The sequence below is a fragment of the Cyclopterus lumpus genome, chromosome 5 (assembly GCF_009769545.1).
Source record: "Cyclopterus lumpus isolate fCycLum1 chromosome 5, fCycLum1.pri, whole genome shotgun sequence".
NCBI classification, from domain to species: Eukaryota; Metazoa; Chordata; class Actinopteri; order Perciformes; family Cyclopteridae; genus Cyclopterus; species Cyclopterus lumpus.
In genome coordinates this window covers 5,829,241-5,885,276 of record NC_046970.1, presented here as the reverse complement: position 1 = coordinate 5,885,276, position 56,036 = coordinate 5,829,241, and the positions used below count along the sequence as shown (strand labels likewise).

General features: G+C 46.1%; 1 protein-coding gene across 1 annotated transcript; it reads right to left on the bottom strand.

The window, feature by feature from the left end:
• Nucleotides 1–8,987: 8,987 nt before the first annotated feature.
• Nucleotides 8,988–52,106, bottom strand: slc25a26 (solute carrier family 25 member 26). The gene is made up of 10 exons (XM_034533516.1): nt 51,964–52,106; nt 50,832–50,988; nt 49,321–49,439; nt 43,789–43,893; nt 43,406–43,453; nt 25,542–25,586; nt 22,468–22,537; nt 19,015–19,079; nt 16,106–16,179; nt 8,988–11,092 (listed from the first exon to the last, which is right to left on the bottom strand). Exons 1-10 carry the CDS (start codon nt 51,994–51,996, stop codon nt 10,996–10,998), a joined length of 813 nt encoding a protein of 270 aa, XP_034389407.1. The 5' UTR covers nt 51,997–52,106; the 3' UTR covers nt 8,988–10,995.
• Between the last annotated feature and the right edge of the window lie 3,930 nt (nt 52,107–56,036).

The following is a 56,036-nucleotide window of genomic DNA, read 5'->3' as shown; positions in this document are numbered from 1 at the left end:
CCCCCCCCCCACACACACACACACCCTGTGCTCTCTCTGTGTCACTCCAACCCCCCCCCCCCCCCCCCCCCACACACACACACACTTTTATTTATTTATTTATTTGCACAATTCAAACAATACAATCACAACATCTCTGGATTGTGGGAGGAAACCGGAGCACCCGGAGAAAACCCACGAAAATAATAAAAGAAAGAAGTTATGTAAATTAGTCTGAAAAAGTCAATTCAATCCACCCCCCCTCTCACACACACACACACACACCCTGTGCTCTCTCTGTGTCTCCAACCCCCCCCCCCCCCACACACACACACACACACACACTTTTTTTCGAATCAGGAAATTCAATCACTTACTCTTTTCTTTTAGTGACAGACTAACTTACATAACCTGGACCACCCCAGAGAAAACTTATTCCTTACGGATTATGTTTTAGTCTACGTCTTGTATTTTAACGACGCAGACATCTCTGGATTGTGGGAGGAAACCGGAGCACCCGGAGAATCCCACGAAAAAAAAAAATAAATACAAAAATGTTATGTAAATTAGTCTGAAAAAGTAAATCACTTACTCTTTCTTTTAGTGACAGACTAACTCACATAACTTGGACCACCCCAGAGAAAACGTATTCCTTACGGATTATGTTTTAGTCTACGTCTTGTATTTTAACGACGCAGACATCTCTGGATTGTGGGAGGAAACCGGAGCACCCGGAGAATCCCACGAAAAAAATAAATAAATACAAAAATGTTATGTAAATTAGTCTGAAAAAGTAAATCACTTACTCTTTCTTTTAGTGACAGACTAACTCACATAACTTGGACCCTCCCAGAGAAAACTTATTCCTTACGGATTATGTTTTAGTCTACGTCTTGTATTTTAACGACGCAGACATCTCTGGATTGTGGGAGGAAACCGGAGCACCCGGAGAATCCCACGAAAAAAATAAATAAATAAAAAATGTTATGTAAATTAGTCTGAAAAAGTAAATCACTTACTCTTTCTTTTAGTGACTAACTCACATAACCTGGACCCCCCCAGAGAAAATTTATTCCTTACGGATTATGTTTTAGTCTACGTCTTGTATTTTAACGACGCAGACATCTCTGGATTGTGGAAGGAAACCGGAGCACCCGGAGAATCCCATGAAATTTTTTTTAAAAAGAAGTTATTTAAATTAGTCTGAAAAAGTAAATCACTTACCCCCCCCCCCCCACACACACACACTTTTATTTATTTATTTGCACAATTCAAACAATACAATCACAACATCTCTGGATTGTGGGAGGAAACCGGAGCACCTGGAGAAAATCCACGAAAATAATAAAAGAAAGAAGTTATGTAAATTAGTCAGAAAAAGTAAATTCAATTAAATTAAAATTCAGTTTATCTTGTATAGCCCAATATCACAAATTACAAATTTGCCTCAGAGGGCTTTACAATCTGTACACATACGACATCCCTGTCCCAGGACCTCACATTGAATCAGGAAAAACTCCCCAAAAATAACCTTTCAATCACTTGCTCTTTTCTTTTAGTGACAGACTAACTCACATAACCTGGACCACCCCAGAGAAAACGTATTCCTTACGGATTATGTTTTAGTCTACGTCTTGTATTTTAACGACGCAGACATCTCTGGATTGTGGGAGGAAACCGGAGCACCCGGAGAATCCCACGAAAAAAATAAATAAATACAAAAATGTTATGTAAATTAGTCTGAAAAAGTAAATCACTTACTCTTTCTTTTAGTGACAGACTAACTCACATAACTTGGACCACCCCAGAGAAAACGTATTCCTTACGGATTATGTTTTAGTCTACGTCTTGTATTTTAACGACGCAGACATCTCTGGATTGTGGGAGGAAACCGGAGCACCCGGAGAATCCCACGAAAAAAATAAATAAATACAAAAATGTTATGTAAATTAGTCTGAAAAAGTAAATCACTTACTCTTTCTTTTAGTGACAGACTAACTCACATAACTTGGACCCTCCCAGAGAAAACTTATTCCTTACGGATTATGTTTTAGTCTACGTCTTGTATTTTAACGACGCAGACATCTCTGGATTGTGGGAGGAAACCGGAGCACCCGGAGAATCCCACGAAAAAAATAAATAAATAAAACATTTTATGTAAATTAGTCTGAAAAAGTAAATCACTTACTCTTTCTTTTAGTGACTAACTCACATAACCTGGACCCCCCCAGAGAAAACTTATTCCTTACGGATTATGTTTTAGTCTACGTCTTGTATTTTAACGACGCAGACATCTCTGGATTGTGGAAGGAAACCGGAGCACCCGGAGAATCCCATGAAATTTTTTTTAAAAAGAAGTTATTTAAATTAGTCTGAAAAAGTAAATCACTTCCCTTATTCCTACTCACTGAGGAAATGACTGAGAGTATTCTGTGGTGAGACGATCATCAGCTCATAGGCAGCTTGCACATATGAGCTTGTGTCCATGTTGTCGGTCATGTGACACATCGTGATGTAGTCGTGACGGAGGGCTTGTCCAGGTGTGATTCTCCTCATAGCATCTGGACAGAGCAACCCCTCAAGCAGGTTAGAAAATGCCATTATGTCTTCTCTTTCTATAAAGTCAGTTGGATTTGAGCAGGACTTCACTGCTTCTTCTAAGGTTCCGACAGTATCGAAGTACCACTCCTCAGTGCTGGGCCAGACACCGGTTGCGTCGTTGAACTCTCTAGGAGTTTTCAGTCTCCACGCTGAATAACTGGGAGAGTAGTATTCCTTTTTGAAAAACTGCGTGGTGTATCTCCCAGCATTCAGGACGTGGTCCTCTGGCTGTCCCATGAGACAACACACAGTTTTCATGCTGCTGTATGCTGATTCGCCAGAGAAGATGTCCCGGCCAAAAAATAAGAATGCCAGGGTACATCCCAGTCCCCACATGTCGATGGCTTCACATATTGGGAGCCCCAAGTCCACCTCTGGAGCCCTGTACCCACAAGGTTGTATGGTCATGCCTTTCTTGACTTCAGAGGGAGGCATGGCCAAACCAAAGTCAATTAGTTTAACCTTGAAGGGCTCATCTTTGTGATTCACAAACATCACATTGTCAGGTTTGAGGTCTGTGTGGATAAGGCCAATGCTCTTCAGGGCTTCGAACGCTACCAATAGCTGACGTGCTATGGGACGTATCTCTTTAGGGGTTAGTGTTGCCCATCTCTGCAGCACAAAATGCCAGAGGCTCGTGTCGAGCATCTCGAAGGTCACGTAAGGAACATCTTGAATGATGAAACTGTCGATGTATTCCAACAGGTTGTTCTTCTCTGGGTCAAGAGCTCTCAGTTGCTCCAGCATCCTGACCTCTGCTTTGTGATCTGTGATATCGTTGAAGATCTTTATGGCCGTGGTTTCGGTGGTTTTTAAATTGATACATTTGGCAATTTTGCCGAAGGATCCTTCTCCAATGAAGTCCAACACAAGATATTGTGTGGACTTATTGGAGATGATTTCTTCTTGTTTCAACTGAAACGGTTCGTTTGGACTTGAAGGATCACAGTTATCCCAATTTGGGTCTTTGTCCTCGTCCCTGGAGAATACGTCCTGCTCACTACTGAGAGTATTCTCGTATTCATCCAGATCATAAGGTGGGGAGACGATCATCAGCTCATAGGCAGCTTGCACATATGAGCTTGTGTCCATGTTCTCGGTCATGTGACACATCGTGATGAAGTCGTGACGGAGGGCTTGTCCAAGTGTGATTCTGCTCATAGCATCTGGACAGAGCAACCCCTCAAGCAGGTTGGAAAATGCCATTATGTCTTCTCTTTCTATAAAGTCTATTGGATTTGAGCAGGACTTCACTGCTTCTTCTAAAGTTCCGACAGTATCGAAGTACCACTCCGCTGTGCTGGGCCAGACACCGGTTGCGTCTTTGAACTCTCTAGGAGTTTTCAGTCTCCATGCTGAATAACTGGGAGAGTAGTATTCCTTTTCGAAAAACTGCCAGGTATAGCCCCCAGCATTCAGGATGTGGTCCTCTGGCTGTCCCATGAGACAACACAAAGTTTTCATGCTGTTGTATGCTGATTCGCCAGAGAAGATGTCCCGGCCAAAAAATAAGAATGCCAGGGTACATCCCAGTCCCCACATGTCGATGGCTTCACATATTGGGAGCCCCAAGTCCACCTCTGGAGCCCTGTACCCACAAGGTTGCATGATCATGCCTGTCTTGACTTCGGAGGCAGGAATGGCCAAACCAAAGTCAATTAGTTTAACCTTGAAGGGCTCATCTTTGTGATTCACAAACATCACATTGTCAGGTTTGAGGTCTGTGTGGATGAGGCCAATGCTCTTCAGGGCTTCGAACGCTACCAATAGCTGACGTGCTATGGGACGTATCTCTTTAGGGGTCAGTGGTGCCCGTCTCTGCAGCACAAAATCCCAGAGGCTCGTGTCGAGCATCTCGAAGGTCACGTAAGGAACATCTTGAATGATGAAACTGTCGATGTATTCCAACAGGTTGTTCTTCTCTGGGTCAAGAGCTCTCAGTTGCTCCAGCATCCTGACCTCTTCTTTGTGAACTGTAATATCTTTGAAGATCTTTATAGCCGTGGTTTTGTCGGTTTTTAAATTTAGACATTTGGCAATTTTGCCGAAGCATCCTTCTTCAATGAAGTCCAACACAAGATATTGTGTGAACTTATTGGAGATGATTTCTTCTTGTTTCAACTGAAACGGTTCGTTTGGACTTGAAGGATCACAGTTATCCCAATTTGGGTCTTTGTCCTCGTCCCTGGAGAATACGTCCTGCTCACTACTGAGAGTATTCTCGTATTCATCCAGATCATAAGGTGGGGAGACGATCATCAGCTCATAGGCAGCTTGCACATATGAGCTTGTGTCCATGTTGTCGGTCATGTGACACATCGTGATGAAGTCGTGACGGAGGGCTTGTTCAGGTGTGATTCTCCTCATAGCATCTGGACAGAGCAACCCCTCAAGCAGGTTGGAAAATGCCATTATGTCTTCTCTTTCTATAAAGTCTGTTGGATTTGAGCAGGACTTCACTGCTTCTTCTAAAGTTCCGACATTGTCGAATTCCCACTCCTCAGTGCTGGGCCAGACACCGGTTGCATCTTTGAACTCTCTAGGAGTTTTCAGTCTCCATGCTGAATAACTGGGAGAGTAGTATTCCTTTTCGAAAAACTGCCAGGTATAGCCCCCAGCATTCAGGATGTGGTCCTCTGGCTGACCCATGAGACAACACACAGTTTGCATGCTGTTGTATGCTGATTCGCCAGAGAAGATGTCCTGGCCAAAAAATAAGAATGCCAGGGTACATCCCAGTCCCCACATGTCGATGGCTTCACATATGGGGAGCCCCAAGTCCACCTCTGGAGCCCTGTACCCACAAGGTTGCATGATCATGCCTGTCTTGACTTCGGAGGCAGGCATGGCCAAACCAAAGTCAATTAGTTTAACCTTGAAGGGCTCATCTTTGTGATTCACAAACATTACATTGTCAGGTTTGAGGTCTGTGTGGATGAGGCCAATGCTCTTCAGGGCTTCGAACGCTACCAATAGCTGACGTGCTATGGGACGTATCTCTTTAGGGGTCAGTGTTGCCCATCTCTGCAGCACAAAATCCCAGAGGCTCGTGTCGAGCATCTCGAAGGTCACGTAAGGAACATCTTGAATGATGAAACTGTCGATGTATTCCAACAGGTTGTTCTTCTCTGGGTCAAGAGCTCTCAGTTGCTCCAGCATCCTGACCTCTGCTTTGTGATCTCTGATATCGTTGAAGATCTTTATGGCCGTGGTTTCGGTGGTTTTTAAATTGATACATTTGGCAATTTTGCTGAAGGATCCTTCTCCAATGAAGTCTAACACAAGATATTGTGTGGACTTATTGGAGATGATTTCTTCTTGTTTCAACTGAAACGGTTCGTTTGGACTTGAAGGATCACAGTTATCCCATTTTGGGTCTTTGTCCTCGTCCCTGGAGAATACGTCCTGCTCACTACTGAGAGTATTCTCGTATTCATCCAGATCATAAGGTGGGGAGACGATCATCAGCTCATAGGCATCTTGCACATATGAGCTTGTGTCCATGTTGTCGGTCATGTGACACATCGTGATGAAGTCGTGATGGAGGGCTTGTCCAAGTGTGATTCTGCTCATAGCATCTGGACAGAGCAACCCCTCAAGCAGGTTGGAAAATGCCATTATGTCTTCTCTTTCGATAAAGTCTATTGGATTTGAGCAGGACTTCACTGCTTCTTCTAAAGTTCCGACAGTATCGAAGTACCACTCCTCTGTGCTGGGCCAGACACCGGTTGCGTCTTTGAACTCTCTAGGAGTTTTCAGTCTCCATGCTGAATAACTGGGAGAGTAGTATTCCTTTTCGAAAAACTGCCAGGTATAGCCCCCAGCATTCAGGATGTGGTCCTCTGGCTGTCCCATGAGACAACACACAGTTTTCATGCTGTTGTATGCTGATTCGCCAGAGAAGATGTCCTGGCCAAAAAATAAGAATGCCAGGGTACATCCCAGTCCCCACATGTCGATGGCTTCACATATTGGGAGCCCCAAGTCCACCTCTGGAGCCCTGTACCCACAAGGTTGCATGATCATGCCTGTCTTGACTTCGGAGGCAGGCATGGCCAAACCAAAGTCAATTAGTTTAACCTTGAAGGGCTCATCTTTGTGATTCACAAACATCACATTGTCAGGTTTGAGGTCTGTGTGGATGAGGCCAATGCTCTTCAGGGCTTCGAACGCTACCAATAGCTGACGTGCTATGGGACGTATCTCTTTAGGGGTCAGTGTTGCCCATCTCTGCAGCACAAAATCCCAGAGGCTCGTGTCGAGCATCTCGAAGGTCATGCAAGAAACATCTTGAATGATGAAACTGTCGATGTATTCCAACAGGTTGTTCTTCTCTGGGTCAAGAGCTCTAAGTTGCTCAAACATCTTGACCTCTTCTGTGTGATCTCTAATTTTTTTGAAGATCTTTATGGCGGTGGTTTCGGATGTGTTCAAATTGATACATTTGGACACTTTGCCAAAACATCCTTCTCCAATGATGTCCAACACAAAATATTGTGTTGACTTATTGGAGATGATTTCTTGCATTTGTACCTGAAATGGTACAAGCGCTGGGGTTGAAGAAGTCATTGTGTCTATCTATTTGGGGCGACTATGGGTCAGTGGTTAGCATGCCTGTCTTTCAATCAGGCGGTTGGCAGTTCAATCCCCGCCCTAGTCGATGTGTCCTTGAGCAAGACACTTAACCCTGCATTGCTCCCCGTAGCTGTGTATAATGTAAAGTGTCTGTGAGTATCTTGAAAAGCACTATATAAATTAAATGGATTACTATCAATTGTTTCAAAAATGAATTTAAGTAGAGTAGAAAGAAGGGAGTTTGTTGTGAGAGTGGAGAGTTATATTGCCTTTGATTTGGAGACATGTGATGATGTCATTGTGACATCATCAAATGCATAAAGCCATCAGATAATTTAAAGAGATATGCACACTACATTGGTTCGGAATGTTCGGTTCGGAATGTTCGGTCTGGAACATCAGCACATGATCACGTGATCAGCCATGTGACCTTATCATGTGATCAGCCAACTCTTTTTTTGTTTTTTTTTAAAAATTAAGATGGCTTTATAGTATACAGCAGTGGTTATTATAATTGTTTTCATTGATTGTGATGGATACACAGCGCTGTGCCATCAGTGTCTGATTTAATAAAGCATATATTTACAATTCAGTTTATAAACTTAAACTTATATTTTATTAAATATTCATGGGATAAACATTTTAAAATATGTTTTAATGGATGCTAATTTTAAATATATTTTACAAATCTCACTCCCCTTGAGTGCCTTCACTTAACTCCATTTGAGAACCACTGGTATAGAGTATTATATATATAGTAGATATATGATAGTAATATTCTATATTATTGCCAACGTTGTCCCATACGCCTTATTACCCCAAAGCAGGACACCCAGAACAATAATATCAGCGATATATATTTGAAAATACCAAACATTACACAATGTATGTATGTCCCAGGGGACAGGGACGCAAATAATGGTTGAGAAACTGTGTACGGCGGATTGATGGGGAATGATCAAAGTTGAGCCCAGTAACTAGTTTGGCAGTCGCAAGCCCAGAGCCACTCAGGATATCTCTCTCAGATACAGTAAGGAACTTACTGCTGCCAAACTCCTGCAGGTGCACGTCTGGGCCTGCTCGGGGAACGTTGTCCGACTCGCGTCTTTATTTGTCTCATTAAAAGTGACGTTGGCGAGAGTTTGCAACCAAATCCGTCCGTTTTCATACAGTCATAGCCAGTAATGATCTCTCGGTATAGGCACGGTACACCTGCCCCATGTCCGCGCTACTAGTTGGCTAACGCTAGCTAACTGAACGTTAAGTTAACGTTCAGTTAGCTAACCAACTTTAGCCAACTAGCGCTGCAATGCTAGAGCTAGCGTTTACTTAACATTAGCTAGCGCTAAGTTGGCTAACGTCAGCTATCGTTAAGTTAACCTTAATTTAGCTAGCGTTAGCCAACTAGTGCTGCAATGATTATAGCTAAGATGACTCCAATCAACAACATCTCACAACTGTCAACACTTCCTCAGCTCACTAACGGTCTGTCTACTACGATAAATGTCTAATTTGATTTACGATAGTCGGAATACAACTCCTTCATAGTGTCATATTGCTTTTCTGAGAATTTTAAGTCCATAGTAGATGCAAAAGTATACTTATGTACAATATATTATGTTGAACATTGTTGCTCCTGGATCGATCACAGACAACCCAATTATCTTCAACACATTTCCTTGTCGTTGGTCATGGTGGCCACAGCACTTAAAAGAATAAACTTCATAATTCTCAAAATTCTGACCCTTTGCTTTTTTATTAACATAATTTACTTCCAATACTTAAGTACATTTAATATCAGAACATTTCTTTTGATACTTAAGTACAGTAATTATCAGATACTTTAAGACTTTTACTGAAGTAGTATTCTAATAGGTGACTTTTACTTGAGTAATTTTCCAGGAAGGTATCTTTACTTTTACTCAAGTATGGTTTTTGGGTACTTTTTATACACCACTGCTAACATGGCATTGAGAGTAATTTATTGAAAACAAAACTATCTGAAAAACCGTTGAAGCCGTGAAGTGTCAAACATGGCATTGAAGTGTCTAATAAAAAGAAAAATCACATATTGCTATTTTTGCAAGCCTGTTTTCCTTCATGCATATTATGAACAGGATGAAAGGAGTGACGAACAATGGAGTCAAAAAAAGAGCTGAGGTAGCATTTTGAGCCTCTGCTCACATTGTGAGAGGTTATGGAGAAGCCATCAATTCATAGACATGAAATCCAGAGACATTGATCTCAAAGCAGTAACACACACACACACACACACACACACACACAGGAATGTGGCTCCCTGAAGCTCCAAACACAGCAGCCATATATTTTCCTTCTGCGGACTGTTTAGAATATTTGCTATCAAGTCGGGCTGATTGAGGGTCAGTGGCTGACCAGAATGTGCATTCCAGATGGATGTGTGTCACACATGATGATTGACACACTACCGGCTGTGGCCTCCACCAATCGCACGCTGTCTATTGTTGTCCCAACAGCCAGGGGACGAGCAGCAGGACAAACGCTCCCACCTGTGAGGCCATCCATCTCCTGACTTACTGAGTCTTCAGTTTTGCCTCTGCAGGGACCACGCGGAGCCAAGTCACTGAAGACCATAATCATAATGCAGACACTAACCGTATATGATTTAAATAATCCTGAGGAGGAGGGATGTCCTAGTCTTGGATAGTGGAGACAATCAGTAGGCGTACAAATGGCTACAAATGAGAACATACTTCTTAAACATGTCTGTCATTGAATGAATTCCTGAGAAAACCAATAATTTACTTAATAAAAATGCATTTAATTTAACAAAAAATATTATTAATAATAATTTCCTCACTTAATCAAGTCATACAGATAATTTCAGTTTTAGGACAATCGACAGCTGATAACTTGGCAAACAATATCAGAATCTGAACGGCCCACTGGGAAAGTAGACAAGTTTTAGCTGGCTTTGTTTTAATGGGTAATCTGTATTAAACCTTAAATGATGGCATTATATACATTTTAAGTACAGCTGTAGATGCAGCTGATATTAGCTTAGCTCCCAGAAAGAAAGCAAACAAACAAATAACTCTTTGCAATAAAGATCCATCTTTTCAACTCTGACTACGAGTAGCACCACTGAATGGAGGAGTTAACGGATGTTCTCTATTGAGTAACAAACACTTTTTGGACAAGTCTGCAGTTTTTAGATTAAGAAATCCCCGCTTACACTAAAGAACCAACATACAATTATTTCACAATAAGCACGACAGATATACCCCAAACTAATAAACAAATGCTCCATTGTTGTCAGCATCTTGAGTATTAGATTAAAGCTCTTGCAGGTGGATGAGCTCAGTGGTGCTCCAGTGGGAATTTAACAATGGCGACATATAGCCGTGTCCCTCCCCCGGTGGGTCCTTAACAAAAAGGTGGCTCGGCTCGACAGAGGGGGAAATATGGATAAAGCACTAAAATTATCATAGAGGGAGTAGAGGGAGATTTACGGGGGACCGAATCACCAAACATCACTTCAAAGCATAAAAAGAGACACGTCTTTAATACCACAACTCATTGATTCTCACACACACACACACACACACACACACACACACACACACACACACACACACACGTTTAATAGTAAAGATGGCTCATTGTGTGACAGGGTGTGGCTCCATTTCATCAAACCACTGGTATCATCACAGAAGTGCGTGAGGTCAGCCTGTTCAGGAATGCTGCACCCCGGGGGGATGTCATCCGGCCAGTGGACGATGCATCCTCCAAGGGACGAGGTAGCTCCGCCTCCTCCAAGGGACGAGGTAGCTCCGCCTCCGCCAGGTCAGGGACGAGCCGCTACAGCAGAGAGCGGCGGGCCTCCTCGTAGGCTCCCAGGAAGATGAAACCCCCGACACTGATGAAGGCCGTCCTCGGGATGCTGCCCGCGAACAGACTGTAGAGGAAGAAGAGAATAACATCACGCTTTCATTCAATGTTTTCATCATTTAATTCCAGTGTTCATACACTATGCAGTATATATAATTCATATTGATTGAAACTACTACGGCTTCTAGCTAAAATTCTTGACTAGTTTGAGCTAGTTTTACAAGGTTCTTACGAAAGCCACTCAAGACAAATGTGTCTATGCTGGAATTTGTTTACTTTTTTGTATATTTTGCTCAAAACTGTTTGCAATTGTGTAGTTTTGCCACATGCACCCGCCGGCACCTCATCAAGAAGGAACAGTGACAGCAGGAAGTTGTTTTTTTTCTTTTCTACGTGTCCAAAGTTTGCCTGCTGCACCTTTAATTATCCCACCAAAACCCTGTGAACCGAGCTCAGGGCAGCTCCGGCTGTGTCGGGCGTCACTCCGCTGATAGAAAGAATCTGTGAGTGATTTGCGGGGGCCTTCGTGGGAGCAGGGGCCTCGTGTTCGGGTGCAGAGGGCCTCGTGGGAGCGGGTCAAGCTTGAGGCCTCGTCAGTGGAGAGCCACTTCACAGAGAGGGAGAGGGGAACAAGACAGGGCGACCGAGGGCCCGACAAGAAGCTGTTGACGTTGCGGGGGTCAGAGGATGTGATCGGCCATGAGAGAGCCCGAGAACCAGCCCCCTCCCCCACCCGTCCTGCTCCACACAGCTGTTTTTGGGATTAGGCTTCAAGCCTCCACCCTGAGGCGTCCCTGGAGCTCTCATTCCCCCTTCTCTCTCTCATTCCCCCTTCTCTCTCTCATTCCCTCTTCCTCTCTTATTCCCCCCCCCCCCCCTCTCTCTCTCTCTCTCTGAATGGCATCCACACATGTCCGTCTGCCGTCCGTCCACTTCCCTCCAGCGACGCCCCCTCAGCTGGCTCAGTTATTCAGGGTTTTCTCCTCCGTCTCCCTTTCTCTCTGCGTCATCCACTTCTCAGACACGCGCTCGTCTCGTCTCGTCCCGTCCCGTCCCGTCCCGTCCCGTCCCGTCCCGTCCCGTCCCGTCCTTTTGCCTTTTCGTTTCTTATTATTTTCCTCCCAGCTTCTCTCCGCCTGTCTCTCCCTCGCCGTGAATTTGTCGACCAACACCTTCTGACTTCCAGTCCGCCCCCGCGCTCACATGGCACGACCCTATCCGAGCCAGATGTAATGGATGAAGAGCAGTGTGTGTGTGTGTGTGTGTGTGTCTTTTAGGGCAGACATTTTGAGTAGTGTGCAGGTGTTACCCAGAGCATTGAAAGGGAATATTTTCCACCTTTTAATTGCGGACGTCGAATCAGTACTGATATATTTTCTCCAGTGTCATCTCTCCTGCTGCGGATCCAATGCCAGATGTACCCACATGTACCCAGGATGCATTGCGCGCGAGTTTGCTACGTTTTACAAGGAAACTAAAATAAACTCACAAAATACCAATGAAGTAAATATTCTCCCATCTAACCATTTAAATACAATCGTACACCTTCGGAATTCAAGTTTCTCTTTTACACAGAACTAAGACGGGCTTATGGTCTTGTTAATAAAACCAAACGCATCTTTCCACTGTTCCAACAATCAGCGAGTCTGCGTCGGTCAAAATGAATCCTTAATTCATGGAGAAAGATGTGAGAATATAACGGCTCTACACGCTCTCTGCCGGCTGACCGTGAATAAATATTTAAAACGTGTCTGATTTAACTTCTCAATATTTAATGCGATCTTCTTAAATACAAAAAAATGGAAGAAGATGATAGACCCCGACTGTCAGAAACAAAATACTGGACCTCTAATAAAAATAGAATCCATATTTTTACTAAAGTACTTGACTTGAAATGGTTATGACATGGATGGATATTCCCGGGATTCATAATCATTTAAAAAGACAAAATCTATTTTCCATCAATGTGGGGAAAGACATTTTCTCACTCAGATTCACAAAGACACAGACGTCAGCAGGAAGGTCGACCCCCTTTGAGGACGACTGTGCAATGTTTCCTTCGTACTTTGGCGGAGGAGTGACACGCTCCACTTTCGTCACTCGATCTTCTCTCACTCTTCATGCCGAAACACAGCCACAGGTGCTCTGACCGAGGAAGGCAACAAGCGGGAGCCAATCAGGTGCGGAGTGGGGCGGGTTCATGCCTTTTTCGCCACAGTAGTGGAAAAAAAACCATTTGGCATCCCGGTGAGCCGTGACAGTGAGCCAGCAGGCACGAAGAGGAGGACCAGAAAACTAGTATTCAAGGGAGTACGCCTGCATAACAAACTTGGCGTGTACAGTTTGAAAAACACGAGCATTTAAAAAGGCTGGGAGTGCGACTGAGCTGCATTATGGGAAATAAGATCCAAATCTCGGGGCTTTGCTGCTTAAATTTGAACCATTCTTCCTTTAAATCTGTCACTTGGGAGTCTTCCAAATGTTGTGGAAGTGCAACACTAAATCATTGAAGGACTCCTTTAAGAATAACGAGCATCGATCGTGATCATGATACCGAGATTATGGATGGCTGCATGTCATTTCTTAATTTCTCATCCCGTTTTGGCGTAACGGATTGATCTAGAGTTCATTGCATTACGCTCCGTGATCAAGGAAGAAAGTTTCAGCGTAGCCAGCGACGGGCGAGCCTGAAAGCGTGTCTGTGTGTGTCTGTGCGTGTCTGTGTGTGTGACGGCTAAATCCAAAGTGCGTTTGTGGAAGCGCGGACTGGTGTCGAGGCCACAAATAAACGCAGAGACATTAGTCAGAAGTGGTTGTCATGACCCTCAGCATGCTCTTTCCATCTCAGCAGAGCGTTCCATCACCATCTGCTGAAACATAAGTCACAGGCCCGCAGCGGGAAAGTACTTAGCATTACTCACACAACAATATCGCACTCGATATCCAAAGAGAATCAAAGTCCAACGACTGAGAGACAAGCAAAGACACAAAAGACGTCGACACTTAGCAGCTGGACAGCCGAACGACGACAACAACGCGGTAGACGCAACAAGTCCTGACATACTCCCTCCATCTCCTCATGTGATGGAAGCGTGTGAGGAATGGACTCATTTTAAAACTCAACGCTTGTTGAGTCTCAGCTCTCTTGACTGCTGTTACATTTCCTGTCTGGGATCAGGCCCACCTGTGGACTCTGAGAAGTCAGAGCAGAGCCAGAGCTCAAGTATTCGCCGCCCCCCCCCCGAATCCCCCGAGCACCCTGACTCACTCTGACATAGCAGCCTGGCCAGCCACTGAGAGTCGTCATCGCCCCATTGTCGGCCAATCGGCTCTCCTGAGGAATCAGACTAAATATAGTTTCGAGGCATGACGGGAGACGACAGAAGAACAGCGGCAAACTCAAAGTGAACGCCGAGGCCCCGTTTTAACCTCCGTGGGTCTTCATCAAAACAGAGGAAGATGCATCAGTCAGATGTTACAGACATTCCTTCAGTCGGAGATGGGTCAGGTGGATAATAATAAAACTACAGTTACAGCAGATTCCCAAAATGTGGCTTTGGGGCAGTTCTTTGGGAAAGGAGCGCATTGCACATCTGTGCCAACGATACACCTTTACAAGTCCAGTAATACTCGACACATTCCCCACTGCCGCAAGTGCTGAAACTGTTCAGGCCAAGAACAACGATCCCCGATGCCATAAAAGGACAAATACGGCGGACCGCACGTTTCCAGAGCCGCGGCTTTGTTTTGCGTGAACGCGGCGCAAACACGTCCTTTGTTTACTTTTCCCCTCCCTCACGTGAGGCACGAAGCAGACGCAGCCCGGAGGCCATGTGGCTTATTAGTCTTTGTGTTGACACGCCTCCTGGTGCAGTTTGGTGACTGGGGGAGGCCGGGGGGGAGCCGCGCTGCTCTCTGCTAACCCCGGGGTCTCTGGGGCATGGCACACACACATGGAAGCACTTTAGAGCTTCACTACACTGCAATTGGGCCTATTACCATAATTATAGCTTTAAAGCCCCAGCAATTTGTATCAGGCATGCAGCAGCACAACCACCAGCCGTCGGCCCTGCGGAGCAACAGACCCCTTTTACTCTCGACACACTCTCTTTTGTCTCTGTATTTCATTATCTTAGGTGCCCTCTTCCCCCCCCCCCCCTCCTCATTCTCCACCTACTCTGGTTACATCAGTATCAGGAGGGGAAATTATTCACGTCGTAGAGCTGATGCTCTCTGGGCTGCACACTATGAGTTTTACAGCCCCAGAGGACGGTTGGAGGAAGGAGAGAAAGAGGAACATCAAAGAGCTCCCCTGTACATCACCACTTGTTGCAGCGGGCAGAGAGGGATTTAGGGTTTTCCATAGGGGCCCGCCAACTATCACCTCATTGAGATCCTGCAACCGTCTCAAACATGAGCGTTATTCAAATTGAAGGCTGGCTTATTACTGATGTCTGAAAGCAGTTTGTAGGGAATCACCCCTTGGCTCATCGTGAATACAAAGATGAAATGCAATTTGTCTGATTAGATTCCAGCACTGCAGTCTCCACAAACAAACAATAACACAGTGGTTTGTGTTTGCAAGTGTTTATGAGTGAGTTTGTGAGAGGTGTCCCACTGGTGTTTGGCCCAGTCCCAAACCAAATCTGCAATAAGCATTATGCCGAGGTGCATCCTAACTAAATGATGGCGGCTTGTGCACAAGCGGGCCTATTATTCAGCGCGGCTGAGGGTTTGTTTTAGTGCTGGCAGCCCTCTGCGGCCCCATTAGACCTGGCCTTTTGTCCGCTGTGCATCATAAACACATCAAAACACTCAAATAAACCCTTCCACTCGGCCCCTGAAACACCTTAATCAATAGAACAGTGCAGCAAGTGGGCAGGAAAAGCTTTTAAACATGTCATTTTTCAGCCGCGGCCGTAAAGTCACGTCCCCCGTAGACGAGCAACTCCATCATCAAACTTAATTACGTGAGGAGATCAGGTGCAGTTAAATCAAATCACGTAAAATAGAAGCTTTTTAAAAAGGCTGTTCTGCTCCCAACAGTCTTTAACATGAAGACACACACACACACACTCACCCTGAGAGGCCCTGGCTCCTCCACACATCGTGGAGCACGAGCGGGATGTTGCCCCTCGCTGTGGTCGACCCGGCCTGGAGAGAGAGAGACGGAAAGAGGGAAATCAGAGGCGTGATGAGGGACGGATCGTTTCCTTCACTTCCTGCTTCTCCAACAGACACCCTGTTTAGTCTTCCTCAGCACCCCCCCCCCCCTCTCTTCTCATTCCTCTGTGTCTCCCTCCGTCTCTCCTCATGGACAGCTGTGTCAGCGAAGGTGACGCCCCCAACACCCACCCGGGCACCTGCTCGGCAACACACCCAGCCATTTGCCCACCCAAAAGCACACTCGCCGACTTCTCCCCGTCTCCCTCCAACTTATATTTACACAATACGCCTCAGTTTTAATCCATCACTGGAGTGGCAGAGGGGGCACCAGAGCTGCAGTACAGGGCCAGTTGGGGTTAAGTGAGGGTGGGGGTGGGGGGCACAGTGAAATGAGGGGAAGGGGGTCGGGTAATGTGTCCAGGAGCGTGCACGCCGACCCAAGCGTGCTGGAGGCAAGTTTTGCGGCGTCCGTCGTTAAATTGTGACTCCCAGATCTGCTGGACCGAGAAGGAGATTCCCACATTTCATTCATGTGAGGAGGGGCACGAAGACACCCATATGCCTTATGTTTCTGTTGGAGACCCTTCTCCTCCCCTGGCAAGTTTTATTTTCCTTCACCGCCGTGGAACGGTAGAGATGAGGGCGTCCAAAACACACACACACACACACACACACACACACACACACACACACACACACGCACGCACCGTATGCTATTAAAATATCTTCAGGCAGCTCAGTCTATACATTTCTTTTTGCTTAAGTTGGCTTCCTGCTTTTATTATCCGAGTTTCTCAAGAGTCGTAAAAAACCACATGTACTTTACGCCGACCTCGGCATATGCAGTGACCCCCGTGCAACGAATGCCATGTAATGAAAAACGACGGCGACGACTGCTCAACAGCCTGACGTGGAGGGGCGCGACCGCCACATCGATGGCAGCAGCGGGGTCACTGAGCCGCGTTGTACAGTAGCAGCGGAGGAGGCGTGCTGCTGCAGCAGGAGTCCCGCCCTGGAGGTCCAGCTGTGTCCCGCCCACTCCGACCTCGTCTGGGCCAGGCTGCCGACAACACAACGCGACTCTTTCATCCTGCCCGCCGGAGAGGAGAAAGAACCGTCTCCTTCTGCTACTGTGGGGACGGAAACCAATGTGACAAGTTCCCACACCCACATGTCCTCCCCCTTCGTCCAATGCAACCTATCCATATTAAGTCGGACACGGTAAAACATAAAAATGACATGCTACCTTTTAAGGTGAAGCGCTTTCAGGTGGAAATGGACATTTTAACTGCCAAGTTCATTTTGAAATACGCTGCTTTAATATGTTTCACGGCCTCGTGACTTAGACAAAGCACAATTACAAGTGCATCTTTTAGTACATTTGTATTAGAGCTGAAACAATTAGCAAATGAGTTGATTGACAGAAAATGAATCGACGCCGTCTTATTAGTCAATTCAGCATTTTACAAGAAAAGATGACAAACATTTGCTCGGTCCTGCTCTGCAGTTGTGAGCACCTGCTGCTGAGAGTAAACTCATGTCTCTGAATTTAAGTTGGCCAAAATAAGACACCGCCTATAGACAACTATTACGGATCAAAAATCTGCTAATGGAAAAAAAAATGAAAAGATAAAGAAAATACTTTGTTTTTGAGCTAGCTGGGTCAAGTATAAATTACTCAGTGACATATTCACATTCTTTTTGACTTTTTAACTAATTCTGACAAAACAAATGTAGCATGCTGCTTTTGCCCAAGACAAAAAAACTAAAGAGCCTGAAAGGGGCACAAAGGATGTTTCTTTTCATGTCCAATGGGCTATTTTTCATGCTTTAAAAGAAAGCCAACACATTAAAGTGTAGATAATCAAGTAAAAAAACAAAAACCTTTTACAAACGACTAAATGATTCCACAGAATGAAATAATAAAAATCCACACTGTAAACTCAGAAAGCTCCAGTTTGAGTCTCGTATTGTTGAACATGCAGCGCTGGGGTTTCATCAGTTGACTGAAGTGAATCAAAACTTAACCTTATAAAGTTATAAAGTTAGAAGCGAACCTCGTTGAGGCAGCACAGGCCGAGTCCTCTGCTGGTGGTGAATTACATGCAGCTGCATTTCTAATAATGTTTACAGGAAGTTCCTGTTCCGTGCAGTTCCACCTCCAGCCAACGGCTTCTCGCAAGAGATCAAGACTGTCGAAGTGTTTTGTTAATTCAAGTATCTCATTAATTAGGTCGCTTGTTGGGAACACTGTGTCTTCTCCGAGGACAGGCTGTGTGTGTGTGTGTGTGTGTGTGTGTGTGTGTGTATGTAGGGGGGGGGGGGGCTGACTGGGGGTAACTCTGAACTCACTACCCTTATACACACACACACGACAAAGTGAGGGGAGCCAGACGTACAGTTAGAGCGAGCCAGACGTGAAGCAGGAGGTGGATAGCGGGAGGAAGAGGAGGGACACCACTACACAGAAAGGGGGGGGGGGGGGGGGCGGCGGAGTTAACAGGAGGGACACTGGCCTTCTGGTTCACCTCTCAGTGACAAGCAACCTTGAGATGGAAATTCCCCCGGAGCAGCAACAAGTCCTCACTCCAACACTAACCATGTATCCAAACATGTCTTACCGACACTGTGCACGGTCCAGGTCGGGTGATGGATGTGTGTATGTCTCACTACTGTCCCGGTGCTACCTCGGCCTGCCTTGTCCTTTGGGAGGCTTCACCTGACAGCAGTGTTTAAAAATCGCTGCCAGATGAGAGAGGAGAGGAGAGGAGAGGAGAGGAGAGGAGAGGAGAGGAGAGAGAGTATGTGTGTGTGTGTGTATACCTTTGCGAGCATGATCCTGGTCTTTGCCACGTCAAGAGGAGTGGTAACAAATGCCGCTACTGCACCTACAAAAGACACACACACACATTTAGCAAAGTGCTGACATAAAAGGCTTTGCTCTCAGAAGAGTCTTTAAATATTGAAAATAAACCCATAAAAAAAGTCCAATTACTTAACCATAGATACAGTAACATATTAACTCAGCAATAAACAGAGGAACTCTTGGGCCTCTGCTCCATTTACTTCATAAAAATGATAATATTCCCCATCCGAGACTTTCCCTGTTATTAGACCACAAAAACCAGAAACACACACTATTCCCACCGCCCCCTCTTACCGCCTCATCCAAGCCACACCTTCCACTCCACACACGCACGCACACACAGAGACATATTCAGGCCCACAAATTCACACACACACACCCTCTCCAATTAGTTTTATAGAGCAGTTACACCAGAACTTCCCTCCGGTCCTTGGGAGCTGGATGGGCGGCACGATCCAGAGGTGTCCCCACTGAGCCGCAGTGTGTGAAAGTACAAAAGTGTGTGTGTGTGTGTGTGTGTGTGCGTGCGTGTCACTCTGCCACAAACATTGCAACTGCTCTGGGTAAACATATCCATATGGGCCACCGAGGAGTGCCTGTAAGCGAGCCGAAAGGACCAGTGTGGTGTAGCACACCGTTACGTTTTACTGGTTAATGCTGGCTCAATAAAAGATTTGAGGGTTTAAATGATTGTTTTTTTCCGACTTGGGGTGGATAAAAATCATCTGTCTGTACTGCAGCCTGTTTTGTAATAACAGAATTTAAAAAAAGAAGGATAGCAGTAAAAAAAAGAAAAGAAAAGAAAAAAGAACTTAGGTCTAAATTGGAGGATCTAAAGTTGTCTGGAAAAACCACGTGATGAAAGTGACACAGTGATGTAATCTAGTCTCTGGTGAGTATTTTTTTATTTTTTTTCTTTCCCTCGGTGGCTCAAACGGGGTCAAGTCCGTCGTAAGTCAAGGCAGGTTGCACATAGGGAGATTTAGGATGATTAAAGGCGCCTGTGTGAGCATTTCCAGTGTCAAACAGCTTATGTACGAGTGAAAGAGAGAGTGTGAAGCGCGATGTCAGGGGAAGTGACTGAAACTTGAGGATCCCTCTTGGACAGCAGCTCGGTCGCAGAGGGCCGTGAACTTGATTCCTACGCTCGACTCCCCCCCCCCCCCCCATACTGCCACCCCCCTTGCCTCGCTCTCCTGCTCTACTCTAGATTGCCTTTCATCCTCCCAATTAGATAGTGTTTAATAATTTCCCCTATAAGGTATTAACGATGTTTTCAATGTACTGGATATATCTGCTGTGTCATTGTTTTAGGCTGAATACTATAATACAACAGAGCTGTATATGTCCCTATTTATTAATAGGCATTACATTATCACAAAGGATTAATCTACACTAACTTTACCAAAGGTTCAACCCAGCTAATGTCTTAAGATAGACCCTTTGACAACTCAAAACAAGTTTTTAGTACTCGTATCTCTCCACTTTTTCCTTGTCTATTCTGATTTCTTTCTCCTCTTCCTGCCAGCGTGGACACAGTCCAGGTCTTAGCTCCTTGGGGTGCCGTTTCCCTGTCCCCTCTTCTCTCCTTCACTTCCACGTCACCATCCACCCCCCCCCCCCCCCCCCCCCCATCTCCCGGAGAAGCTAACCTCGACCTTCCCTTCCCGTCTGGTGCGGCGTTGCGAGAGTTATGGACCAACATCATCCAACAACTGAAGACGGCTCTGCAGCATTGTTCTTCTGAAAATGTGTATTTTGTTTGTGGTTCTGCCTTCTTTTTTTTGTTGTTTGTGTGTGTGAAAAAGACAATTGTTTTATTCAGAGCTACAATACTGTAAATCGAGGTCTTCACCGGTCCACCTGAACCCTGGGACCCCAGACAAGACCCAGGACCTGTACGGGTTTGCATCCACGGTTTATACTGTCAATCGGGTCCGGGTCCCGTTCTATCAGCGTGGGTTCCTGGTCTGGTTTACCACCCTGTCGTGATCAGACCGCACCGATCAGGATTCAACAAGACGGCAAAGCGCATTCCAAACGAATCGTGTTTGTCAGTAATCTTGACAGCAAGTGAACTTTTAAGTCTTTTAAGTTGGAATAATGAGTGGATCAGCCATGCTGGGGAGGAAAACCAGAACACCTTTTGTTTCAACAGCTTTCTTAGCAAGGAGGATAGAGGGTAGAAAGCTACTAACACATGCATTAGATACATAGGTCAGACGCTAAGTTTTGATTGGACAACATATAAAACAAACTACATAATAGAAATCAGCTGTGAAATCAGTGCCAATCAGGGAATCGGGTCCATCAATTCTGGGTTATGCACAGGTCTGCGTACCAGCTTTCAAACAATAGACTTCTGGCCACCCTGGATTTATATATTTTTGGTATGCCTTCATGTCAGTATGTGGTCATTTAATACATATTTCCCCTGCCAATGCCTCTGTATCAACTTCAAACTTAAACCAGGAAAACTTTGTTTCCACTTGTTCCGACTGATGAGACTTTTGCTTGAGGGTGGGAGGAGCTATGCTCGTCAACGGACTCAATGAACCAATAAAAATGATTGGTGTCAGAGACGCTTGTAACTTGTCCCGCCCTCACAGATCCATCTGAACTGGATGTGAGTCCCCTCTAAATCAACATGTTAGGTGAAAACAACTGAGAGGCTGTAACCATGCGTATGAAGTATGAGTAAATGAAAATGTTTCTATGTTTCAAATTCAACATTTGAAACATTGACAATCACTGAATCTCTTTGACTTGAGCTTCGAGCCCCTGTAGAGTATTTATCTCTTGTGTTTTACAGTCTGACGTAATTCTCTGCTTTCCCCTATTCATTTTGTTTTCACTCTTCCCTTCATTCACTCCTTCCCTGCGCCTTTCTCTCTCTCCCTCTCTGTCTCCCTCTCTCTCAAACCACTTCAGGCCCCAGTGCTCAGGAGGTCACACAGCTGCAGGGGCCCAAACCCAGGAACCGGCCCCTCATCCCTGCAGTCTCCTCCCTTCGATGTCTCCTCCAGACTAAGAGTCATATGAGTTGTATGATTTTGTATTTGCTAAGTTGCTGTAGAACTATGATAATGAGTCATTTTCTTAGAAAGGGGGCTGAGCAATGGCTGGATTTGCTTTTTTAATAGTTTTTACTTTTCCTCCATCCATTCTTATCTACTCTATATTTCTGCTCTGATCTGCTGTGCAGGTGAGGATGTGATTTGCCAGCTGAGCTCAATGTTGTGGAATCTGACAAGAATGTGGCTTTGGGTAAACTTGTCCTGCCCTCCTAGCCATCTATTCACCTATCCATCCATCGATTTAGCCGTCCATCCCTCCCTCCCATCCCCTTCTTCTTCTTCTTCCACCCCAACCCCCGCTTCTTTCCCAAAGCAGCAAATAATCCCCTGCACCTGCAAAAGCTCCGCACACCGCAGCCTGCCAAGAGTAGAGCGTGTGACCTTGCCTCCATGACCACAGAGTCTGGGAGAAAGAAAGAGAGAGAGAAAGAGAGGGTTGTCGATAGAGGAGGATGATGAAAGAGGGAGAAAAACGAGAGAGAAGATTGTAGTTAGCGGAGATATCAGACACATTGAAAACACATTGTGAACCTTGGTCTGCTCTGGGGTCCAGGGCCCGCAGCTGGGAACCCGGGTTGGCCGGCTATTTGTGTATAGCCTTTTCTCCCCAGTGATGTCATGCTACTTCCCAAGAACCCGGGACAGGACAAGAGGGACGCATGAGAATGTGCTGCCGCGGCCCCGCTCCATCGTCTTTACACATTTAGTCCAGATGCCATCATGTTGCAGTAGAGTATCACGTATCACATTCTTGTATTTTTGTTAGCATTCAGCAGTGCAAATATTATTGGTAGAGTCCTATAAATTCACGCAGTCAAACTCAAATTACATTGGGGCCGCTGGCCCCGTCATCCTGTACAAGTGGGGCCACTTCAACACCCCGCAGGAAGAAAAAATAAATACAAATGCAACTGGTGTTTACTTCTCCTGCCCCTTTGTACAGAGCCCTGTTCTCCATGTTTAATAGTGGAATGATGATTCCTAGGCAGCTAGAAGAGGCAGTAAATTACATATTAAAGAAATGAGGGTAGCTGAACGCCCCTCTTGGGGAAACTTGTCTGTCCGCCTCAAAGGCTTTATATAGACAACTTGAGAAGTGGGGGTGGATCATGACATTCCCATGCAGTCTGGTAGTGCGGTAGACCTGCTATGCAGAAGGTTACCAGTTCATTAGGGTTTTGTCAATACAAATGACATTAAAGTAAAATACACAAATAAGTCTGTGTGTGTCTGAAAACGCTCTCGTCGCAGCACTGCTCGCTGCTACCAACTGAGGTTTTTTTTGTTTTGAGAAGGAGCTCCTCCGTCCCTCTTCCTCCCCCGACTCGTTTCAGCAAAGCGAGGTTAGTCTTTGCATAAAATGCATGTGGACAGCTGCGCTGCCTCGGGCTGAAAGGTATGATTACTTCACAGGGGGAGCAATTGAGCAACAGCATGGAGCGATTACTAATACTTTCTTTGTGCACCCCGAGTTTAAATCGGCGGCATTTAATCTCCTGCTCCTCCTATCTCTCACACATGTGGACATCACACAGACCATGTGTGATGCACATGCAAACACAAACAAGTAAACACACACAGAGAGAGAAAGACAGAACGGAGAAGAACTGGCAGACATGTACGAGCTCAGGATGTGTCATGTGTATTCCATTAGAGAGATTAAAAGTGAGATTTGTTTTTCCCCCCCCCACATCAAAGGCCTCGCGCTGGGGGATTCCTCTCCGTCTCTCTCTCTCTCTCCATTGCTTCCTCTTTGTTTCATGAATAAATAATGAGGGGTAAACCTGGGAAAACAAACTTTTTGACCTCCGAACCCGCGCGTCAGGGTCAGTGCATCCCGTATGTGCCGTGCGTTTGTAAGTGCATCTCATTGGCTGAGTTAGAGTTCCCATCGTGCCTCTCGCACCGAATTCCTTGAATGTTCCTGTGGCTCTCGGTGTTCAAATCGTGACCTAAAAGTGATCCACTTCCTGTTTTGCTAATGTTGTTTTTGGGGGTGTGTGGGGGGGTAAACTGCAAGTCTTATTCTCCAGTTGCTGTTGGGGGAAAAAAACACAACACAACCACAATATTGAGGAATTAATGTGTGAAGGAACGGTGAGAATTATTCAAATGTCTATTGAAGTCTGGCGAGAGGAAAATAACTCTCTTTGCAGTGACCAGCGTGTGAAATGTGTTCACATTGTGGGCCTCTTGAATTATAAAAAAATGCCTCTCCGTGATATCACTCGGACAAGTTGAACTTAATGCACTCCACGAAAAGCATGCGTCTGCTTCCTTCTCTTCCTACCGGCCCACAGAGCAATTGGTTGGGATTCGCTCCCTGACAGCTGTGCTGGCTCGGCGTGAAGTAGAAAGAAAAAGGCCATAACGCAGCACATTACTATCCCACAGAGCAGATGGGCGAAGCCCTCTCAGATTCCCTTTACTCTGTCCTTTATTCAAGCTCAAGCACGTTGTTCGTGCCTGCGGACATCTTGGTGGTCACTGAGAGGAATGGCAGTTAAAAAAAATTAGCTGTTTTGTTGCAAGACGCTTTTTTTCCTCTCCTCCTCCTTGCACGACTAGTTGGCCATTGTAACTGGAGGAAGCGCCTCATTAGCTATACAGAGCACCCTGTTAATAGAGAGGACACACATGGGAGGACTGGGAGTCAGGAGCCAATGGAGAAGAGGACAAGAAGAGAGGAGGAGAGGAGAAGAGAAGAGAGGTCCAGATTCCAGCAGTTCAGCTCTCCGCCAACGGACGTGTCCAGATGGCCTGGAGAGAGAGGGCCTTTGAGCGAGGGACAAAGAGACACTTGTGAACCACCAAATCTAACTCTCACTAATGCACACACACACACACACACACACACACACACATACATATATACATATACACACACACACACACACACACAGCTGTGAAGCGTATTGTTCGCCTTAGCTCGGCCGTTAGCTCCTAACATTGATGGAATGTTTGACTGTCCGCCCTTGAGACATGATGTCACGCCAACGAACCGTCTTTTCAAAGAGATACAGCCTTTCATGTGATTAGGGCCACACAATGAAAAGAGAGAGAGGAGGCAAGGAGAGAGCAGAGGGGCAAGAGATATAAACATAATAATAAATAACACAGCTAAGGAGACAGATATGCAGGATATTCTCGTGATAAATCAAAGGCCGGCTTGATGGTAGTCGGGACATCCCATTAAAGTGGGGCGTGAAGTCTCATATTCACCTGCCACAATGATAAAGGGGAATGCAGAGGGTGAGCCCGCTGTAAATGTGTCAGAGCGTAAGCACACTATTACAACTTTACTACGGATTTATCACGGAGAGTGATTACTGTAAATGATGGTACAGAGGACCGGAGGAGAGTGGAGTGACGAAACAGAAAGAGAGTCAGTGAGATCTGTGACATACCTTTAAATATTCCCAAAGTGGAAACTGCACCAGAGAGAACGGGATCTGAAAAACAAGTAGAGTTTTAATCAGCAGGATTATTGTTGCACTTTTTCTTGGGGGGTGAGGAGGGGGATTTTCCAGAGGTTCAAGTAAACCTCTAATCTCCTGCACTTGTCATTCCTGCCACCTTTCCCTGTTTCCTCTTTCTCATCTGACTGCTCCCTTGATCCTTCTCACTGCTGATGATTACTGAATGAGACAGGCTGTGGTCTGGCAGGCCTGAATGGATGGAGGGATGGATGGAGCACACTTGAAAAAGGAGGAACAGAGGGACGGAGGGAGGACTCTAAAGTGATGGTTGGAGTGCGAGTGTTGCCACTGGAAACACTAAATCGGCTCAGGCAGGAAGTTACAGCGGGAAGAAATCACCGGCAGCGCCAAAGCAAATGACACAGTCAGACCCCCCCCCCCCCCCCCCCACACAGACGGAGAGAAAGAGAGAGACAGGAAGGAAGGAAAAGAGAGAACAAAAACAAAACCCAAAGGGAGAAATAAATAAAGTCACACTGAGTCATGTCATCAGTCTTTGATCGCAGCAACAAGAGGATCATTCTTCCATCTGCGCCGCCTCCTCCGACATGTCCCAGCAGACTACGTTAGCACGTCGGCAGAAGCTGGAGCTCCAGCTCTCGAGTCAGCCGCAGCACCAAGACAATACATGAAGTGTGTTTATGCCACTTAGTGTGCTTATTAAGCACTTAGTCCAGATGACCTCATATAAACACGCTGAAGGAGATTCACTTGCATGTGCTGCATCGGCTCCTTGAGCGCTGAACATAAAACGTTCAAGATCTCGACAACGACTTGGAGTTTAAAGCAAAGGCCATTTTAAAAAGCAAAAGTAAAAAAAGACATAAAGCCGTCCGAAACGAGTCTTAATTCAGCTGAGCACAGCAAATTAGGTTTCCGAAATGATGACGAACAACTGTATGAAAGGTAAGCCGAAGCCAAGCCTGTCGAGCTTTTCCTTCTAGCACACACAATTGAATGAATGCATTTCAGGGTGGCTCGAGGGTCAGATGCTTTTAGTATTTGTAACTTTCACAGGGGAAAAAGATTTGAGGAATAACCCATGAGATTGTCGGGCTGAGGGTGTTGCAGTGTAATCCTCCATAAAACCGATGAACGAGCTCCTATTGTTGCTCTGAATTCAGGCTTCCACACGCGGGATCTTGTGGTCCTGAACGGGTATTTGTGCAGAGACCGGGGAGAGCATGGTAAACCCAGTCCAGATATCGCATACAGTAATATAAATGATTGATGGCACTGTTGCCTCATGGGAACGGGCCAATTGCTTGACGTCCCGTATTGCCACTTGCATTGCCATGCAAACAACTCCACAATGAGCTTCCTCAGGAAACACAGCCGCCGCGACTTCCCCCGACTTCCCCCCCGGTCGTCAGCGACTTCCCCCGATCGCCAGCGACACACCCGCCATCGACTCACACCCGCACTGACTTCCCTTGGTCGTCAGCGACACACCCGCTAAGTGCGACTTTGATCGGATGAACAGTTGTCGAAGAGAAATGATGGACGAATGGACGGGGCCGAACATCGCCTCCACCAGGCCTGCTCCGTGTATAGCACCTGGTACACGGAGTGCTCCGAAATGTTCCAGTGGAAAGTGGAAATCTGGTCCATCTGGGCCCACAATAGCGAATTCTCTCAGTCCTTGGAGATGGTCTGAAAACAGTATTTGATGTAGGTCTTGTAGCCAGCCCCCTGAAAGTGGAGCGGTCCACCATGCGGAGTGAGGATGCCTCTGTTTTCCAACTGTGGTGAGATGAGAGAGCTTTCAAAAAGTGCACCTGTCTTTTATTACCACCCTGATGAATTCTGCTTTTCTTTTTCCCAAGGCCAGGAAGAGAGCGAGACGGACTGGAGAGAGAATGCAGGGGGAGGTTGGCGTTACAGCCACGATTACTAAATATAAAAAGGGAGAACATGTTGTATATAAGTGGAAGTAAATTGAAAGTGAAAGTTAGCAAACTTGATGTAGAAACGTATTTCAGATTCACACTTACTTTTCTTCTTCTTGTAACCGAGTCATTTTAATCTTTGTAGAACTGGATAATGTTTTTTTTAAACCATTCCATGTTATTTTTTTCCCCCATAATAATTAATAACGTATTTCTTTTTACAGCAGCTTGAAATGTAGCGGAGAGAAAACGCCAAAAGAACTGCAACAAGCTAAAAAAGAGAAAAACAGATTGGTTCCTCGAGAGGATCTGGAAGATTTATGACTTGGTTTGACACCCCTGGCACACTCAGCGTGGGGTGTGTGTGTGTGTGTGTGTGTGTTGCTTGGCAGAAATGGAACATCTGAAAAGCACATGTGGCCTGATTAAAATTGATAAGCCATATAGAGTTATGAGTAGGGGATCTGGGCTCCGGACACACGGTGTGCGTTTGGTTCTAAAATCAAATACCATCTCACGTCAACAAGTTATGAACAACCGATGCAATACTTTATCGTGACGGAGGGAGACGACAGATGCAATAAATCTCTCAGCTGAATGAGAAATGAGGAAGACAGAAGTGCTGAAGAAAGGGGATTTTTTTTTTCCTCCCTCCTTTCTTAAACCAGAGCATCCGACCAATGCGAACATCCCGATCATAAAGTATTTGTATTTTCATTCCAGCTGAGAGGTGCGTGCAGGTTGTTCCAGGCTGTTGAATGAATTTCACCACAACCTCAATCCTCGTGTCACCGCTCCGACTTGCTCTAAAAACACAAGCGAGATATCTCAAAACGGCCCACGGGAGCACGCGTTTGTGTTTGATATCATATTTTTCTGGCTGTGGGGAAACCGTGGAGACAGACTCGTGCATCATCGCCATTGCACCTGACAGACAGAACATTGGGTTCAAGTGATCTCTCTTCATTTAAAGCTACCGGGACAGGAAGGTCATGAGTCTCTGTGGCCCGATGGGGACATTCAGGGATGTATGTATATGGTTTTAACCGCTCATGGGACAATTACTAGTTCCCATAACAGACTCAGTTTTATCTGACAGCTTTATCTGTTGTTTATGACTCGACACCTTTTTTCGCAATTGGCCGTTGCAACCTGTGACTCCAATACAAGGACATTCTCGTTTCATAACGTGAATTTGATGCATGGGAAATAAATGTGTGAGCTAATTTCCCCCAACACTTCAGCGCACAGCATGTTTCCATTACATTTCGGGGATTAACACATCAGATATTGTGATGTTCAGCAATGACAATATATATATACAATTAAATAAATATGGAAGACAGTAAACAGTGAGACAGCTCTCATGATGCAGTTGCACCTGTGCAGCTCGGGCACGCCGCTTGAGGACCCCGTTGAGGGGACCACCTGCTCGTAAACGGTTACAGGTGCTGAACTTGAAGTCAAAAGGGGACATTTTCTCCCCCCTTTGGGCCGCAGGGTTTTGATATTCTAGAGTTACAAAGAGGTCTGCCACAAGTGTTTGAGGGCACATTCAGACCGGCACTATGCGTGTCATGGTAGACTAGCACACAGCCAGCGTGAAGGCAGCCAGGCAAGCAGAAAAATCCACCCTGCTGACTCCGCCTCCTCCCCCCCGCCTAGTATAACGCCTCAGCTACCGCGGCCTATTCACCCTAACCCCATTCAGTGGCCTAAAGCCAAGCCAAGTCTGTGTTTGTGGAAGACGGCCACACAATTCAGTCCTTATGTTAACAGACGACACAAACCCCAGTGAAAACAATGGATCGCACAACTACACGGTAACATTTTTATTCTCGCGATGGCAAAGACGGGAGAGCATGTTGTTATCTCGTTTCAGTGCATCACGACCGAACGTGCAGCCGGTATTTAAAACGAACCGCTAGAGGAAATGACCGCTCTGAAAGGCAGAGCGGCGGTGATGTTTATGTGCATTGAAAACGACCGAGGTCTTCCTCGGCCTGCCAAAAACTTTACGAGCTCACTCAACTCCAGCTTGAGCCAATCAGTGCATTTCCATGGCCATGTGGGCAGTAAGCGGATCATAACGATAACCAGGTCTGGGAACAGGACCCGTCACTCAAATAACATTAAAAAGTATGGACCCAAAAAACACACTCGCAAGTAAACAGAGGCATAAGTAATCATTCCTACAGCAACAAAAAACTAAGTACCGTGGATGCGTTCTGCCATGCCAGCGCATCAACAACTATTATATATTATATTATATATAATGCACTATTCAACCGATTGCCGTGAAACGTTGCACACATGTTCATGGGCGAATCCGGCTGACTTTGGGGAATCCCCTGACTTTTCCTCTACCCACACATGTCTGGTTCACAGTCAAATGTTTTGACAACTGTTTAGGATTTTTAAAACAATTTTCTCATGTAGAAAAGTCAAACATTTTAATTGTAAGAATTTCCTGCTCGTTCTTTTTTTTTTTTATGTCTGTTATTCTTTTGGGTTTTGGATGGTTGAACAGAACAAGCTATGCGATGATGTCATCTTGAGCTCGGCTTTGGGACTATGTGAGGGGCGATTTCACTAACTGCTGACATAATATGGACCAAATGAAGCGATAAAGAAAGTAACAGTCAGTTACCCATCTCTCTCGTCTAACCCTAACGGGGATATATCTAGGATAAGACATTTTTTTAAATTGGCAAAACATCGTCTGTCCAATTTGACCCTCTGCTGACCGCTCACTTCTTCTGATGCGTTGTGTCGTCTTGCGGCGTCCCACAGTAAAACAGTACGGATCCCCAATCGACCTTCTCGTAGGTTCGAGCTAAGTTCACCATCATATACCCGTTTTTTGATCAACTCACGCCAAAGTATGACTTTGAAACTTGGCCACAAAGTACAAACTTTGCTCAGCAGCATCTGCTCCCAAAGCCCACAAACATCTGTATCATCCAGCTGGCCTCCAGGGACCAGATTCCACTGCTGGGAAACACATGACCGGCTCTCACAAAGACCTGCTATCCTGCATGAGTGCGTCTGCATTTTTGTATGAATATGTCGGCGCGCTTAATCCTATTTCCACTGGTGTGCGTGCGTGTGTGTGTGTGTGTGTGTATCTGAAGAGCAGGAATTCATGTTAGCTGGCTGACACATTTTGTCACTGATCAAAGGTGACAGTGCCACTTGCTGTGACTGTCAGGTACTATATTATAGAAATATGGAGATTGCCTTAGCTGTGTCACTTTGCTGACAGTGCTCCTGTGTGTGTGTGTGTGTGTGTGTCCTTGCCAACTGTATTAGTGCTAACTTTATTAGTATTCAGAGAGGCTTCGGGCTGTCACAGGTCCTTAGGCACTCGACGGAGGGCAGCAAAAACACATGTCAAAATATATTCACATTGAGCCTGATTGCAGGCAAACCAGTTGGCTGCAATTCGACAAATGACATTTAATAGGTCATACTGCCGCCTCGGCATACTGATGAGTATTTAGAAGGAGGGAGCGAGAGAGAGTAAAGAAGATGGATAATAAGACGGGGAGACAAGCAAACAAATGTATAGATGGCCCAACCAACAGACGAGACATTCATCTTTTCCAACAGAATCCTTACTTTTTGCAGTTTCTTGATATTCAAAACATCAACCTGCTGCTGAAACATAGTTTGGTTGCCATTGAGATGATATAAAGCTTTTTACAGCACACTAGAGACTTTTTATACCACGGCCAAAGAAATACTGACTGCAAAAGTTCAGCCGGGTTCAGCTGCGTTGGAGCCCCTCTACACCGAGAGTAAACGCTAACCTCCACATCTTCGTTTGGGGCGTCGACAGCTGAGGCTGGTGAAAAATATCGACAGATAAACTAATGTTTGGGACAAATGTTTTTACAGTTAATTCTCTCGAACGCCTGTAACCAAATTTGTTGCCAATCCATATAAAAATAATTGAGACATTTCACTCAAAACCACAAACCACAGAAACAGCTCGAGGTGCAAGAGGAAAAGTCCGTGGATGATCATAGTCATGAGCATTCGTCATCTGGGCACCGTGGATATCTGAAACCAATTTCATGGCAATCAGACCAGTGAAGATATTCCAGTCGTGACCAAAGTTTCCATCCAAAAGGACTGTCGCGGGCCTCAAAATGGATCGAGGTTTTAAACACAGCCAAACTTTTAGTTTAGTTTAGTTTGTTGAAATTATTTACTAAATTCTTTTTTACGTGATGCTGAAAAAGCACGCCACGCTTCACGGCGATAGTTTAGGCCTCGCGGTTCGTTACAATGACGTCCTCGCAGATTTTGTGTACCGCCGCGTTATGACATCCCAGACACAAATAACAGGGTTCAGAAAGCCCACGAAGAAAAAAAAACAGACGCGCTCGCAACTCATTCCGCTCTGTTCTCGCCACCACATGTGGAGCAAATGAGCATAAGAGCAGATGATTCACGAGCCAGAGAAGGCTGCTGGATCCCGTTAGTGTTTGATACTGAACGGCCATTCCAAATCCATTTGGCAAAAACCTCCTACACCCGTGGATTTGGAATTGACCAAAATGTACCATTTCAAATGAGACCATGTGTACTCTCTTAAACTCAATTTTATACGCAAAATGAAATCAACAATGGCTCCTTTGAAATGTTAAAGTAGTCCTTTCGAGACACGGTGAGTTACTAAAGAGTTTAGGTTGAAATGACAGTGTTGCTGCCCTGTTGTTCTTCAGGGCCTGCTTTTTGGAGTAGTCCCCTGTCGACCTGAACCGTTTGTCTGAAAAAGTGACCCAACGACTGTCCTCGGACAATCAGGCAAATAATAAATGAGATTACATTTACATTGGAGAGGAGAGGGGAGGAGATTTTAAGAGAAAGCAGATGGGAGTGAGGCGGGGAAGCGATCAACAGCAGCCTTATTCAAAGTGAGGAATTACTCCGGGCCTTGTGAAGACCAAAAGACACACATGGAAGAAGAAGGGGAAAATAAAATGGTACAGACCGGCCAGGTGGAGCAAAGCCTCGAGTCTAAGTCCACATTTATTACCTGCTAATGCAACAGGGCTGTACGCTGGATTCACTTGCGAAAAAAAACAATCAGCCACACCCACATTCCATCAGCCGCGTGTCACTAAAGTATGAAGAGGAACCGACCACGGTGGCGCTGAGAACAAACAGACAGATCAGATTTTAATTTGTTGAAAGCTAATAAAGTTCCGAATGTGCTTCCTCCATGTGTGACAGCGCCAAGAGCTCAAACTCATTCTGAGCGGCAGGCGATCAGACCCGTTCGTCCGTCAGTCGGAGGACAAAACACACGAGAGCGCCGCAAGCGAAGATGAAGAACAAGCAGAGAAAGAGAAAGCACACATAATAAATATATACGAAGGCGTGTTGCTGGCCTGTGCTATTCTAATAAACTATGACAGATATGCAATAAGGAAGCATGTTGACACGCCCTGAAATCTGAGTAAATAGAGCATTTATTTTCCTATGACACTGCAATTATAATTATATATATATATATATATATATATATATATATATATATATATATAAAATTGCAGTGTTATAGGGAAATGATTGCTGTGTTTGGCAATTCTATATATATATATATATAAAGAGTTGGATTACTTCTCTCTTGGTGATATATATATATATATATATATATATATATATATATATATATATATATATATATATATATATATATATAAATAAAAGACCATACATATATCATAAACATATATCATGAACCAACAATCGTGTTATAATTAACTTTTTTTAGTAGAATCTCCTTTTCTTGTATTGTTTGTGTTTATTTACCTTCCATTCACGTTTGTTATCGAAAAATTGACATTTTATTTTGATGAATAAAGTTTTTGAATTTTTCAACTTTAATTACACATGGGCTGCTAAATTATTTCCCAATTAAGGGCAGCTCTATGTTATGTTTCTCAACATTGGACACAAGTCGTGTGTGCACATATGAGCTCATGTCACACCTCGTTACCGTGGTGACGGCACACGTTCCACCCGGCTGTGACGCTGCAAAAACCCTCGCAAAACACAGGACCACGGGGGGGAATCTGTATGTGTACAGTCCAGTAAGAGGGACACACAGAGGGAGTGTGTGTGTGTGTGTGTGTGTGTGTGTGTGTGTGTGTGTGTGTGTGTGGGGGGGGGGGGGGGGGGGGGGGGGGGGGGCACCTAAGTACACCTCAGGGACAGAGGGGTTCAGGCCCTTTTAAATAAATAAACAAACACATAAATAAAGTCAATCGATAGAGGGAGCCGGATCCGGCACTCCGGGCCTGTGTTTGGCCTCTCACTTCATAAGAGAGGACTCTGGGGAAGCGAGAGAGGGGGAGAAGGGAGAGGGAAAAAATAGGGAAACAGAGTGCCAGAGAGAGAGAGAGAGAAAGAAGAGAGAGAGAGTTGGATTACTTCTCTCTTGGTGGTTGGTTAGTGGAAGCCAAGGCCTGCTCTCTCTTCAACAGTACGCTGTCTCAGTGCGCGCGCACGCACACGCGCACACACGCACACACACACACACACACACACACACACACACACACACACACACACACACACACACACACACACACACACACACACACACACACACACACACACACACACACACACACACACACACACACACACACACACACACACACACACACACACACACACACACACACACACACACACACACACACACACACACACACACACACACACACACACACACACACACACACACACACACACCCCCCTGAGGCCCACTTCACACAAATCAGATGGCTATCTAAACCTAAACCAACAACACATACAAAGCAGAACTCCCCCTGAGCTCAGTTCCTCAAAACCTACATTTGTCACAGATTAGGGAGCTCTGGATGTGCATGCAGTGGTGAGCATCCTGCAGCACGAGCGCGTGTCCCTTTAAGGCCCTATGCTGTGCAACTGTGAGGAGTGTTCCGCCTTAAGCGACTAGCAATCACTCATCCCGACCTCTCTAGAACGGGAGTGAGTGCACTTGCTGAAGAATTCCATCTGACAGTTTTGAATGCCAAGGGGAGCGCGCGGAGAGAGTGTGTGTGTGTGTGTGTGTGTGTGTGTGCGTGTGTTTGAACAAGCCAAACTAGGGAGAGGTTTGAGCGGCGGCACGTCTCCTGTGAGCAAATCAAATCGCACCTGGCCGCTGTTCCCATGAGCCCGGCGAATGTCGGCGCAGGGCAGTAATATTCCCGACAAATTAAGACTTGTTCCGAGGAGGGGGAGAGAGAGAGAGAGAGAGAGAGAGAGAGAGAGAGAGAGAGAGAGAGGGAGCCGAGGGAAGGAGGGAGGAGAGGGGGAGGTGGTGGTGGTGGGGAAACAGTGTGCTGGCAGAGATTCAAGAGAGCAATTCCATCGACATGAGAGAAATGCTTCCCAGAAACTGGGAATAATATTTATGTTGTGCAAGTGATTCTTTTTCTTCCTCCCACCTGTGTGCAGCTTGTTGGATCAGAATGGACAGCTGACACAGCAGAACGGGGGAAACGAGCACACGCCTCCTGAACGGCGGACACCTGATGCTTCTTTTTCTCCACAGCCTCTAAGTCGGGGGGGATGTGAAGTAAAGCATGCGGCTAATGCAGCACTGCAGTCTCATGGGATGGGACATGTAAAATGGTTCGTACCCCATCCTGAACACATCCTCACGGGGTTGCGTTTCTACAAAAAGGAGAAACATGCCGCGTTTAATATATGATTTCTTGATTATACTTCTACTATATTTATTATAGTGGTGGTTGTTTTACCCGATGAAACTTCATCAGGTTAAAAACAGGACCGTTTGGATCCGTCACAGCCGCTGACGGATGACATCAATGGCAGAGTGCATACGAGCCAATGAATGGCAGAGTGCATACGAGCCAATGAATGGCGCTGTGCTGTGACACAGGATGCCCCGAGGGTCGGCCAATTAGCTGCTGACAGGAAGAGAGATGTATGGCCGCCTGAGGATCTGGCGTGAGAGTCGGAGTGAGACGTGGGAGAAAATGTGCTGGTGATAAGCATGGGAGAGGTTGAAGGTGCAGCCCGAGCCTATAGCTACACAGCTGATTGAGAAGGGTCCGGGCTTCGGAGCAGCATGTTTTTTTTCCAAGTTGGAGAAGGCTGGAGCGCACAGGGAAACACATTTTTTTAAAAGAATAATAATCAGAATATTAACAATATAAAGTGAAGAACATATAAACCCAATACCGTGATAACCTCAAACTATTACAACCCTAAAAAGTGCAGTTTGTTTTGTCAGGCAACACAAGTGCATGCTAAATAGTGGTTTACTGGAAACGGGCACCCTCGTGCCAGTGCAGCATTTGCTATGATTACTGGGAGTTTGACGAACAGTTAAAGGCAGCCAAAGGTTGTCCGAAAGCAGAAAGCATCGTAGGTTGTTATTCTTTCCCCCAGCACCACATATTTGAAAAGTATTGGTGTCCACAAATACAGTTAACATTCAGGACTGTTAAATATCCTTAGTATTGATGTGAGCGTTTTCCTTTAAAAGGAAAGAGCGTAAAATAAGAGTAAAGCGTGCAGGAAGGTCCAGAATACGGCTGCTTGCTTTTGATATCTCCAGCATGGCACACGGATGAAAACATATGGCAGAGGTAGACACACACACACACACACACACACACACACACACACACACACACACACTATCTGGGAGCAGTGCCCACAGCAATAAAACACACACCAGAGTTCTTTCAACCAACCAATCACTGCCTTGGAGGCCAACTGAAATGTTTCTCACTAACAGAAACATATCTTATCAGCTGGGGATCAGATAACAGCAGCACAGCTGGAACTAACAGCATCTCACACACACACGCACACGCACACCCACACGCACACCTTGTTTTTCTAGTTTTCCGATTGGTCCCCATTACATCATCTCAGTTGACACAATAGCCAGCATTCAGTTATTATTGGTTGATAGAATGACAAAAGAAAGACTTTTGCTTTGTTCCATTAGCCAAAGCAGCTTTTGCTTGAAGGGAAATTCTTCCTCTGGGGACCTTGAATGTCTGAAGCAAAAAAAAACAACTTTATTTACCTCAAAACAAAAAGTGCCTCATGGGCCCGCTAGATGTAAAGTCAGAGGAGTAAAGTCAGTATAGTTCATCCTCTGGGGAACACGGATGTCTGTACACATCTCATGCCAGTATGGATCAAAGTGGTGGGCCGACTGATGGTTACCAGTCCTCGAGCCCGACCACTGGGGAGATAATGGGTTTGCATAGATGTGCTGGAGAGAAGAAGTTAACTGAACAATGGTCTTTCACAAGACGAATGTGTTGCAGACCATCTTGTGGTCGGCACCAAACAGACAAAAACAACGTGAATTCTTTCATTAATCTGGCATGGCTTGAATCCCCATTGCGGCGCATCGAACCCCAACATTAAACCATTGGCTCAAATAAATAGCAGCTCCAGCTCAGACTGCCGAGAATGCAGATGAGTGTTGAATTATGAATTGGTTTGAACCCCTGACCTCTGCCGGGGTTTAGTGGGGCGAGCGTTCGTGGTGCGAATGACACTTTTTTTATATTTCAGTTCCCCCCCCCCCCCCCATTAGACATTAAGCAGTGACATCACAGCGTGACCTTTGACATTCAGGTGGTTTGTTCCAGATGCGTTAGGGTCGTGAGCACTGCTGCTGCTAGCACGATGATGGTTATGTCTGAGGAAAAGGGGGAAGGCATAGCTGGGGGGAGGGGGGAGTGTGTGTGTGTGTGTGTGTGTGTCGGTGGGGGGGGGGGGTGCTGCTTCTGGAGAGCCTCATGTGACTGTCTGGGGAAGAAAAAGGGCACTTACGCAACAGAAAACCCCGCAAACTACAAAACAGTCCTGCGAATCGTATCTGTGATTTAAAAGAAGGCAAAAAAAAATCATTGTCTAATTACATTTAATTTACAGCACAACTGGATTACCGCGGGGTCATGTTTCACCTCGAATTAAAAGTTGCTCTCAATGCACAGCAAGGAGAGAAGAGGGGGGGAGGAAAGGGGCGGGAGAAGGATGATGCGAACCGTTGCGTCTCATGAAAGAGAAGTGGTGCTGTAATTACTGGGTGCGTCTGGCTATTGCACCACATTGATTTAGCCTCCCACTCCCTTAACGCTCCCCATCTCCCGTCACTCCGGGATGAAGAGGAAATGAGACGCTACTGTTGTTTGGAGTGGATCCGATTGAGAGTTTAACTCGTTTAAACGTTTCTTACTGTCCGACCGAGATGGGATTACAGTATTTAGGCAGTTATTTTATCGTTATGTCACTTTAATAGCCTTTGAAACTAAAGTGGAACAGGTGTCCAATTCACACTAAATCTACATTGCAAGGATGGCTGTCAGGGGGAGTAATGCTTTGCACTCAATCTTGTGTCCTGGCACCAGATTCCAACATGCAGTGGGGGGCATCGACACGCATTTCCTTCCACATGACATCCAAACCACTGCTGCCCCCCCCCCTATGCCCCACTACACGGCCTTCCCACCCCCCACACTCCCTGTGTGTGCGCGGTGTGTTATTAGAAACACATGTGCAGCACCAAAAGGTTCTCTGCGCGGACTGAGACAAGCGTGCGTTAAGTTGTGGGGAGCAAACATATCCCCGAGCGCCAGGGACACAGTCTAAGAGGCTAACATGGCCACCGCGGCACTCACACACTCAGCGTGGAGAGGCACAAAAAACAACCAAGTCTGGCAGTAGGCATTTGTGATCGCTCTCCACACAGAGATTCTCTGCCTTACACAATGATGGATTTTTGCGCGGACTCGAGAGTTCAATGGGAACACATGTACTGAACGTAGGTCTGTGATCCATGGCTCTGTGGCACAGACTCCCAAAGCATCATCCTCAACGGGGTCTGCGTGCACGTGTGGGGGTCTGACAGCATGGCAGCTAGCTGCTCGAATACATCCGACTGTGTATGTATGTATATTTTATTTTATATATATATCTGTCATCCCTGTTCTTATATTTTATTTTGTGTCTTTAGTTTATTTAGTCTATTCCATTTGGTGTCTGTAAAGTGTTGGGCACTACTATGACAACAAATTTCCCCTTGGGGATTAATAAAGTATATATCTATCTATCTATATCTATCTAGAAGCCATTAATAAGACCAGGTTGTGATCGTAGGAAGATACGATTGTATTTCACACACAACCCCACTAATGGGGATGACAGGTGCAGCCAGTCACTGTGAACAGGAGCCCGTCCATCCGTCATCCAGCGGGGCGGTGGGAGTGAACCATCACTCCCCTGTGTGGCGTGTGTGGTAAAGTGATCATCCAGTGACAAAGAGGAATCGTTCTCTGTGGCTTAAGAGGGCCATCACTCTTCTAACAAGGGTCGGCTCGACCTGCAAACAACTCAAAACCGGGGCGCCGTTCAAGACTGATATTCCATACCTCAAGCAGGTAGACAGATGGCGATCCGTCAGAGCAATGAATACTGTTGAGACTCACAATTGGGTGGAGGCCCCTCTATTGCAGCAGTGGTTGACTGCCTTAGAGTTCCTGTGAACAGTTGTACCGATGTGTCAAGTCGAGGAGTTTACGTATACGTGAAGGCTGCTAATTTAATGCTAGTGTGTCCCACACTGGACTAAACACCTGGGTGGCCTTCCCTCTTCAGCTGTGTTCTCCTTATCATAGAAGCAGTCAAACACCCCTCTCTGGGTCAAGTCATGTCAAGAGTCAGATCTAAGGAGGTCAACAGGTTCTCTCGGGACTCTTAAGCTACTCATTGATCAGTGTCAACAGATAAGGCAGCACCAGTAGCTGGTGTTCTTTAAAAACCTTCACCTCCATTTCTGAACCCGACAGAGCCAGACTCCATTTCATTGGCAGCCTGCAGGGGCTGAGACGCATCTTATTCTATAACTGAGTTTTGCAAAACAGCACAGTCATCACGCCGGTCGCCATTCCACTTCCATGATTTGGTTTTTTACCGTTTGACATTTTCCAGTTCATTTGATCCAGTTCTGTTAAGCTTTTTAAGGCGTCGACACCATTTAGAAGAGTTGGGTTGCTGCTCCGACGAGGTCCAACTGGAAACACAAAGCAGGAGGAAGCCTCCGCTCCGTCACACGCTTTGCTTCCCCGTCCTCTCCTGCCTCCGTCTGCTCCGTCTCTCCCGTGCTCGCTCTCAGTCATATGAGGGGTGTATAAACACCAGCCTCTGTGGATCAGTGCTCACCGAGACAGGATATGAGAGTGATTCACCTCACCTCTCCCTTTTAAACCTGCGTCACAGACGGTGAAAAGTGGCTCCTTTCCAAAAAAAAAAAAGGGCCACGCAGGGGTCAGCTCTGCTCTGCTGCACGCCTGTTGATTCAGTTTCAAATGTCAGCATCCCAGCAGACGAGTCAAACAGGTCAAATAGGTGCACGAGCCAATGTGGACGTATGCTGAGGCACAGGAGAAAGCGCAGAATCAATTGCCTTTTGTGACGGTAAAAATAGTTATTTTGTGGACTGGTTCAAGGGCAGAGCAACAGGGAGGATACGGAGGTGGACAGATGACCGTATGTCTTATCGAAACCAACACACTCTGTTCTTTATTCTCATCCAAGACATTCACACTCTTTCTTCGTTTTTTCGTCATTAGTGGGCTCTGGAGGGGGGTGCATATAAATCACGATGTAACACAACGTATTAACGAAAAGAACCTCCGATAGCTCACCGAGTGTGGCTGCTGAACGTTCTCCCAGCTTGCAAGCTTATTAAACGGAAAGACAACTTTGATTCCTTTGAAGACTCCGTTTGTTACAATTGAATATTTGAACCACAACTCTCCTCCTGATCGAACGTAGAAATCTTCCACCACAACTACACAAATGTGAATGACAGGTGCGGCCAGTCATCCAGCGTGGCGCTGGGAGTAAACCATCACTCCACTGGTGTGACGCCTGTGGTAAAGAGATGGTGGTCGGCCAGTGACGGAGGGGAAGGGTTCCCTGTGGCTCCAGAGGGCCATCGCTCCTTAAGGGTCGGCTCGACCTGCAAACTACTCAAACGGGATGAATATTACTGAAGTCTTAGGTTGTGATGGCCTTTTATGGACCAAACGATTAATTAGGCAATCAAGAAAACAATCCACAGGTCAATTAAGAGGTACAAATCAGACAAGATTGTAGTACAAATGCCGTACTAAGACACTTTATGTTGGTCTTTTTGTTTCTCGCCCACCCCATTTGGTAAGGTGGCCTGTTGGTCGTAGTCCAATCTAATTCAGCTAAACCCTCTTATGGAGGAAGCAGAGAAGGGATCAACCGGGGCTTGAGGAGGAGGAGAAGGACAGAGAGGAGAAGGAGAAGGAGATGTGGTGGGATGGAACCTGGATGGAGAGGTGTTTCATAAGCCCTACAGCCAGATCTAATACCTCGGGTCGCCAGGTCCCAGCTGTTGGGCTGGAGAAACGTACATAACACCAGTAAAAGGTTTTCTTTTTTCATTAATGAACTGTTCAGTCTCATTTAGCGAGCTCAATTAGCATCCCGTCGGAGTGCTCACCCACTTAAACGTGTGAAAATGGATTTAAATGAAGTGGCTTTCAGAGTGAGGCGGTGAAAGAGCACCAGTACGAGAGATACATTCAGCGTGGCCGTATGCTGCAGTCAATCAGCCGATGTTCCAGGTTCTTCAGTCGACTGTGTCAGAAGCTGTCAGCTTCACTTACATGTACCCCCCCCCCCCCCATACCACCACCATCCTAAATGACTATCTAATAACCCATCTCAGGCTCATTACTCAAACTCAAATTGGAGCAGTTTAGATAAAATCCGAGATCACCTCACAAGCGCTTTAGATCAGAAAAATACAGGGCTCGCCATTAAAAAAAAATGGCCATCTTTTTTAGTGCAGTGACTGCTGCTCATAAATGCCATAAAATTGGATTGGTGTGATGGGGGGTGGGGGGTGGGGGGTGGGGGGTGGGAATTAGAGTAAAATGAGAGAAAGCCAGACGCAAACATCTAAAACCGTGATAATCTTAGCATGCCATCTAGTGGTGGAAGGTGGTATTATTCAACAGGAGAAGCTCGGGGTGTCCCATTAGAGAAATAGTGGATCCTGTCAAAATGGTATCACCAGATGATTTAAGTCTGGGTTAATTGTATTTTCAGAAATTGACGACAAATTACCAACTGATTAACAATCTTACTGAACAAAGTCCGGCTGATGTTCATTAGCCAGCCTGCGTTTTTTTTTGTAAGAGTTGAATAAAGTCATTTCACACAGCACAATTTTATTCGCCACAATCTGAATCTAATTGATTTCATGCTCTATTCAGCTGGAACCCAAAAAGCGCCGATTCAGCAGACGGCTTGACGGTTTCCTCTTCAGGAGAGGGTTGATAGACCACAGAAGAGATTAATGTGGCGCAAAAGAAACAAATAATTAGCCAATAGTTCAGATATGGTCAATAAAAATTGGGGCATTGTTGAAGTGTGTTGTGTCAAATCCACCAGAACTGTTTGAGAGTTGTTCTCGGTGATCTGGGTTTGTGGCTTGTTGCCACATTGTGAACCGGATCACCAAATCAGTCACACCTCCACTCCACCTTCAAAACCCAGGCCAGGCCAGGCCAGGCCGGGCCAGGCAGCCCCCCCCCCCTGCCCCCCCGATCCTCACACATCCTGCACTAATGTGATATCATGCCCATCAGAAATGCTTTCTGAACCCTAATGAATATATAGCACAGATAGGACCCCAATTAGTGGGCCGGTGAGGAAGGAGGGGGCGGGGGGGACAACGCAACGCCACATAAACAAACTTATCTTGACAGGGTCGCTCGTCCAAGAGGAGGGAGATAGGCGGATAGCGAAGGAGGCCGAGAGAAAATGAATTACCTTCCCGACACACGTCAAAGCCAATCACCGCGGAGCATCCCTTGCCGTTCCCGCGGCCCCCAAATCCCTGCCGCCACCGTTGCGTTTCATCTGCCGGCGTTAGTATGCACGCGGGCCGCGCGCCAGCCTCCAAATGTATTCATTTATTCAGAGCCCCTCGGAGAAATCACAGTGTCTTGTTGTCCTTTTTTCCCCCGGCTGTCCAGATGGAATTTGCGTGAATAACATCAGTTTAGTGAGGCAGAAAATAAGTACAGGCTAGCACAGCGGAGGGGACTAGATTACACCCTCACCCCCCCCCCCCCCCCCCAAAAAAAAGAGGATGGAAAGACAAGTGTCACCTTCACATACTTCTTTCCCCATCTCTGCCCCCCCTACCCTTCTCATTTTCTTTTCCACTTCTATTGAAACTTAGCAGGCGAGGCGAGTGAGAGATCTGCACCGCTTTGGCCACAATTATTTGCGCGTTATCACGCACTGCAGGTGCAATTAAACGGAAGGTCATGAATCAAAAGAACTCGAGCGGCTTTTTTCAATTTACAAGAAGGGGAGCGGCCATCGAGGGTGAAGCCCGGCGCTCATTTATCCGTGTTTTGTTTTGCATTTATAACGCGACTAATTGCATTAATTAATCAGATGTACTTCTAATAGGAGGCAGAGCATCAGGCATACGTAATTGAATGGGATGAGAAAATAAATTGGAAATCAATATTTGCTACCTCAATAGAGCCCGAGAGAAATTAAAATGTCTTCAGTCAGAAGAGTGGAAAGCCGTAATATTGGTCCAGCCGATCAAAAGGAATTGCCTCCACGGCCTTTGAGGAGGCTGGTAATTGTCTTTGGAATAAACTGTTGAAATGGATGGAGACGCTGAGAAGCTTTCGCAATTACCTCAAACTAAACTTTACCAAAGACAGACATAACCAGTGTGTGATCTTATTGGTTGAGACCAACAGTAGGTGAGGGAGAGAAAAACAACAGTCATCGTACCTCTCTGAGAACCGTACTCCCGTATCCTCTGTACAAGCCTCGGACACCCTGATCAGAGAGAAGGGAGCAGAGCACACTGCTATTACAATCACGGACAAACACTCTGATTCAATCAATAATAATAGATAAGACATCTGGGAAATCCCAATATGGGGAAAAAACAATAATTCCATCTTATTATAACTTAATGGTTATTTTCATAGATCAGGCCTCACTCATTAACGCAAGTGCAGAGAGCCGGGTTAATGTGGTGTTATGCTTCAACTACTCGTCGGCTGGTTTCTATCATTTCTGATCGGATCGATGGTCAAACAAAAAGAAAGATTACAAGTGGTAATAAACCAGATTTCAAAGTGAACAAAGTGCCACTGATTGCTGTGTACCTCTTCTCTGAGTGTGGCCAGCAGCATGCGGTAGGTGGAGGATGAGGGGGAAGCCTGGGTCCTCTGCTTGACCACCTCCGTGGGCACCCGGATCAGACACGCCACCTACAGGACGGAAAGAGCAGGGGTCAATCTACAGTACTGCATTTCCTTCTGGAAGGGCTTTTGATATCCACATTGTGGGTGTGTCAGCAGAGACTCCTCCACCCCCCCGCCCCGCCCCTCTGGCCCAGGTGCCCTGTTGCCATGCGTGCTGCTGTACACGTGCCAGGTGGCCCCGGTGTGGCGCGGCCTGAGGAGAGCATTTACATCGAGCTGGCAGCCTAACGAGGGCTTCAGTGAGCGGCCAACCGAGCCAATTAACAAACCAGTACACACAGCAGACATGACACCCAAGCAACAGGTTAAAAAAAAGAAAGAAAGAAAAGAAACTGTACCCGTGTCTAAAGTACATCAAACACATGGATAGATTCAGGCTGACACACACGCACACCTCGGTAACCGCACTCCCAGCTACAAGTTCCAAACCCATCCACCATATGTCAACAGAAATATGGACTGCCAACAGCTAGTGAAGACAGACATGAATATTTATGCTTCATAACTCCCACCGCCCTGAAGGCAGGCAGGCGGGCACAGCTGCCCACCTGGTGACTTGATTTCCCATTTATCCGGCATCGGAGCGGAAACACCGGCTCACGGCGAGCAATCTTACAGAGCGATTGGTGAGACGCCCCGTTGCTGTGGCTCCCCTCGGTCATACAGATGCCGGTCTGCCGGTGCCACCCTCGCCACAGCAGCGTTATGATGTAGGCACTGCGATAACGATAAAATGCTCCCCCTGTGCTGCTCGTTCTCCATTCAGCCATCCATACTGATTTGGCGTTCAGAGGCTTTAGATGCGATGGGCCCTGGAGGTAAAGGCTCTGTTGCTGCACTCTGCGAGGGGGAGAAGGCTACCCCCCCCCCCCCCCCGACAGCTGTTAGAGGGCTCACGTCTGTCAGCCACTCGTCACCTCTGCCAGACCCCAAAGACACCTTATGAGCAAGAAGGTGAATATATGTGGAGCACAAGAGGAGAAGGGACACGTTAAGCCAAGTGAAATCACAGACCTAGCTGGAGGAGACGTTACAGACGTACAGGCACAGCTCCAGCTCTGCATCTCCTGACTATCGTTTATCATTTGCTCCATTTCTCAGCTTTGTCGTGACCTTCAATGCATGACTTCTGCTGCAGGGAAATGTCCGTCCTTCTTATTTTCAATACGCAGTGAGCACACAAACCTGATTACCTGTACATACGAGCAGAAACAAAAAGACATGAGTGAGCTCCGGTGAAGAATTCAAGCCAATTCTCACTGGTATTTCAGGTGAGCAGGACCAAAGTCTAGCTGCAACCTCACCGTGGTGCAACAGCACCACCAAGTGGCCAAACATCTCCCTGCGTCACCTCGCTGCAATAACTAAGCTGGCTGCATCCGTCTCAGAGATCTCATTTGCCCTCCCTTTGGTCAACTTACCATTTCTAATACATTGTACATCATGTTTTCCCCCAAACCAATTCTCCAAAGGACCAGAATAAGGCAGCTAAATGGAAAGAAAGTGGCTATGACAAGTAATTACTGATGTAATTGGATGGGGGGGCCTGGAGATGAGACGGCCTTTCCTCTCCTGTCACTGCAGAGAGGAAGGCAGAATGAGCCAAAGATTATACCAAATAAATTAGGGACATTGTTTATTTGGGAGTAATTTGCACGCCTAGGAGGTGGGGAGAATGATGCCGAGTGGATAGGAGATAAAGTGTGCTGCCTCCGAGGCCATTTTAGAGCTCTGAAAACGTCAGGGGGAAAAAATAAACGGAAGATCTTGCTGATGAATCGGAGTGGTGCATGATAGAATATGACCGGAGCTTAAAAAAGGATAATAGTCATATCCTGTGTTGAGATTTTAAATGCTGCAGCAAAAAGAAAGAAAGAAAGATTGAAAGATTTAGGTCTAGTAGGTGTCCCTCCAGTCGGGATAGTTACCTCATGTTTAGTAGTGGAGTCTTCACCTGCTTTGCTCGCCTTTCATTCTTGATGCTTTGCTCGGCTAGTAAACGCATCATAAACCCACTGGCAGTCTTTTTCAAATTCCTGCAACCATTCATCTTTATTTACAAGCTGTTGGATTTCGTCAAGCGGCGTTAATTAGGAGACCGACTGCCGGTGATTGGAGCCTTTCCGTTTCCCTTGGCCTGCTGCTGCTGTTAATCCAAATGACAGAGCGAGTTTTCAATTTCCAGCACCGGCCGCCAGACAACAAGGTAAGAAGACGGCACTCGATCATGGACGAGCCAGCCAATCAAAATCGGCAGATGGAGTCATTACATCCCTCCGTCCTGCCCGCTTTTCATTTTTACCACTCCTGACAGTGGTCAGGCATTCAGGAACATTACTTTATTCGGCACCATAAAGAGACAGCGGGGTAAGTAAAACTAAAAACAGGCAGTGACAACTGTTCCGAGCCTGAAATATTTGGATTTATTTATTTACTCACTTCAAAAACAGGGGAAATTCACTGGGATAACGTCCCTGAACTCAGTTGCACTTTAACAATGCTTCAAACTAATAACCATAAGCTGGTAACGATTATGATGCAAGAAGTGGACATAAACATGCTCTAAAACGCTCCTACACTAATCTAGAGAGGAGAAATAGTGCCTTCCCACTCAATGTCACGTCAAATACAATAAAGTAAAGTCTCTGTGAAATCTCCATCTCTGCCCTTGGAAGATAGATCTGTACGAGCCATCCCATAAACCAGTAATTCCCACACACAGGACCAAGAAAGACTGAAATACGGGTCGACAAAAAAAGGGAAGGAAGAGGTGGAAGGGGGAAAAAAAAGGTCATGAAGAAAAAAGGGAAGCGATGAGGACACTGAGTGTCTCCAACTTTGAAACAACAGCCAATAAATCAGGGAGCGTGGCGCTGCTCGATGGATGGATTATTTCTCAGTGCCAAGTTAAGTGGCTGCCAGTTTCTACCCCCGAAACTCCTCCCTCCTGCTCCCGCCTCCCCCTCGCTGTCCCCCCACGTCTTGTCATGTCACACTGTATTTTCCAGTACATCCTCCTGCAGATGTGGTGGTGATGGTGGTGCGGTGGCGGGTGGGTGGGTGGGGGGTGTTATAGATGCGAGAAAAACCTGCCGCCTGGCCTTGACAAATGAGCTTTCAGGGCAGACGTCGAGCGAATGGGAATGAAGATAAATCTGATCTAATGGCTGGATAACAGCCTGCTAGAGCCTGACAGACGCCATCAGCTTACACATTCTTTATGGGAGCGTCCCAACACCGCACTCACACAAACACCAGGGGGGGCGGGGGGAGTTCTCTCATTGTCTTGACCCCCATACGCTCTTTCTCTCTGCAGCAGCGCATGACTGTCCTCTTGAGTAGGTTCATATAAAAAAAAGGGGTCGGACACCATCAAACAGACAGTTTATATCTGTATTCTTGTGCAGATTTCCACCACCTGTGGTCCTGAATCTCATGAAGGGGCTTATGTAGTAGGTCTTACACTTTAAAACTTAATTTTCACAGATGCAGATTACCCCTGTGAAGCTTGTTCTTACCGTTTATGCCCCACCATTCCTCGTTCCCCTGGAAGAACATCTGTTAAACCAAAGGCTCGACTATGAAGACAAACATGACTTTGATTTAAGTGCGTAGAAGTGTTTTCTTTTCTTTCTGCCAATTCCCCTCTCCCTCTCCTTGCAGTATAAATGCCGTGCTACAAGTCCCTTTGGAATGACCATAATACACTTTGACTGAAGTCTGCACCTCGTGAGTTTGTGCAAAGTCGAGCACATCGCAGATAGATGGAGGCTTGGGGGACGGGATTAGCAAAGAAATGGGCACCATAAAGCTTCTGCAGTGAATGCTGCCGAGTGGAAACAGTTGGTAAAACACGACCATTGGACTCCTGGGGAAAGATGGTGGGCTGATGAAGAGGAGGAATGGACGAGTCAGACCAGGACCAAAGTATAAGTTGCATCTTGAGAGAGAGAAGAGAGAAAGAGGAGGGAGAGAGAGAGGCGCTTTGGACTGAGGTAAGAAGAACTCTGTGTGTCTCTTTGCCCCCGCGTGGTTTAAATGCAGCCAAATAAAGAGAAATTAGACTCCCACATGAAGCTGTCATTTAACTACATTCTGCACTTAGTTATAATATAACAGTCACAAAGTAGATGACGGAGAGGCAGCAAGTGAGACGGCAGTCTCCTCTCAGAGCATTAGAAGGACTCAAGGGAATAATGGTGGCTTAAACCGGGAGGACAAACACTGAACTGAGCAGGTACCTCACAGAGAGAGTCAGATCTCCCCCTCAACATCAACAGCATGGGGTGGCCATTTTTAAAAAGTCTGTGCTGACCAAAGTCAAACAGGTGTTCAATTAATTTTCTGTCAGTCGACGACTCAATGAACTTTCAGAACCAGACGTATAGTTAATAAAGCAAGAGCGAGCATTAGCAGTGACTGAGGGGGCGATTGCATCACAGCGCCGGTGTTTACGCCCAGCTCAGCACTCGGGGCAGCACTAGGTTAGGCCTTTCATGGCTAAGCCTGGAGATTACTCCATTTGAACAAGACGTATCCAGTTGCCAGATTGCTGCCCCCAACCCCCCACCCCCCCGCACTGCTGCACTCCGAGGATTTGAGCCTTTGATGTGCTCAGATCCAGAACAGCGGGGGAAGGGGTTAAAGGAAGCCGCAACCTCGGCCTCACCTTTCACGCTCATCTGGCCTGTGCCACGGGCAGGAACGTGCCAATCGCTGCACTCCTCCAGCCACTGCTACGTCGATCAGGACAACCGGAGGCGCGACCACTTCTCACCGCCGTGCGACGCCGATAACCTCGAGCACAGTGACCGCCCTCCCACGTGGAACGATCCCATTTCGTAAACATGCAAAACTTGGCTAAATCGCATCCAATCCAAAAGCCATGAATACTAAAGACCTAGTATTTTGAAGAAAGCCATGATGGTATAGCCCCCCCCCCCCCCACCCACCTTCCCTTTCATGCCAAAGTGAGTACTCGTGACCCCCATCGGGCTCAGATTCTGTGGTTCACTGCGAGTGATTGGGACGGGATGGACTGAGGAAATTGGCGCTGCGCCGTGTTGGTTTCAAGCCTGAATTCCCCAGACGAAGATGGCAGAGTCTGGGGGCCTGAGCTGGGAAAGTAGATGAGTAAATAGGCAGTAATGACATCTTATTTACCCAGCTAGTGGGAGGAATGCTGGGACAGTCCTGAGGAAGCTGACCTGAACGCAGCCTGCTGGACCCCGGGGCCTACAGCCAAAACCCCACCCCTTCTGCCCCCTTTAATAGTGGTCTGTGAAATTTGAAAGAGAAGAGTGCGTCCTTCTAGGATTGGGACAACTAGGAATGAATTAGGCCAAACACATGAGTTCAAAGTGAGGCGGCAGACAGAAATCCAAACGAAAAGGAGGCAAAAGTTGGGAGAATGGGGGAGAGGGGAAGACTTACCATTTCTCCCAGGGAGGCGGCCAGCATGTGAGTGACAGGTGCCACGTGCGGCGCCTCCAGCGCCCCGCCGGAGCCGAGCAGGGACTTGGTGCATTCGTAGGTGACAAAGAAAGCAGCGGCTGAAATCAAGCAGAACCACAGCCATTTAAGGCCCATTAGTCAACCTGCATACAGCAATTAATATCCCTCACTACCACTGACAGGGGAGAAACCGAGGTGTGAGCGTGTGTGTGTGTGTGTGTGTTCAATTGGGGTAAAAGCTAAGAAAGTTAAGTGTGTGTCATGCGGATAGAGTTCTGTTGTTTCGGACTGTCAGTAGTCTTCCTACTGCAAAAGTGTTGAATTCATTTTCAAACTGCAGCAAACAGATGATACGATTATTATATTCAAACCAACAACATATGACTTAATTCCTGATGCTTGTTTCGCATTTGTTTTTTATGTGTATGTTGTATTGTTCTGCCTGACGCATGCTGCAGCCCGTTCTGTCTCTGGTCTATTGTTGTACCCTTTCTTTTTGCTGTGTATTGGTTTTGTTTATATGTTGTTGTCAGTTTGTCTATGAATTTTATTTCCATTTTAATTTTGAGATTTTGTTATTTTAGGCTGCCTTACAAACATCTGATGGAAATTAGCCTCTCTGGCTAACTCTGGCTCACTTACAGTCCTACTGTTGATTAGTGTGCATTGTCCCTGCAAAATAAATGAATAAAATAAATAAATAAATAATCGAATACCAGAGCTTCTATTTGCACGCTTTAGTATCCAAATAGAGTAGCATCAATCCAAAGGGATTATTTAAAAATATTTGCAATAGTACAGATTGAAAACGTTGGTTGATGGATGCAGTGCTGTTTAGAAACTGAGACTCGAGTGTTGGATGTGTTGAAGCTTCCTGCAGACGATCGGCTCTCCACCACAAGGCGGATCAAGATTTGGGTTTTGAGCAGTCTAGTCACGAAGCAATCTTGGTGAGGCAGCTACATTTGGACCCATTTGAAGAGGAGCCTCAGTGCATCAATCACTTTAAAGGCTGCACCATATTTATCCAACTCTCATAAATGATATCCTGAAAGAAATCTTAAAATCAGTGTCCTCGTTATTCTTGTCATGGTGTGTTTTATCGTAAGTAAAGAGCCAGTGAGGATGAGCTCATCAAGAGAGAAATAAAGAACAGGACTCTTGTAATTGTTTCATGAGAACACAAGCTGAACGCCTGCCTGATGCTATCATACAACAATACAAAGCAAATAAATGAAACCACTTTGACTCGTGAAATGATCCGTCCACAGTCCACTAAGTGGCGCTCAAACTCATTTTCACTGCGCTGTGACCCGTAAATTAATGGATGCGTAACGGCTAAAAGAGGCTCTCGACAAACGGACACTGTCGTGGATATTATGATCGACGCGGTGCGAGGTCAGGTCTCCACACACAAAAGGGTTAATCCCGGGTGTTTGGGAAGAGCACAAGCAACACTTGACCCTCGGCCCTTCAGACGAGCGTCGTACCGTTGGGAAAGGAGCCGACAGCAGCAGATGGGACTCCAGCGTAGATGCCCCTGAAGCCCCCCGCCTTGTAGAAGCCCTGCTGACTCTGCAGTCTGGTCTTAACGGTGTCCAGGGGGTAGAGGGTCAGGTCCACACACATCCCCGCACAGCCGCCTGCCTGGAGAGACGATAACTCTGTGAGACTCAATGCAGCGTTGAGCACATATTCAAATATTCTACTTAAACTTGCATGAATTTACTTCCCTTTTTGTTTGTTTTTAGGGCCATTTGGGGGTAAATCAACAGGCTGGATACAGTGTAGTGTGCAGAAGGTACATCTGCTGCAGCTATAAGCGACACCGATGGGAGAGCTAATTCATATGCAGAGTAGTTTAATCTGTAACCATGCATCATAATGTTTTGCATTTCAAAATAAATGACAATTTAAGTGGCTTTAATCTGTCTGGTAAAGTAGTAAATAAACGTCAATTAAAGAAGTAGTGGAGTACACAGGTGGGGTAAAAACAATGTTATTACCTCCTGAAGGGCAGTGCAGTGGAGGTATAAAGTAAGGCTGCGTTCAATAACAAGAGGTGACTCAACAAAGGAATAATGTCTTCGGCCAGCCAGGCTTTTATCAGTAGACATCAGTGGACAGACTGATGATTCATAAGAAAAACATGTCTTGTTATCTTCTGTAAATAAAGTGGCTTATGGTCAATTGAGTGTGACCGACCTCATTAGTGTAAATTAGCCAACAAGGATAACCTCACAGGGAGTGTACAACTAAAGTACTTTAGATATGTGTTTCTTCATTTAATTCAACCTAATAATGTCAGACTCAGTCACTTATTATGTTTGTATTCTTCGAGCTTCCGTAGTTGCGCAGACCCCCAGAGTTGACACATTAACTGCAGTGGGCTGCACGGGTCTCTCTGGTCGAGCCTTGCTTCTGGCCCGTCTGTCACGACACATGTCGCAAAAAAAAGATGAACTCCTTTGCGTCTTACATGCCGAACACGAACATAACATGCAGACTTAAGCTAGAAGTCGGTCTTCAACTGCCAGCAACAAGACACACACGTGTAATTGAAATGAACGTTAAAGGTTGGCTGTTGGAGATATTAACACGGATATTAACAGCCAAGCTTACCACCAGCGACGCGACGAGCTCGCGCCTCTCCATGCTCCGCTCTCACAGTTTTCTCCTGCCAGCTGTACGGCACGTGCATTTGCAACCGCTGAGCATGTTGGAAATGTTCACAACACGCCTGTCAAGGACGCTGCCATCTTGGCTGACTTACTTCCGCATAACGTCGCGACGCATGCGCGTCATATGACCTCGAAAGCTTTACCAGGAGAGGTTTACTGGCTAAAACGATGCGGAGACTTCAGATATCAACGTGCCGGCTTCTTGGGGTTGATAGTAGAAATTTCAAAGAATATGTGTGATACAAGAAAATTATATATATATATATATATATATATATATATATATATATATACTGTATATATGTATATATAAATACAAAGTATCTTCATTATGCGCTGGTCATATAGTGGTTGTGAGTTTAAGACATATGCAACCGCAGTATCTATGTTATTTTGTGTTGGATGGCCTACAAATGGACTTCATAACTAAATAAATCTATACAAATTATTTTTTCTAAAGAGGTTGGTGAAGTAAAGCTGTGGTTGCAGCACGCTCAGAGATCAACAAGACATATTTAGTCCTATAATATTTAGGCGTAAATTAGTATTTTCATTTGAACACAAATATGATGTCACGGTTTCATGTAATGACACAGTGCATTTTCAGTCAAATAAAAAAAAGAAGTGTAAAACAACAACAACAAACGTGCAGTGAACACACACTTATATTCGTGCGTCTCCCCTCTCCCTCGTGATCCCCTTGAGTGAGTGTGCTCAGGTGAGTGTATTCTTTTCCAGTGACATGGCGACAGGGTTATTTATGGTCTGCTGTCAGCCAGGCGGCGCCTCCTGTTAGGGCAGAGCAGGCGAGGGGCCACCACCTCTTTATTCAGCCCGGACCCAATGATGTCTGGGCTGAGTGCGCCCAGTTTGAAGCTCGGTGCTCGTCATCCATCTTGTTGAAGCGAGTCTCCCCGGGATCCCCGTTGGATGCGAGCCCCAGCTGGATCTGGACCAGGCTGCTGCCTCGGCTTTCTTGATCTGTATTAGGCCCGAGGACGGCAGGTATAGCATCACTTACACACTGCTTCTCACGCTTTTATTGTCTTGAGATAGATATAGAAAGATATACTTCAGAGTACATTCCACTGCACTTGCTTTTTTTCGTTTTCATTTTAAAGGCATGTTATTTAGTCACGTGTTACTCCACAGAACATATGCAATGGTTATTTATTGTGACGCTGTCTTTGTGCTGGTGCTTTTACATCACAGCCCCATCCCACAGGAAGACGTTGTCCCTCGTTTCAGTCAATACAGCGCATTCATTCTATGCCATACCTGAAATGGATTTCTCTTTCGTTTGTTGTGGAGAAGTTTGCAGCGTCCAGAGTCCTGTCGGTTCCATCGCGTGAAGCCATTTATCACCCTGTCACGGCGCGTCCTCGGTCACTGGGAATGTCGTCATTCGTGCTCCAAATGCTCGATTCCTGTAAGTCTCAACGGACTGTTCGCAAACCTTAAGGCGGCATTAACAATGCACATATCACAGAAGTTTCTTCACGAGACTGGATTCCCTAAAGCTTCACCTTAAGTGTTCATTCTGAAAGATTGTTGTGGGCTTATGAGAAAGAAATGCGTTGCTTCTGAACCATTTATTCACTTCTTCAGCAGTGATGACATTTCTTTGTAACCTTTTAACTCTTACAAGATGCTTTGCAGCTTCACCCAATGTTTTTACTGTGCTCATCAACAAAACATGGTCGGCACCAACACGGTCTGTGCACTCTTTGACGAAAGCCCCGCGAGCCGCGTGGGTGAAGTTATCCATGCAAGTTAATGCAAAAGCTGGCTGGGTGAGAGCCGCAGTGTTCAGTTACCCCCAGTTTAAGGTCAATGAGAAGCACCCGGATTCTGGGCAGATTTGCAGGGAGCACCATTGATCTTGACCCACTCAGAGAATGATATCAGAGATAAAAGGGAGGAGACGAGAGGGAAACTTATTCACTGTCAGCCACAAGTCAGCAAAGGGCAATTCTAGCCCGCAGGCTGTCTTTGAAAAACTGAAGGGCAAAAGCGCTGTGGATTAAGCAGACGATGTGGGGAGGGAGAGAAATGTAAGCAGCCATAAGGGTTATTGTAATAACACAGAAGCCAGCATCTATCGGCTTCACTCTCCTTCAGAGGCGTTTGTGTTAGATGACAGCCAGAATGAACTCAGAGGCAAAAGGTTACGTGACTTGCGCAGCTGAGAGGGTGTTGAGAGTTTTTAGACACTGTGTGTGTGTGTGTGTGTGTGTGTGTGTGTGTGTGTGTGCACTGTGTGTGTGTGTTGAATCAGACGGAGCAGATTGCTTACATTTGAATTCTTTAAATGGATTTTCATTATCTTCGTTTCAAAGGCCCCGCTACGGACCAACAGTTGTTTTTTTTTTCCTTCTCCTCCTCGTGAGAAAGCACCATCTGTAATGGTCTTTAATGGTGAGCTGAGAGGAACACACATCTTGAGTCTGACACGGTGATGTTATTCATGAGACAGGGTGGTCGAGCAGCGCGGTAAACTTCAGCCGAAACACAACTCCCGCTCATTAGCCGGCCTAACATTTGCATCATCGGGACACCGCAACAGCAGGGGAGGGAGGAAACGCGACTAAGCGCCTTTCACACAACTCTTTGTTTTTACTCTCGGGATGATAGGCTACACGAGTCCGTGACAGGGAGGGAAGGGAGGGTGGGAGTGATGCTCCAAAACGCAGAGAGGAGGGAGGTGACAGGAGGAGAGGAAGGAGGTAGGGTTGGGGGGCGATAAAGGGAGTAAAGGAGAAGAGAAAGGTTAGAGAGAAAGAGGAGAATAAAAGAACATTCATTATAAATTCACTGAATCGACAAGCTGTCAGGCCGCGCCGCCTAGTGTAGCGTATAAGCCTCTGCTGCACTATTGACTCCGACGTCACGACCAAACTTCTCTCTACTTTTCTCACCTTTGGTTGCATCCGTGTCACCTGTTTCTGCTTCACGCGATCTGCTCTCTGGATTGACCCCCGAGAGCCTTGAGAAGGCTCCTCATCATCCACCCCCCCATGTGTTCCCCTCCGCCCTCTCATCCCTGCTGGACAACCAGTGAAATATCAGCTTCCTGTATAGCGTATTGATACGATGCCTATAGCTCCTGCCTGAAGATAGATGATCACAGACAAGGCAAAGCACTCCCGATGCCTCCTCCTCTGTGTCAATGGCTTCACCGGTTGGTATCGATCACAGTGATCGATTTCACCACAATGAACGCTGATGGATTCTCTGTCCCCGTCGTTGTTGTCGTCGTCGTCGTCGTCGTCGTCGTCTCAGCCGGAGCAGGTGACCGGAGCGAAGGGCTGTCGCATAAGATGAACTGCCTTGGCATTCGATTGGTCAGGACATGTGTAATCATCCCTGTGTTATAGCTGTCCGGAGGCCACAATAGAGGCATCAGCTGTCAGAACCCCTTTCCCATGCTGGAGGTAGTAACGCTTCAAATATGATATGGCAGAGGTCAAATGTTGATTTCATTTAGATACATTGGAGTATTTATGTTTTCATTTGCTTGTGTTCCAAATCATAGTCATGGTCACTGTAAAGGCCCAGTGCCATATGTTCATAGATGGAATTAGGGCGAAGTATTGGTCACAATTAAATACAACTTTAACTGATCTGGACCTCAGTTCATAGGAGGGCTTCAAAGAATAAATCAATAAATGCAATTCTAAAAACCTATAGTGTAACTAATATGCATTTAGCAGAGGCCTTAATATGCAACATGTGGTTTCTTATTATTGTGCATATGTAATGATTACCTGTACATGCACACTGGGACCCAAAAGCACGACACAGAGGCAGAGTTACAAAGACAGTTCAATTTACTTATTGTTCAGTCGGGGGGAGAGAATACAAGGTCCAAAACGAGCAGGCAGGCAGATCAGATCCAGAAACAACGATAACGCTGGAGCGCTTGGCAGTGACGCACAAGGCAATGTGGCCGGGATCAAGTGAAGGGATATAAATAGTGAGGGACTAATGAGGGGATGGGCTGCAGGTGAGATG

Excerpts from the sequence above, each read along its gene's own strand:
- slc25a26 (XM_034533516.1), bottom strand. The coding sequence starts at position 51,996 with ATGGAGAGGCGCGAGCTCGTCGCGTCGCTGGTG. Across the intron at positions 25,587-43,405 it reads GGAGTACGGTTCTCAGAGAG|ATCCCGTTCTCTCTGGTGCA; the intron begins GTACGATGACTG and ends CTTGTTTTTCAG. Across the intron at positions 22,538-25,541 it reads CACTTTGGGAATATTTAAAG|ACTCTGTGGTCATGGAGGCA; the intron begins GTATGTCACAGA and ends TCTTTCTCCCAG.